Consider the following 60,948-nt stretch of genomic DNA (forward strand, 5'->3'; position numbering starts at 1 on the left):
ACCCTTTCTAGACTGATGATCATAATAACTGTTTTTCTGAGGTCCTCAGAGATTTCTTTTGATCGTGGCATGATGTGTTTCCACACACCTGTATGGTGAAGACCAAATTCACAAAGTTTCTAATCTTTATATAGGGTGGGGCCTCCCAAACTCACCCCTGAAGATCTACCTAATTATTTAAACACCTGATTCTAATTATCCCCTTAATTGAGCTCATAAAACCAGGGGCTCACTTACTTTTTCACATACCCTGAATCTTAATTACTCATTGTTTGTCTAATTCATACATAATTTTGTTTCAAAAGACATGACATTGGTTAATATAAACCTTTTGGATATTTAAGAAAAGAATGGTTTTGATTCAAGAAAGCTATCATGGCAAAACTGTGGAATTTCAATAATTATCATTGGGGTTCACAAACTTTTTTCTTGGCACTGTTTACACAGAGAAGTGCCACAAACTGGAAAAAAGTGGACCCATGGTTTGTGTCCCTTGCAATATATGGCAGTGCATCAACTCTCTCCTGCCTCCCAGTCCTCTGCTCCAATCATTGGGTTACACGGTGCAGTGATGCTTTGTGTGGGAAGACAATACAGTTTTGTCTGCACTGTCAAGGTCCTGTGATGTTCCGAGAACAACAGCAAACAAATGAGTTGGTAGAAGCGTCCACCTCTGAGCAGAGATAGAAGAGATTCCTAGTGTCCCAACTGTGTTTACCCAAGCACCTGTCTTCAGTTTATTGATGAACTGTTGTGTGTTTTTGGTTAACTGGCAAGCCCTTCAAAAGAGATAGAGAGAGAGAGAGAGAGAGAGAGAGAGAGAGAGAGAGAGAGAGAGAGAGAGAGAGAGAGAGAGAGAGAGAGAGAGAGAGAGAGAGAGAGAGAGAGCACATGCAGCTCCAGGGATGCTAGACAGAACCGTGTTATACTGAGTGTGTGGATGGCATATTAAGTACAGCACTAAACTTTAGGGTGATTGGAATTCCAGGTTTGGGAAAGCCTGCTTTGTGTGTGTGTGTGGGAGGGAGACTGTGTGTTTGTGTTTTACTGTACTAGATACACTTCACTCCCCTAATACTCGAGTATGGAGTATGGCTCTGTGCTGCTGTTTAGGTTCAGAAGGTTTTATAAATGGAGACAGTGATGGGGTATTAGGGGAAATGTGTACAGAGGCTGTGAAACCTGAAAGCCAAAGCAAAGCTGTTAGACGAGAAAAGACATTGCAGGGGTAATTGAGTCTTTGAGAAGCTATTCTTGGCCTGAGCAGAGGGGAAGCTGCTTCTCTCACATTGTGAATCTAACTATGCGCTTAAAAGGTGTCCCTTCTTCAGTGATGAGGAATGCTGCTAAGCTGTGCTGGAGTTAAAGTAAGGCTGTCAATCACTGCAATGCACCTGGGAGGAACAAAGAAGGTGATAAGGATGCAGCATACACTTACGCATTTATGAGAAACTGACACTGAGAGTGCATCTGTCAAAAATGCAGCTTATGTTGGGTGTTTTTTTTTTTTTTTTTTTTTTTTTTTTTTTTTTTGATGTACCAGGATTATAACCATTTTAAAATGATAAAACCAGCAAGAAACCACTGAAAAGTGTTGAATTGCTCCTAATCAAGTGAATCCCAATCACTGTAGGTTGTTTTCCTTTCAGTGAAATTGCCAGCTTTGCACCTACTTCAAAACTTACGAAACTAGAACTAGTAGATGTATTGAGTCCTTAATAACCTGCTGGGATGTTACTAGCGTTTACCAGTCTTTGAATGAGTGAATTGGTATGGGCTTTATTTTAATGTGATGTGTACGTTAGATTAATTCAATATTAAGTAGAAGGATAGCCTGTGTTAGTTTGTACAGTGCACAATTCCTTTCAAGAATGATATAAAACATATTACTACTGCTGCACATGATCAAGTTGTTTCATATTCTAACACAAATCAATTACAGCAGCAACTCTAGATGCTGTAGGCCCTATTTAAAAGCAATTACAACAATATCAGTTTCTAGTTGTATACCATTTGATTCCCCAAATGAAATTTGCCTTTACCTTTTCACCTGCTTCAAAGTAGCTAATGACTGTATTTGATTTTACCAGCATTTGTTGTAAACACCCTGCAGGCACAGTCTCTTTAATAGCACAGGTAACATAGTTGAGGGTGACATGGTCTGCAGCCTCTGTATTCTTACGGTGTGGTTCAATTCAGATCCTCTGTAACCTGTTTGAACCCATGAAGACCACCTCAGTTCCTACATGGCATCACAGATCAAACAAATGACTCAGATGTGTATACATGCATGTATTTATGTAATTCTTTCTCTATAACCCATATCTTAGCCAAAGCATGGGTATGTGTTTGTGACCTAATTTCCCTGTCCGCCCATACAAAGAGCTCTCAAAGCCCTCTGTGAGGAAGTGTGGGTTGGTGTCTGTTCCATGACTCAAGAGCTGTCCTTCACAAGCATCTTGTTCTGTCTTACAGAGAGCTGGGGACACGCTGCGAGGAGATTCAGATCGGTGAGTAGCCTCTGCTTGCTCTTCTTGTTTGGGTCGCTGTTGGGTTTCAGCTGAGAATAGAAAATATATAGAACCGAAGTCTGTTTGTAATCTGTAGACTTCCTCTGTTGAGCTGTGCTGTGAAAACCACTGTGAAGAGCAGAAACAAATGGTTACCAAGTTGCAGTGTGATGCAAGTTCATGTCTGAACTGAAAGGATATGGGCTCAATTCACCCCACAGTGGATTTCCTTCAAGTTTTTGTATAAATTAAGGTTTAATGTTATTCCATTAACTTCAAAAACAAAACAAAAAAGTTTAATTAGATAATTAGCAAACTATAATACGCTGAAGTGAACAGCAATACAGTGTTTTATTTGTGCTGCAAATTAATTATAGGCACCACATACTTACACTTTACCACTGAATATCATTTTGAAATGGCTGACTCTCCCTTAGTTGTTCTGTTGGGTTGCTTTATTAATCTTTTGAGCAAATTGGGCATTTCAAATTGGGTAGAACATGGGGGTAAAATTGATAATAAAAAATGAATACAGAACATAAGCAAACTGTTCCTAACTGCATACAATTGGACACTTTAAAAATAATTAAAATCGTTAAATACATGTCCAGAAGTTACTCCTTACTTAACAGAACAAAAATGTGAGTTTATTTATTATTTTTTATTTTTATAAATTCCCTCTTGGTGTGCACTGCTAATGAACCTGATCTCCACCAGTGAAAATGGGAAGCTTAATTTTTTTCTATAAATACAAAAAAAAAAAAATACATTGATTGCAACATAAAAAGAAAATAGTCCAGTAAAAAAAACTGCAAAAGCATGCTGTTTAAGTTGAAGCGAGTGTGATTGCTGTCAGCGGGCTGGATCACAGCGAAGCAGCAGCGAGGTAAAGGAAACCACACAGCGAACTCCCACAGGCCTGTGAGCGAGCAGGCTGTGAGCCGCAATGCACTGTGAACACACAGGGCTGCCATTCAATACACACACAGGAAGGATGATTCACATCTTGGTTGCATGCATACTGACAAGCAGCGCTAACCCACCTATATAGTGGTCAAATAGACTTGATAAGAATGGAGATTTCATAGCTACAGTGGAACTAACAAGTATTGCGATACAATAAGTTTCAATATCCATAGTAGACATCCATTTAAAACAAACAAGTATCTAAGTTTAATTCCTTAAACAAAAAACATGAACATGTACCGATTGTAGAATCTAAACGTCAGTAAAGATTATTCAGTTTAAATTGCAAACTATTTTAAATTGGTGTAAAAGCACACTACGCTTGTGAAACAATTAAAGAATCTATTTCTAGGATAAGTTTCAGTAATAATTCAAATAATGCAAGAGTAACAATTAACCAAGAAGGCTCCAACTTGAGACAAGAAAGCTTTTCATAATATTGAACCCGCATAAAACTATTGATATTCAAATGGAACAATCTGAATATATGCTGGTGCAAATGTATTCATATAAATTAATTACCAAGAACCAGGGTTATTGCTAGTATTTTCTGACTATAGGTATGTCAGCTCTAGAAGTGTGTTCATGTTCAGATCACGGCTTTACCCATGTTTTTGTTTTCCTTGAGTAGCTCTTTCTTTTTCAAGTTCAAGTCATCTTTTTCAGGAGTCAAAAAGCCAGGGGGGTGATTCAGGCCTGTGACAGCTCTCAGCAATTATTGCTACTGCTTATTCCTCACAGAACATCTGCTTTGAAAACTAAAATAACCCAGGCAGCTTTTTGAAATGAATTTGATGCTTTTAGTACTATTTTTAAACATAATGTTTTTTAGTTTTTTTAGCTTGGTTTCAGTTCTGCCATTTAATTTCCTGTGAAGCTATATTTTGACCACTTCAGACATTTAGGGAGCACTAATTACAGATTCTACACTACCCTTTCAAAATATATATAGTACTGCACTACAATTGAATTAAATCAAATTTAATTAAATGCATTTTACACGTCCTTTGTTTTTTATATTTTTTGTATATAATGCTTTGACTATGCGCTCAGAAAAACATCATTTGTGTAATTGTGCTAAGAACAACATGACATTTAAAGCTGTTTACTCTATTACAAGTACAGTATGTATGGGTATTTTGCATTGTAAAGAACAGATAAGCTAATCTTGGACTGTATCATGCATAGGAAAAACACGGTAACCTTGTGTTTTTGTGAAATTCGAGGGGTCTCCCCAGTATTTGTTTGTTGACGGTATAGGTGAGGGAATGCTACCATGGGGCGCAGTACCGACAGTTAAACATGGGGGAGGTAATGTAATAGTGTGGGGGAGTTCAGTGGCAGTCAGAGTGTCGATCTTATTGAATTAATGGAATTATGTGTAAAGAAAAGCATCGCAGCATCCCACAGAAACTTGTGCTGCCATCTGGTTGGTGTCTAATTGGACAGCAGTTCAGCTCCCGCAGCAGGACAGCGATCCAAAACACACTCCCTTCCAGTCTTTTAATGAGATATGTGGAGAGAAAAATCAAGGGGATAGAGGTATTGATATGATACATAGTGATGGTCCAGTGTGCTCGTTTCAATCCCACTGACTGCTCACTAATAGCATTCAGGTGGGATGAAACACACACATTAAACCGAGGCAACCCGAGATCATGAAACAGGCTAGTTTAAGAATGGTTTGGAAAGCTAATTGCAAGAGCATCTCCTATCTGTACTGTAAACTGCTTTATAAATTGTGTATGTAGCACACACTTTGTGGCTGAGCCATTGTAATGCAAAGGAGATCCCTGATATTCTGTAAATATTTCTGATGAATCACTGCCTTCCTGGTTGCCCATAATGACCCCCTTGATAAAAAGCGTCCTATGGTTTTGCCATATCTATACAGTGCATTTAATATGCTTTGGTTAACAACTGCAGTTTTTTTTTTTTTTTCATTACCTTTGCTTTGTTTTTACCATGAGATGGCCCACTGAACTTTTACACCAAGGACAGCGGTGTTATGATATATCGTGTCCAGCTTCTATACTGCACAAGGCATTGTCACTTGATTTGGCATCCTTGTTCCATTAGCAATAAATGCACCTCTCATATGAAACTCTGTGAGCGACCTGGTTATGATGCTGATTGGAGATGAAGATGATGCATCGCTCGTGTCATGACAATTCGAGCGTGTCTAATGAGTGAGCTGTCAATGGTTCAGACAATGATTTAATCCCCTTTGTAACCCCCCTTGCTAACACTCCTCTCCCCTCTCTTTACAGGTATGCTAGTTCTGGAATAGATAGACAAGGGGTCACATCCATGAGGAAGGTAAGCCCTAGTTGTCTTCTTATTTAAAGGGATATATATCATCAACATAACAATATTAAAGACTTACCTGTTTAATGATGTATGTTCGGTATGCTTCTCTATAGTTGTTTTGTTCAGATCATGTTTATTTGGCATGCTTGCCACCGTTCCAGTATAAACTGGGCTGCAGGGCCAGTTTAAATTACTAACTGTTTTAAATCGCTGTTAAAACAATGTATTGCGCTTATGAAACAACTGAATAATCTATTTATACAACAAGTTTCAGAAAGAATACAAAAATTACAAGAGAGTAGTAACCATAATCAAGAAGGCTACAACCTAAGACTATATTTTTTTATATAAGTGAACCCACATAAAGCCACTGGCAAGTGTAAGAATCTGAATATCTGTTGGTGCAAAGGATACCTATAACATAATTACCAAGAGTCAAGGTTATTGCTAGTATTTTATGGCTATAGGTGTGTCAGCTCTAGAAGTGTGTCCGTGTTCAGATCACTGCGTTACCCACGTTTTTTTTTCCTTATGTAGCTCTTTCTTTTTTCAAGTCCAACTCATCTTTTCGAGAGCCAAAAAGCCAGGGGGGTGATTTTATGCTGCTGCTCATTTTTAATGTTAAGTTTCAGCTCTGCTGGGGAAATGTATTAGTGTTGCACAGTGCACAGTTCTTCACCTACAGGATACAGACATGGGCGTAGCATTAATATGCTTCCCCTCCTCACTTCAGAATATGAGAAGCGTTTTTTGCTGGAATAATTTGTAAGCATTGGCAAATACTAAGGCAGAAACAATGATAGGGAACCATACAGAATACAAACAAAGGGATACTAAACAGGTAAGAAAATAAATAATATAGAACAATGAAGCTGGTGGAGTGTGGATTAGAGTCACGTGCAGGAGAGAGGAATCATGGAGTGGATGGAATCAGCTTTTCCATTCTGAATAACTGGAGTGAAATAACCAGCTCCTTAAGATTTGAACATCTCTTTTGCTGAGATCAAAGAGAAGCCATTAATTATACAGTAAGCAAGCCGTTCCTGAATAACATGATGGAAAATGAGATACTGTACATGAAGGCTCATTTCACTATAAATAGAGAAATAACTCATGTACAGTACATAATGTGAAAATAATCAGGACATTGGGTTGCTTTTAAACAATAAAATATTTTGACATTTTCATAGCTGACTGTGTCTACCACTGTACAATATGAAGCATGTTGTATAAAAGTTCAATACACAGTAATGTTGAGGTTTTTCCCATATTCTGAAATAGTTTATGATATTTTCCCATGTTTCATGTCTGTTCTTATTCAGGCTTTACTAGAATTGAATGTGTTTTTACCATGGTTTACCTCAGTTAAGAAACTACACTGGTTATTACAAATTATTTTAAAAAATAAATAAAAGCAGGAGCATGTAATAGAAATGAGAGGGCTGTCAAGCATTCTTCAGGTGTAAATTCAGATTTTTAATCAATCAGCCCTAAAGCTAGTCATTTTAGGGGGTAAACTGGTGCCCGCTAATGTTAATCCAGGGAGGCTGTTATTGGGAGGACACTGTTTTAATGGGCCTGATCCAGCAGAACCCTAATAAACCTCTATCTGCTGTCATTCACATCCTCAGCTGGCTACCTCTCCAAATCCCAGTTAAGAAAGTCATGTTCAGCTGTTGAGCAGCGATGACACCCCGTGTATTATTAGCAACTATTTATTTAATTTTCAGACATGAACCTTCCATAATTCTAAGAAGGAATTTGGGCTCTCTTAACTCATTTATCCCCAGGCCAGCCATTGCTTCAAATGTAACCTTTAAATCTATTCCCTGGAGGAAAGAGATATGTCAGTTTGACTGTGCCACTCCCCACCCCAGTCCCATCTTTTGTAAAGACAATTTCCATTTATAGGGAGACAGGCATGCTCTAACAGTTCAACTATTGTTTTTCATGTGCCTCGGTTACCCTGTATATATATATATTTTTTTTTTTTCTTATAGTACCCTAGAGAGACACTGGGGTGCCAGTGCAGTAGAGCTTGGACAAGCAATGGATGGTTTTAATAAAATGCAAGGTTCTGCAAGCAACCTGCTCTTCTGGTGCCTTAATACCTTTAATTGCCTTGAAAAGACATGGGAGGCAGAGCACATAATTAAGAAAGTGTGGAACAGTCTCTGGGGCAAGTGTCCTGCATTGTAATGATGCTGTTTGCTGGCTTGCACATTTCTGATTAAAGTCCTAAGCACAGGTTTTAAGATGACTAATGAGATTGGTCTTCCAATGACAGAGTATAATGTTGCTTTGCATACTACTGGGGTTTGGAGATGACACACAGGAACGGGTTATGGGAACACTGCTATATATATAACCTGGAAAAACCTAAAGAAACTCAGTGAACAAACGTTCCATCAGTGTCTTAGAAGTTTCTTTTTTTAAGTTTTACCTCCTTTTGAGGTTTTGGACTTGAATGATCTCCCTCCGCTCCTGTGTGTTGGGTGGTGGGGCTCTGCGCTGTTTGTTTCAGCAATAACCCTGATCGGCTTCTCCATTCATTCTGTTGTCCTTCTTTGTTTTCCAGTCATTTCATTACGCCTCCTTAAGGACTAAAACCAAAAAGAGAACCAAAGGTAAGAAGCGAAAGTTTCGTTATGCATCATGGGGGTGGTGGTCATGTATTTTTTTTATCTGTAAAACTGAGCTGGTGGTGTGAGCTCCTGAACTTCAACAGCCCAGGCTGTGATTGAAGTTGTGAGGCTTGTGTGGGTGGTGTGGGGGACTGGAAAGCAGAGTGAGAGATTTTTGGTAGTGGCTTTGGGGAGAGTGCATAGTGCGGCCTATCAGTTTGAACCTATGAGCATGGCAGGAATAGTGGGTTGGTATGGAGAGATGAGGAACTGATGAACAGTGTCACCATGTTTTCAGAGCTCTCAGGTCTAGTAGTTCCTGTAATGAGGTCTCCCTGCCAACCCCCTCTCCCAGGCTCTCTGACCAGTGGAAGCCGGCGGAGGATCTCCTGTAAAGACCTGGGCCATGGCGACTGTGAGGGCTGGCTCTGGAAGAAGAAGGATGCCAAGGGCTACTTCATCCAGAAGTGGAAGAAGTACTGGTTCATCCTGAAGGATTCCTCACTCTACTGGTACACCAACCAGAACGTAAGGGTCTCGTAATACTTTCAATGAAACCTATCCATGCCTCACTCATCAAATCTGTTTCTACACCTTACAAAATCCCAGATGCTCAATATGTAAATACTAACCCTCAATCCCTCTATGCTGTGAAATCACAACTCCAATCAGACACTCTGGCCTTTGCAAACTTGTTTGCTCGATGCCTGATTCTATTCCTTTGCAAGCAGGCTGCCTCAAGTTAGAGAAAATTAAATATACACTGTGTGGCCCCACTGCAGAAACAGCCAGCAACTTCTCCTTAATATATGTTCTAGCTCCTTTCCCTAATTGACTGCTGGTGGATGGCCTGTCTTGACTCCTGTCTGTGACTCTCCCCCTCACAAGAACAAACAATATGAAATCAAGATAATTAGGTCGCCCTTTCTTGCAGATGATACAGTATTTTTTCAGAACAACTTTCCTGCACCCCTCCATACCGAGCTGTATCAGCCTAGCCCTGACTTCACAGAGATGGGCTCTCTGTTCCTAATACCAGAATTCCTGGTCAAGAGCAACTGTACTGAGTTAATAAAAATGATCAGCTTATAAAATGATAGCATGAAATGGGATTTTTAAAAAAAACCTAGAGCTGGGACAGCAGCAGTATCAGCAGCATCAGTTAGCGAGCCGGCTCCCAGATTTCAACTTTCATTCTTAATATGACAAGCCATTTGTAATGCCCTCCCTCTCTAATCCCTCTTTCTCATCCCTGCTCCTCTTCTCTCTGATAGGATGAGAAGGCAGAAGGGTTCATCAGTCTCCCAGAGTTCAGGATAGACCGAGCCATCGAATGCAGACGGAAATTGTAAGCTCACCACCATCAGTCTTTATTTAAACAGGAAAAGAATACTTGTAATATTGATTTCATTTACTCATCATAATACAGTAGGTGTGGTCATTCCTAGGATTCTTGGTAAGAGGTACCATGTTTCCTAACAAGAGACCATCGGAGTACGGGATGATTTATAGATAGGGTTCTTTGTGTACAATAATTTTCATGTGAATTATCATAAAATGTGTTTTTCTAATGTATTATTTTTCTTGCAACCCTTTTCACTGAAAATTGCTGTGTTCAGCGTGATAGCTAATAGCACCTCTAAGGTGCGGTACATAAAGAGACAGTGTATACCTGCAGGCTCATACACATACCCATGTAGTGCAGGCCTCAGTGATGTAGCCCGGGCATCTGTCTCTGTGGTGTTTGTCTCTGATGACTCACAGCAGCGGGTAACCTCATAAAGGCTCTGCTCAGTCCTTCTGTTTCTCACACATCTCCAAAGCTTGTTTCTGAGTCACTTTCTCAAGCATCGCAGCCCTGGAGTTCCAGGTTTGTAGCCGAACCATGGATTCCCTCAGCTTATAATAACATTTACCTGCATACACAATGGCATTTTTTTTTGTTGTAATGTCCCCAGATGAAAGATATTCCCTAAATGTTTCCAGTTTACTGCACTGGGATAGCTTTTAAATCTCCACAGATGTTGTAGGGTAGTGCTTGTGCCTTGTGTATCGTAAAGCAATGATTAAACCTGGTTATTATTGTGAATATATTCACCCTTCTGTGAAGCTGTAGTCCTTATTTATCAAATCTACCCAGATGTGTAGATGTTTGTGACAGAAAGAAAAATGCAATTTTACAAAACTGTCAAGAAGCTATAGAGCTCATGTCCCTTTCCCTTTTCTCCTTCCCAGCGCCTTTAAAGCATGCCACCCCAAAATCAAGAGTTTCTTTTTTGCCACGGACTGCCTAGAGGAAATGAACAGGTAAGAACGATTGAATGTGTTTCTCTATTAGGTATACCATTCCACTTGTATTCTGATGGTTACTCAATAACTTCAGGACGCATCCTGTTGTCAAAGCACTTTGCGTTAGATTTGTTTTTATAAAGTTTTCTGCAGCTGTAATAACGTGTGTTTGTGTGGCGGGCTGGTCCTTGTCCACATGTGCATGCATCAGTTTGAGAACAGCCTAAGAAGCTGTGAGAATAAGAAAGATTAAAGCTAAGAAGTTTTCCTTTCCAGTGTGATGCTTTGAGTTTCCCTTTTTGCATTCGCGTCTGAGCTGTGAGCTGCAGAGCTGTCCTGCTTTTGAAATGGGAGCAGTTAGCAGTGGAGCTGGGGCTGGAGCAACATGTCTCCTGGCATGCAGCACATCAAAGCCTTCTACTGGGGAATCACCCAGATCTGAGCCCCTCAGAGTCTCAGGTACCTGCAGGGGACTGGGAATGGGTGCAGCTGACAGAGTTGTACAGCACTACCCGAGGCAAACACTGCTCAGGCAGATCCTTCCAAAAAAATTAGTATACTCAGTATTTTTCCTATTGAATTTACAAGTTTTTCCATTGGGGTGGTGTTTTTGAAATGCATTATAGTTAATTCGTTAATGTTATTCTAGGTGGTAGATTTTGAATACCACACTACTTCTTTTCATTGAAAATGTTATTCATTACTATACCAGTCAATGGCTACCATTAGAATAGCTTGTTATATTGACTGCGCTTTCCTTACATTGCAATTACACAGGTTGTGTAGGAACTAAAGAGCTACGTGTGTAATTACTAAGTAAAAAAATCAGCAAGACAATATTAGTGTTGCTTCATCCATGTATATTGTGGTGCCCTGCTGTGATATCCCAAGAGCAAGCATGCACAACCCAGAACACAGCTGAAGCTATCTTATGTCAGTTAACATCAGTTGGTTCTTGTAGTGAGTTTTGGTACACAGGCTTTGTCAACTTTTTAAACTCTGATTTGGTCTGTGAAAAAAAAAGGACTTCCATTGTGTTAGGGCTTTGCTTTGCAATATACAAAGTAGCAAATTACCCTTTAAAGGTTATAGCGCAACTGAATGTCTTCAGAAGTGTGGATTCTGGAGGCGAGGGGTGAAACAGAAAGGGAGCAATGAGGATACAGTAAAAGATGCTGTTAAAAAGAAAATCGCTCAGCTTGCAGTAACCAGCTCCCTTCTTCTGGAACAATGGAGAAGTATTGCAAAGGGAAAGATCGAAATTCCAACACAAAATAGAGTGAAGACTGTAAACCCTCGCAGAATACCTTGTCACTATTCTGTATAGTGCACTACACATAAAACAGCACAGTGACCACTGCCATAAAAACAGAGAAAGCAAGAAGGATACCTTAACACGGATTAAAAATATTACAAACAAAACACAGTCTTGGAGTCATTGCAATACGAACCACTCAGTTCGTATTGCAATTCGAAATGTAGCAATAGTAATGGGACTGATAAAAACCAAAAAAACAGAAAGAAAGACAACGTAATCTGAAAGTGCTTACTCTTTAAAATGAGGTCCTGTCTGCTCCAGCATCCTGGCTAAATCCCAAATACAGGCCTAACCCTAACCCTAATCCCCCCCTCCTCCTGACTAATTCTCTAATCCGTGTCTTGAGTCCCTCTGGTCAACACTGTAAATGAGAACCAGTTCTCAGTTGGTACCTGCCTGGTTAAATAAAGATTTAATTGATTAATACGTCAAGGCACTTCCTTTTTCACACTGTGAATCTATTAACAAACGTTGAGAAGTGTGTCAGCAGTGCAGCCCCCTCCTCGGGGGGGGGGGGGGGGGGGGGGGGGGGGGGGGGGGGGGGGGGCGACTGGAAAGTCTGAGCCCCGTGGTCAAGGGAATTGAAATTAATTCCTCTTTAGTTAAACGACCGTTTTAATTTACCCAGGTCACACGGATTCAGAGGCACTCCACCCACGCAGGCTGATCCCAGGCTGAGCAGAGCATGGCACTGCAACACTCCTATAGAACATTCCCCCATTCCCCTAAGGCTATATAATAATATGTAGGCTGATTTAAGAAATAGACGTTGATCGTGAATATTAAGGGGTCTTGCACAGCTTTCACATTAATAACATAAATGCTGACCTAAATGTCAAAAAATGATCCTACCAATGAAGATAACTAAAACTGTTATCTGTCTCCATAGTATACAATATATATTTCTATTTTAAGTTTTGTCACTGAAAAGTAATTGTAAGACGTGTGACATTTACACACCTTTAAGTAAAACACATTTCAATAGCTGTTAAGTCTGCCTTCACATTGACAGAAAATCCCAATTTATAATGTATTACTTCAGCTAAGAAGGAAGTAAAGGGAGTGCATCAAAACAGTGGCTGATAGGTTTTGTCACCATGCCAACCTAAGAGCTCTCTTTGTAGGCTCAGTAGTTCCGATACCCATAGGCCATTGCAAACAGTCACTTAAAATATGACTTCCTGCCCCTGTTCCACCCTGTTGGTGGTGTGACAGTTCTGGTTTGCACTGAAAGGGAGTTTTACAGTCATAATAAAAACATTTTATATGAAGATATTTTTAAAGGACGGCACACATTTTGTATCTAGGGATTTCAGGCTGCAGTGTACAGTAAGGGAGCCTGCAGCCATCAGTCCCACCTCTCAACGTTATTACTATGCTACAGCAGCTGGAGAGTCATCTAGTGTTCACTAGTGATCTGGAAGGTGGGAGGAAGGGGAAAAGCCGAAAGGAAAACTAGGAAGGAGTGCATGAGTGAGCGAAAGCCATTAATATTAAATACAAAAATAAAACAAGCAAAATAACCTGAAAATGGACTCAATAAATGCATGAATAAATAAATAAAATTCAGCTTTTGGGAAAGGATAACACCTAGCAGCAGTTACAACACACAAACGACATCCCTTTAAATGCTTTTTATGTGCCTTTAATTCCCCCCAGTTGACAGCATTAGCTGTGTTTAAAAGTGCGTCCGAATTGTCGACCGCATGAGAAGACATTTGGCGTCTAAGCTTTCTACCTTACCTCACCGCCCTGCCCATTCGCCACCCTGCACCACATGTGAGCCTCCTCTGGAGAACCAGCTGTGCTTGTTTCAAAATGTACTCTGCATTCAGTGCTTGTAAATAGGATCACACACATAGATAGTCTTCTTCTTTATCACTATATAACGTCTAAATGATTTCCTCCAAACTAATCGTAACCTTTAAAGGCGTGACAATTAAACTATTGCTTTTCTATACGGTAAAGTACGACAGCTCGCTGAGGCCAACGAAAAAAAAAATCTTTGTTACGTGAAGATCATGAGATAATTTTCCCAGGATCTCGATATTCCAATTTCGTTATGTCATGTTTATAAGATCATTTATCCCAGGATCTCGGCGGGGATGAAAAAAAATAAAAATACTACATTAAAGTAAGCTAAGAACAACCTAAATGCTCAAGGACCTCATTTGAAGTCCTTACAAGTTGGTCACAAGTACAGATAACAAGACAGAACCCTTTTACTTACTACCTCTGTGTCTCTGGGGGAAAAAATGACAAAATAGGTAGCAAGAGTGTCAAAAATAAAATTCCCTCTTGAGACACTGTTGCGTTTTTAGTTCCTGTGCTGTCTGAGCCTGGCTCACTGAGATGAATTGCCACTGCAGGCCGGGAACTAAAATAGACCCCTGGAAGCAGATGTGTGCAGAAACAGGAATGATAAGGGAAGGGTCACTGTCTGCACATGGCCAGGCAGTCGCTGCAGCCAGACGAGCCAAAGTCAGATAAAAATAATGCCTACCACCCCACACCGTACCCCGTCCTTATCATAATGCTTTAGTGAAGAAAGAAAAAGTAGGTTAAAGGCATTCTGTCAGGCTTCTTGTCTGATCTGATGCAGGTTCGTTGCCACGCTGCAGAAAGACAAGGGGCAGAATGTACAGCTCACATACAGAGACCTGTACTAGCCTTCCATGCATAATGCAGCTGCTTGGTTCTGTTTCTCTGCAGATATGCAGCGGTCATACTGGAGCTAAAGTGCACTCAGAAATTTGCATAAACAAACAAACCTACATTTTCTATGTCTGATCGGTGAGGCTAGACTTGTACAATGATATAATTTCTAGTTACTGTAGTTTACAGTGTAGCTATAAACTAAAAACAACATCTTTCCCGACAGCAAAGAAAAGGCAAGTATTGCATTTCTCTGAATCTGTACTGCTAAACTTAGAAAGATGAAAGCTATGACAGTAAAATATCAATTATTTAGGGTGTTTCAGAAAGAAAAAAAGCTTGCTTGAACTTTTTTGACCCGTTTTTCATTTTAAAATAAATACCAGTACTTATTTTGCTGATTTCCTGACAGGAATAAAACAGCTGTAACAATCAAAATGTGTTTAGCCTTCTGTCTGGCTAATGTGAACAGTATAGCTACACAGAACTGTGCTGGGGTATGGTATAGTCTAAGCATTTATAAGTGAATTTAAAATCAAACTATCATTTCTGCTGTGATTACAAAGAAAGAAAGAAAAAAGAAAGAAAGACAGAAACTTCTGTGGCTGTGCACAGCTACATTTTTTTGTCTAATTGATTCCTTCTCTTGCTCCATTATTTATGGGTTTCTTTTCATTATTTTGTTGCATTATCAAAAATTCCCTGTGTTCTGACTCCCATAGAGAAAGAGACAGGCTGCCAAAAGGTGCTGAGTTGTAGCAATAGAATTGTTACATTAAAATGCAGTTCCTCAGTTTACTTCTGCATACCGTTCCATAGTTGATCCTTCTCAGCACGGCACCAGTCCAGCTTCTTTACATTGCCCTCGTTTGAAGAAGAAGCTTCTTCAGTTTTGAGGGTTCGATTGCTAAGACAGCTTGTTTGTTATCATAGCGAAATGAAATATACTCCAGTAACAAGTGTTACTATTTTTATAGTTTGTTAATGCTCTGCATCTATCCTGTCCAAACCATGTGCATGTTCATTTCAATTTTTCATATTTTCAAAATGAACAGCATACTTTGAAAACATAGCTTTCCAATCACTGTATTGCTTAATCTTTTAATGTGCTTTCTGATTACCTCGGTGACTGGAGCTGCCTCGCTTACTTACCCAATAGCCATCAGTACAAGTATGAGTTGTCTCAGTGGCTTAAAGGAGAGCTCAGCAAGGTTTTAAAATCCCTGGTCTTACACCTCATTAGCATGAGCAGCATTACCCATGGTTCCCTTCTTGTATTGAATGTCTTTCGGTTCTTTGCTTGTTTTTCTAAATGTAATTCGGGATAATAAGTTTAATGTGTCCAAACCCCTTTGAGCAGTATTTTTTTACAATAGTCTGTTAATTTCGGTTACATTCACAGAATACTCAGGCGCTTTTAATGTTAGTGTTATTCTCTGTGTTTTTTTGAGAACACAGAGGTCTGACTTACCTTTATCAGTGTGGTAGATTGCTAAATGTTTTAACCATTTCCCTTATGAAATTGTGGTGTTTTTGGCGTCTTTTCTGTTTTTTTTTTGTTTTTTTTCTGGTATCCTATTTTTCAGAAAAATAACTTTACATCTTTTTTTTCATGTTGTCAGTAGGTTTTGAGGTTTTCTGTTGTCATTTTAAGAACCTAATATGCCGTGTCATCTCCTGTTGAACTAATTATATGAAGCAATTGCAGACATGACAAAAGGTCAATATATTCTTAACCATATCAATTGCCAATGTCATGCTTATCAAGACACCATTCCTTGTCTTATTTATTTGAAGCTCTAATACTGTGTATTAGATTCAGTGTTTTATACAAATAGCTTTCGTTCCTTATGTGTGGTTTATGTACAGCTTCACAGCTGTAGCTTGGTTTATAAATGAATGAATGTAATACTGTGATGGGATTAACAGAAAAATGCCATTGTTTTATGGGAAACATACTTCACTTGAAGTATTTGTGAACAACAACCTTTTTTTATACTTTTTTCACAAATATTTCATTGAACACGTTAAATAGTGTGGTGTTTGCGGTTTCTTTTGCTGTGCTAGGGTGATGGTTGTTACAGACAAAGGATGACTCAGTTGAAGATCATTTCACACTGTTGACACAGGCGCACTGGAAATGAAGTTGTGCTTTTTTTTTTTTTTTAAGAAATGATTCTGTCGAGAAATGAAGTCTTCATTTTACCATTAACCCGAGATACATTGGTTTTATTCAGAAACACCTACACAGCTGTTTGAGAAACGATGCATACATACAAACAGTGTTTTAAAAAATACCCACAATGTTCTAGAATGTAGTATGGAGAAAAACTGCAGTTTGTTAGATCAACTTGTAGGATGGGCTGGGCACGCAGGCTTTGAAGATAATGCCTACCTTAATTACATTTTGGTGTTTATCCTGACAGGTGGATGAATCGCCTGGGACTCGCGGCTATCGGCTACACACCTGACGACAAGGTACCTCGACCTGATGAAGGTAGGTGTGAGCCTGTCTAGTTTTTAATAGTAAGGGAAATGTACAAAATACAGGGCACAATACAGTGCTAGTTAGAGGCTTAAAATACACAATTGGATCCTATTCACAAAACTTTAAGTATTTATTATTACTACTTAGGCGGTATCAGTGCTTCTTAGTCTTAGCTGAGAGTGCTGAAGTCTTCTTTTTGGTTCCAGACTACTGGAGTGAAAGTGACCAGGATGACATTGATGGTTCCCTCACCCTGAAACAGGAAGGTCCTTCCTCCATGTGTGACACCTACCATCGGACCCCCTCCGTGAGTACAACACCCTTAAACACCCGGCCTGGACACTATGCAATTACATGAAGATACCAAAAACTTGAGTTCAACAGCATTTAAAACAGGTTATTAAACAGTTACATGGTGATAAATGGGACTTCCTGGTTGCCCTGGTAACTAAATACTGTCTCAGGCCTACTGTGTAGTCGGTGTAGTCAAGATACACTGAGCCAGGAGGTGAGGGTGCGCAGCTCTGGAAAGACAACAGTTAACTTAAAAGTGAATTGATTTGCAATTACTTTTTAGTGAGCAACACACGTTAATTAAAAGAAACCTAGCAGCTTTAAAGCAGTTCCTGGGGATATAGAAAAAATGAACAAGATAAATAACAGCAGCAGCTCTGTCTCCTGTTTCCCAGGTGAACTCCTCCAGCCCGTTCCCAGAGCCCAAACACGGGCGGCACTTCTCGAGCGAGTCGACCTACTCTCAGTCGTCAGCGGAGGACTCCAGGCAGGACCCCACAGGCAGTACGCACTCCTCGGGCTGTCGGTCCTCGTACCGCGAGCGTCGCTCCTGGCAGGACCTGATCGAGACCCCGCTCACCAGCTCTGGGCTGCACTTCCTGCAGACGGTGCCCTCTGACCCTGAGTACACGGGTGGCCGGCCGGGTATGTCCCCTGAGCGGCGGAGACAGGCCACCCTGCCCGTGCAGCGCCGCCACCACACAGACCGCGACGGGCCATTCCCGCTGGTGGGGTGCGAACGTGGCTTCAATCCCCACCGGCGGGCGCACAAGCAACGTAGCCAGAGCCTGCCACGGAACCGCGATTCCCGGGGCAAGGGCAGCGTGCACCCAGCGGGGCTGTCCGAGGAGAAGTCAGAGGACGAAGAGATTGAGTTCCGCAAGCAGAATGGATCCAGTAAAGAAGGTCTGTACACAATGCAAATGTTTTATGCTCATTTATGCTCTAAGCATTACTTGTAACTGATCTTGTCATTAGTATATTTGTTGAGGTGCAATTAAACTATTAGAGGGGATAGTGCTAACCCTAACCTTAGCCTCTTCTCTGTGTGTTTCAGAGGGCCAGCGGGAGGAGCGGGAGAGAGACAGGGAGCAGGAGAGCCGCGATGGGCTGCAGGAGCTCTATAAGACCTTGGAGCAGGCCAGCCTGTCCGCCTTCGGGGAGCAGCGGCCATCCACCAAGCAGGAGTTCCGGCGCTCATTCAATAAAAGGTGCAACGACCCCGTCATCAACGAGAAGCTGCACCGGATCAGGGCCCTGCGCAGCACGCTCAAGGTAGGGCCAGCTAAACCACACTTCCATTAACACACACTTGTGGACTTCGCATCAGCCATATTTTTAAACAATCGATAGACACCATTGATACACACACAGCACAGCCAAAATAATACTCTTTAGGGTCTGGTGATGTAGAGATTAGACCCTGAGAAAACACTGGGTCAGTGCAGTCACCACTTACGCAAAACTTAGGTCCATCAGCCTTATGCGGTGAAACAAAGTGTGCCAGCAGAGTTGCACGCAATTGTTACATGATTTGGCAGCATCATCATCAATATATATATATTATATATATATATATATATATATATATATATATATATATATATACCATGCTGTAGTTTTAGGAAATTACAAATAGATTTCTGTAGGCTGCAGATTTCTTTCTGTTGTTTTTCTATTCTTTCAAAATGTATCGTATCTGAAGAAAGACAACGGGGTCTATTCAATTGATCTCAATGTCAGAATCTAATTACTGCTACCGTATAAATCATTCAAATAGAAAATTTTCAAACACTCTGGGGTGTTTGATTTTCATAACCTTGGAATTTTTATACATTATTTATAAGTGACGGCATTTAGACTCGACTTAGGGGCTCCCGAGTGGTGCATCCAGTAAAAGCGCTCTGCGTGGAATGCAGAATGCGCCCTATAGCCTGGAGGTCGCCGGTTCGAGCATTGCCCAGGTGGAGAGTGTTTAGGTCAGCCAGGGTTTCCTCGGCTCACCATGCACCAGCGACCCCTGCACCTCTGAGGTGTCTGCATGGCGGGCCTGCAGAGTGAAATGAAGTGGTCGGCTGACGGCACACGTTTCAGATGACAGCGTGTGTTCGTCTTCGCCGCTCCCAAGTCAGCGCAGGGGTGGTAGCGGTGAGCTGAGCCTAAAATAATACAATTAGCTATTTCAAACTTGGGAGAATAATGGGGTAAAAAAAACATATTCAGTACACAGTATAACGAAGAAGGCACAAACTAAATATTTGTCTACTTCGACTTAGATTTCTGATCAGTTGATTACAGGTCACTGATAAAGACTTTTCATTGAAACATGTCTGTTTCTGGTTTTCTTTAAGCACCGGTAACTGTATGTACCTTGAGGTAACTACAAACTCTTAGTGAGCTGTACTGCAGAAGTTTCCCCCATAGTATGTAGATTCCACAGTGCTGTGCGGGAGCGACCACCAAACACTTATTTAACTTTGTGTTTTTAAGGCGAAGGAGGGCGACTTGGGCGTGATTAACCACCTTCTTGACAACCCAAACCTGACCTCGAAGAAGTTCAAGGAGTGGAAGCAGAGGCACCACGAGCTGTTCGTGGACATTTGCGAGTTCAGCTCAGGGCCCAGCAAGCCTCAGAACGGAGCCTCCGAACTGTCGGCCCTGCCTCCCCTCATGACACACACCCACTCCTTCATCGAGACGCACGTCTGAGACACAAGGGGGTGCTGTGGAGCCTGCTGACAGTTCCTGAAGAACACAATCAACCCCCAGCCCACCTTCTGCCTCACCCTTGAAAAGACAGTCCCAATCCCCATACCCACCCAACCCCAACAGCCAACCACTGTAATATTTGTAAATAATGTATTCAAAACAAAAAGTTATCCTGTAAATACATTGGATGAAAGAGAATAGTGCCACAGGATGCCTAAAACATGCATGAACAGAAAGTATTATCCTTATGTTTTCTTCTTAACAAAAAAAAAAAAAACAAACAAACAAACAGAAACATATTTTAGTTGTGCTGTTGTGGAGCACTGTGTGCATTTTAATTTAATTTAATTTAATTTATTTTTTTGCGATAAACAAGAGGCAATGTAGCAGCATTATTGATGGGGAATCTCTCCTACCAGTATTAAAGCTTATAATGCAACAGCTCTCATAAACTGCTCACAGATTTTTATATATATATTTATATAATTATTATTATTACTATTATTATTATAATTAATTGTTTTTAAGCGATGGATTAAAGGTAACCCAATAGTAGGATCTAGGGACATCTACCGACTCACTAACGGAAGGGACCCAGAAGAAACCTTATGCGTAACTCTTTACTGGCTGGACAGTTTTCTGAAAAAAAACAACACGCATGACATTCTAACATGCACTGGGAAAGAGTAACGATTCACATAAAGCAGCTACTCAATAAATCATTTAAAACTGTGACTAAAATCCTTGTGAATGCAATCTTTAGATTCTGGCTATTCAGAATCCCCCAAAAAAGAGAAAAGAAACGCTTGCTTGAATCATCTCTGTTGCTTCAGTCACAAGCCAGTATTGCTTAGAAAGACATTCCTGGCTCTGGGCTGAACTCAGGTTTTTGTTCTTTTCTGTTCTGTTCTGTTGAAGCACCTTTATGTCAACTATTGGCTTACATTCATACAGCATTAGCATACTCTTGAGCGCATTGCAATTCTATGCATTTGATAACAAGCTAGTGCTTCATGAATGTGCCCCAATACAACTTGTCACTAAGCTCCTTCAGACATCAGAAGGCAGCTCCACTCTACAGCTGAAATGAACTGAGATAACTCCTTATTGTTTTGTTTTTAAGGGATAACTGAAACACAAGCCGTTCCCACATCACAGCTAATGTACACTATCCTCACATTACCCTCCATAGAGAAGGGACTGAGCTGCCAGCCTACTCCTCCAAATTCAGACTGTACTTGAGCTCAGTGACCCAGGCATCAAACTCATTGAACTCAAAGAGAACCATTGGTAGCAAATCATATTAACTCATCAGTTCATTTAAGACAGTTTAAATACCGTTATCCCAATTTTAGATTAATAATGAGACTCTCCGAGCCATTGTTATAATTAGAATATATTCCCGTAGCATATACAGCCTTCATTAAAGGGAAGGCCAAAGAAAGTGTGCCATACAAACCTCTGGACAATAGAAATTAGCCGGCATTCATACTGATGGTTCTAGTGAAACATACTTTGGAGAAGTGTTTCAAATAGTTTAGCTTGTAAAGAAACCTTTTTTTTTTTTTTAAGACAAAGCTAATAAATGATTGTAGTGAATGATCTTGAATTTATTGCTAAATTCTTATTGAAAGAACAGTTCTTCACAGGAAAAGTGTGTTTGAAGTAATTAACAACTGCCGCATTCAAGCCCTTTGTGTGGCTGCTTGGAGAAATGAGCATCACTCGAGGGTGTTTAAAAATCAAACAAAACTCGACTTCATAACCAAGCTACCTTTGTTGTCTTTATCATGACTTGTTAAGTGCCACGACTACCTTGTAAAGAATGTAGAGACCACAGGAAGAGATCAAACACAGGTTTGTGTGTTGGTGGCTGAGGGAGCTGCTTACCTTGGTTTCTGTCCAGCCCAGTCGTACATCTGGTACTGACATTGTTAGTGGGTTTGATGCTAATTTTTTCTTTCCTGCATTGCTATTGGGTTCTATAATGCAGTATGTGATGAGTGCAGAGCACATACAGTGTAGCAGCACACTGGTCCCATATAGCATCTTCATTTTCTTCACACCCCGCTATAAGATACTCACGACATTCAATCATATTGTCATTCTAACCACACAATCAGATTTCAAACATTAAAAGTGAACTGAGACAATGTCTACAAAAAGTACCATCTAGCAAAGAATTGGGCTTATTTCAGTGCTACTGTGAAAGCAATCGGGTCTCAGAAAACGGGCATGATACAGTCAGCCAATTGGTTATTTTTTAAATATGGCAATATATACAGAATGTGCATACTCTGTACACAATGAGATTTTAATATTGGTTATGTTGTAACACTAAAAGAAACGTTCTTGTTCCATAAATCTTAGCAGTGGATGTGGTTTTGAAAGAAACACGTTGTAGTGAACGGGATGGAAGTGGAATGAAATTCAGTTGTCCGTTACAATCACTTTAATATCTTAAATGAGAAAGACTTCTAGTCAAAAGGCTTGTCATTCTTTTAGTAGTATTACGTATTCTACCATCAAGTGGTTTCGTGTAGCATCAAGGGATTATGTTTTTGAGTTCAGTTCAGTTAAGATCAAGCATGCTTGGGTTGGCAACACCTGATTACGCAATGGAAGAGAAAGCGTGAGAACCTTCCAACAATGTAAACTAAACCAGAATGGGCTTCTAACACTGTCCTTTGAGCCACACAGGCTAACCAAATATTTTATGTGCATCAATAATAGTCCTGGTAGGCTGGCCATTATATTCTCGTTGTAGTCTCTGGCATCTATAAGTATAATGAAGTTTTATGTGTAAGTACTAATACACTGAATGCTGAATGTATTTGAAAATGATGTAAAGATTTTATTAGTGAGTCACAGAAATGACCATACACACAAATTTAAAACCACACTTAAATCTGAATTTAACTATCCTTTATAATAAAAAAGATAACAGTGAACTTCAAGATGTTGATAGTAATGCCAAGTCTAACCTATTCTGTTTTTTTATTGTTATTATTACAGTACAATATTATTTTATTATTATTTATTATTTTTTTTTTTTTTTTTTTTTTTTTTTTTGATTATGTTTTTCAGCCTAGTTGTGCAGAAATGAAAATTACTCCTGAGGTTTGTGATGGAAATCTTCCAGTGGGAACAACCAGAGGCACATTATCTATTACCCTAATAAATGTTATTGACTGCCAGTAACGCAAAAGATTTTATACCACATGTCATAACTAATCTATTTAACTGCACATTTTGTGACATCAGTAATAGAATATGCTTGATCTACGAGGTTGCTGTGCAGGAAGGTAGTTAAAATTGATGATAGTGGTGCTACTGCAAGATATCTGAATTTCAATCCAGCATCATGTGGCAGCTTTGAATATCTTTTCAAAGAAAACTGATGTAGAAATTACACTTTGAGAAGCTAATGAACCTTAATCCACCAGAACAACTGTATAGTGACCAGAAACTGGAAATTGAAACAAAAATGACATGTGGTAAAAAGATGAATGCATGGACCATTGGAAGATTTTATCCCACTTGGGACAGATAGCGATTATGCAATTATGGGAGCTCAATGGCCCTGTTCAAAAAAGCTTGAGGAGTTTATATGTATGTTTCAAAATATTATAAAACATCAAATATTTCTTATTGGAACTGCAGTATAGACACCTTCCCTGGGACACCCAAACCGTGGGTCCGGCATTTGTTTGACAGGGCTGTGAAGGCAGTTTCCCCAGCACTGCCATGCACACTATCTGATCTGACCCTCAAGATGCTGTATGCTTTCTTGCTGTGACTGACTGCTGGGCCAAATCTTTAACTGGGAGGAAAAGTGGGTCATTTCCCTGGGGAGGCAGTTAGCAGGAAGGGAAAATAGCATACAAGACTGTCTAGTTTATTAGACTGCTGCCAGCCACTTGGTTGTTAATCATTTGTATTTATGGATGGGTGTTGCAGAATATATTGGTAAACACTTGAACATTTTCATAAATTAATATGGAAATCTGCTCACAAAATCGGGTTGGAAACACATAAATCTGAGTCAAGAGCTGCTGTGGGTTATTTAACAGCATGCCCTTTGATTTAGAAGTGGAATGTATTCTGTATAAAACCAACCCCACTGTTAATTAGTGACTCTTTCCGGGAGAAGTAGGGCAGGAGCAGTTGCAGCAACCCATAGCATTCTGACACAGAAAGATATATTTCTGAGACTTTTAGTTTCATGATGGAATTACTCTTCATCTACAACAGAAATCATTTGCCAATTTTATTCTTATATGTTGTAACTTATTTCTCCCTGCTTGTTTCTTCTCTTTACAAGAATTATAGACTTTCATTTTAGGCACAGACTGTCACATTCTCTTTTTCTTTTCATGTGTCTCAAACTTAAGAAAACTGTACGAATGGGACTCCACTGTGTGTTATTTTCGGGGTGTATACCCCATGGTACATTGCACAGATGTGTAAGATGTAAGTTGCACTGCGACATTAAAAAAAAAAAGGAACATATTGCTCTTTTTTCAAAGATATTATTAATTGTTATTCTGTACATTGATTGATTTAAGAAAAGAAAATTACATTTATTCTTCCTAAAAATTCAAAGTAGCCTTTTTTGGTTTATAGAAATACTATATATATATATATATATATATATATATATATATATATATATATATATATATATATATATAAAACAGATTGTAAAACTTCAGTTGTAAAACTTTGACTTTAATAAACTGAAATCTCTGCACTAAAAATTGATCACTTATTGTCTATAACATTTGCTGCATCTTTTAGTTTGATCCCTTGTTCATTTTTTTCTTCATGCCTTTATTTGCTGCACACAACTCATCTGGTAAAAGTACAGGAACTTCTAGATGGTCTACTATCATACCTGCTGTCTTGTCCGTTGTGACTGAAACTGACATGTAACTGGGAGATGGTATAGAGAATACATACATGTATTAGGTATGCAATCTCCTCTAACACTGCAGGTAATACCACTGGATCTGGTTGCAATACACCTCAGACTAGATCAATTGAGAATAATCATGGCTGTTGCAGTGGATCAATCATGTCACCATAATTTGAAAAAAAAGCATGTCTGAGTGATCCAAATCTTTGCTTTAGAATGAAACTGATGAATCCACCACTAATTGTAGGTGGAAAGGTGTGTGTCTGCTGAATAATGACATTGGCCTTTTTTTTAGCAGAAAGTAGGCAACCCTAGATGCAAAACCATGCTTTCTAAAGTGTAAAATAATCCTAACCGGCTTTATATGTATTTATTTGTTTTACACTTGCTTTTCTACCCAGTTTGAAATGCCCTGTTCGCCACTTATTAGGGGACTAAGATCAAGGAGTGAACTTCCTTCATGCTGATAATTAAGAAACAGCTGTTTTGTTTCCTAGCTATGAAACCCTGGAGGTGATAGCACAGCCTGGAAAGTGTCTGCTTAGAAGCATAGTGCGCTGGATCAGTAGGGGTGAACTTTACTCAGCTACCTTTTCTTCCCAACCAGTGGGAACTGAAGATACTCTTAATACTATATTTTGGGAAATGTAGATGTTCCAAAAGAACACTATTGATTGCTTTATGATCATTTTTAAAGATAGATATGGATAGATTGCTGGAAGAATTGCCATTTCCTGTTACTTTATTGCCACCTAGTGGGTGAAAATAACAATAAAAATAATAACAGAAAGGATTGCACTAAAGGCCATTTCAAATTGTATTTGGCCGTTGCGCGCTTCTCAGCTACATGAAATGCAAAATTAAAATGAAATGGTTTAATTTTGTTTTTAACATAAGAGTGAACAGGAATAAGCTAATACATCAAAGCCAGTTTCTACATGTCGGTACATTTTAGCCCTGTAAGAATTTTGTCCTTCGCGTCGGCCGGTAGTCGTGACTCTGACGTTGGAGTGGGGAGGACTGACCATGTATGCCAAGGTGAGTGACAAATTATCAGTTTGTTTTTAACTGTGACTTAATTTAGTTTACTCAACTAAATTAACTTATTCCGTTAAATTAAATATTACCATCATGGAAGCTGAAATAAATGTATTCAGTATATTGCATTAAAAAAAATCAAGGCAGACGGCGAGTTCATGAACGCATGACTGTTTATCTCATTGTGCACGAGTTCATCCAAGAAAAACCAAATCACATAAACTCTTACTGTTATGTGTGTGTGTTTGAAACGTGTGTAAGCGTTTATTTATATTCTGAGCAGGACGTCACGTTATCATAGATATTGTCAGTTTGACAAACGTCTACAGCACCCCTCATAACGAAACATTTTGTGTACTGGGCGTTATTATTATTAACTCGATTTTATTTAGTGAATTCACACTGACAAGCTCAACCTGTTACTCATTTACAAATCAGGAGATGTATACAGAAAATAAGCAGCAGGGTTATTGTATTTAGGGTTAATACGTATGATGAACCCATGCACATGCCGTCATGTGAAGCTGTAAATAAAGTGACATTAAGCAGATGTATGGATAAAAGGTTTATCATGGAGTGGAAAAAAATATAAATGAGCCTGTGCACAAATATCGCATGTATCATACTTATATATATTTGGTCTGTTGTAGGCTGTGAAGCTGGCAGCAGTCCCAGCAGTGCTGGGGTTAGCATCCTTTCGTGTGTATGCGGTGAAGGAGGGAAAGCACAGTGGGAGCATCACACCTCAACAGGTAAGGGTGGAGTACAGCTGTTCATTAAAACGCTGACAGAGGGAATCGGTCGCAAAGCCTGCTATGACCCATATTATTGATTTGTATAAACCTATGAAATGTATACACATACAGTACCAGTCAAAAGTTTGAGTACACCTGCTTGAAACCAGGTTTTTCATGATTATCTATGCTTTTAACTGTATAAACTTGTCTATAAACACTTAATGTTTCATTATATGATACGTGTACTTATATAAGCTGATAATCATAAGTGAATTGCATTAAAAAATTACATTTTTTAATGAAAATGTAAATCTTGTCAGTTTCAATGAAATGGTCACCCAAAGCAAGGGGATTTCAGACTGAAGCTCAAGTCAGTTAAAAGTCTGAAATGTGTATAACACGGTGTTAGAACACTGGCCTAAGTATAAAGGTTTATACCTTGTTTATACTTGTTAGATGTTCTCTGAGTTAACTAGCATGTTACCTAATTAACCTTTTGTCACCAATTATTGTTAACAGGTGAGGGTCCATGATTACTATAAATATAGGTAGCACAGGGACAAGTTTGTCATTCCTGAATGTAAGGGAGCAGAAAACGGCAAAATACGCTCAGTTAAGCAAAGAAAAAAGACAGTCTGTAATTACTTTAAGAAATGAAGGTCAATCTTTAAGACAAATCGCAAGAACTTTGCAAGTGTCTGTAACTGCTGTGGCCAAGACCATCAAACGATTTGAAGAAACTGGCACTCATGAGGATCGAACAAGGTCAGGCAGGCCAAGGGTGACCTCAGAATCAGAGAACAAGTTCATTCGAGTCACAAGTCTACGAAACCGGCAATTAACTGCCCCTGAAATACAAGCTAAGCTAATGCTACTAGAAGTTGAGATTTTTCAACATCAACTGTTCAGAGGAGAGTGCATGAAGCTGGCCTAACTGGAAGAATTGCTGCAAAGAAACCATTGTTAAGAGTGCACAATAAGAGGAAGAGACTTGTCTGGGCCAAAAAACACAGAAACTGGACGTTTGAGAAGTGGAAGTCGGTCTTATGGACTGATGAGTCAAACTTTGAAATATTTGGGTCCAACTGCTGAGTATTTGTAAGACACAGAGAGGGTGAGCGCATGAGTTTTGCATGTGTGGTTCCCACTGTCAAGCATGGAGGAGGCAGTGTCATGGTCTGGGGTTGCTTTGCTGGTGACAGAGTTGGTGATCTTTACCAAGTCCATGGCAAGCTCAACCAGCATGGCTATCATAGCATACTTCAGAGGCATGCCATTCCATCAGGATTACAGCTAGTTGGGCAGTCCTTCATTCTTCTGCAAGATAATGACCCGAAACACACCTCAAAGTTGTGCAAGAACTGTCTGGCGAAGAAGGAAAGTGAAGGACAAACTCAATCTAATGACCTGGCCTGCCCAGTCTCCAGAACTCAATCCCATAGAACTTGTATGGGATGAACTGGACAGAAGAGTCAAAGCAAAGCTACCCACAAGTCCCCTACATCTCTGGGAATTGCTGCAGAAGAGCTGGGAAGACATGTCTGGTGATTTCCTGCTTAAACTTGTAAACCGAATGTCTCGTAGTTTGTAAGGCTGTTATTAAGGCAAAGGGTGGCTATTTTGAGGAATCCAAGATTTAGATACAATTTTCAATTTCCTTGAACGTTACTTTGATACTACTTATGTTTTGTTTTGTATATTGTAACGTGTGTTCATTTAAGTATTTACAGAAATGTATACAATGTAAAACATTGTCAATTATGAAAAAAAACTAGTTTCCAGCAAGTGTACTCAAACTTTTGACTGGTACTGTATATGTTCAAGGTATTTGCAATCATTCTTGCATTTTCTCAAAAGTTGTGTTTTTGTCTTATTTTTTAAGGTGCTGCGGCTTTGCCTGTGAATTCAGGACTTGCTCTTCAGTTCTAGTTGCTTACCATAGACATATGTAACCTCTGAACTGAAGAACACCCCCTGGACTTGGATGAAATCGACTTAACATAGACCTATTTAAAAAAAACAAATAATAATAATAATAATAATAATAAATAAATACAACAGAAAAAGGAAATAAGGACCACCCAGAATGATTGTAAACGTAATTTAAAAAAATAATAATTGAATCGACTTGCTTTTTAAAGCATTAGACCAACAAACCCCCCTTCAAATTAGGGTTAAAGAGGTTTTGTGGTCTTTGAACAACAGAAGGAAACTAGTGTGTAAAGTGAAATCAGGACTGTGCTCAGATCACTTCCAAGAAGAACAAATCAGAAGGGGCAGGACATGGGTTATGTGACTCTTGCTTTCCTTCTCTGAACTCTTCTTGGTGATGCTAATGCCCCGTTTCCACTACCTGGTGCTCCTGGCTGTGGCTGCCCAAGGCAACAAAACAGGGTGTTTGCACTGCTCGCCCAAGCGGCTAGACGTGGCTATCTAGTCAGGTTTTGTATCTCATACTTGATGTAGCCAAGCTGGCTACAAAGGTAGTGCATCATCACGTAGCCAGGAGGTGTTTAAGCTGTTTGTTTACGGCCATGATGAAGCAAATCTAGCCAAAGAAAATACAGCTACATGTTTGCAAAATTAAACATCCTGGTTTGAGTTCAGGTGCTCCTAGTTTTTGTTTGTAACAAATGAGTAGAAGCTGGGGACCCCAGCCCCTACTTAGAATAAACGATTGCATCTCACCCATCTTTTAAATTAAAACATATGAAGAATGTTTGCGTGAACTAGGCTCCTGCGCACTCTGTTCATAACATTGCAATCGCAAATCTAAAGTCATCCGTAAAAGAATATAGGAATAGAAAAACGAGCTGCTCACGCCACATTTTCCTTCCCATCTCCAGCTCTCCATTTACTCCCCTCCGACCTCGAAGCTGAAATATGTGGATGAGCAGCCGGGTCGTCTGCAGGGAGGTTTTTCAGTGGTGAGGGAGACGGTGCACCCCTTTGTCCAGAGGGTGAAGGTATGAAAAACGCATTCCTTCGGAAGAGACCATTCAAGTGTTACCAGCATCTAACTTCTGGGACATGTTCTTGTGCACCTGTTTTTGTGACCCTTCAATTTTGGTAAAAGTTCTGCTCCTCTATTGTCAGAAACTTGAGTCCTGGAAGAGGGGCACATCTCAAAAAATAGTGCTAAGCTACCACTATTTAATTAATTTGGACATTTATTTGACCTGCGGCCCTTGAATCACCCAGCTGGAGAACAAAATAATGAATAATATGCAGATATTCCATTCCAGAGCTGGTGCGATTTGTTGAAGTCTCATAATTATACGTCACTGCAGGAAATTAACATGAACCATGACAGTTTTAACACACTCTTGGTAACTTTTTGGTAACCCAGCTTTCTGTATTGTTAATATACCGCAGAGACCAGGCAAATTAGCACTGTGTCGGTTTTGTTTATAAAGTACCTCTGTCACTCTGAAGCTTTCCAAACCCATTTCTGGTCGATTGACCTCCCCTCCCTCTGCAAGCATGCTGATTGAGGTCTCTGCAGTGAGAATGGTTGGTACAATATTCACAATGAAGATTAAAGAAGTACATAAGGCTGCTCATCACAATTTCCCCTTTAAGCAAAACAAGTCAAGTCTAATCCTAGACAGTGAGAATAATTCTCTCTTTGTGCCCTTGGCCTCTGTCTTCCAACAAAGGTTACAATGCTATTTTAAGCAGTGGTTACTTGACAATCACAACTCATACCACGTAGGACACCTGGAAAACAGCGCAGCATTAAAACATTTCTTTTAAATTAAATATACATTTTACTGTTGTGCTGTGTTACATTATATCTAACTTCTTTGTTTCACTAGGGTGCCTATACATCTGTCAGAAATGGAGCCATGAATGCTGTCCATTTTGGACAAGGTAAAAAACTAATCATTTTCAGGGCTTGCTTTATTCTTGATGAAGTCTGGTGCTGCCATGTAATGTTGTTGTTTGTATTTTTTACTTTAGATACCTACATATACCTGAAGGACCCACCTCCTGGCTTTCTACCCAGAGTCAGTGTGATTGCAGTGTCTGGATTGGCTGGCCTGATCCTAGCAAGGAATGGTAATTGGGTTGTCCCCAGGCTGTTAAATCCTGGACACAAAGTTAGTAAATGATAAATCAGACAAATACACTAATATACAGTGGCATTCTCAGTTGTAGAAAAGTGAGAAAAACTTTGCTGGCACCTTTACGCACAGTGAATTGCAACGATGCTTATACGTCACACAGAATGCAAAGGAAAGTTACAAGAAAGATCTCGGCATGTATTTTTCTTTTCTCTCTGTTTGACCACTCAGGCTCCCGGTTTAAGAAGGTTATGTTTCCATTGGGTCTTGCAGCTGTCGGAACATCTGTTTGTTACCCAGCACAGGCCGTGGCAGCTGTCAAGGTAACATGCATATTCTGAAGTGGGCTGAAGTTCTTCACTTTTTCTTCTTCATTGACTTCCAGAGCTCCATCCGTATTATTTTTGAGTAATATAGAAACTCCATTCACGTCAATACAATGTTTATTGCCATAGTAGTTTCAGAACGATACATCTATGGAGAGAGATCAGGTCTCTCAGTCCCATGAATGGTATGCAGAGGTAGTGCGTTACTTTGAATTGTTTTGAAATTTGATAGGTCAGTGGGAAGAAGGTTTATGTTGCCAGTCACTGGGCCAGTGGCACAATCAGTTCACTTTGGAAACCAAGTCCTGCTGAAGAAGCCCACGCCAAGCTACACAATCATGAGGTATTCTTTTATTTTGACTAGTCTGTTTTACTGTTGAGTATTTTGTTACTGCAATATAAATTATGTCACCTGCTTAGAAGGTTATGCAATAGTATGGCTTTTAAAAAGAAAAAAGTATATGAGCTACTGCTGGGTAAAACTACAGTACTTTCTGTTATGCTTTACCAGAAGTTTGCAATCTTGTTAGTATCGCTCACATCTGACAAGATGGCTATAAAAACCTCACTGGGATAGGATGGAAGTCACAACAAGTTGGAGAACTGTAACTGGACTTTTTCGTTCTATGGAGTTTTGTCAGTTATATTTACAATGCAAACTGCCCCAAGTAAGGATTTACAATTTAAATAATGTATTTAAATTTGACATGTATGTTTCAATGCAGCTCTTCCTACTTGGTTTCTTGGTTTTGCAATTAAATGCTTTATTTAATGTATTAGTTGTATAATTATAATTGTTATTATTAGTATTATTTTAATTAATATTATTTACTGAATTCTAAATCCCTGTGTGGTGTGATAAGCTTATTAAAGAAAAAAAAAGGCATCTATTTAAGGAAAGTTAGTCACATGTTTGACAGTGGGCACACACCTATACACACATACAGACTTTACAAGCACACTTACAAACACATGCATACACTAATAGCTTGGTGTTAGATTTTATCCTGCAACTTTCAGGCATCCTTTAGTAAAGTGTGTTAACTGTGTTCCTGTATTTCTACTGCAGTCTGCTTCAGTACCTGTGAAAGTGCCCAACCCTGATGTAGTTAAAAGCTTAGACACCCCAGAGGTCAATGCTGTTCCCATGCCAGATATAGTCCCAGATGTTCCTGAGGCTGTGCCAGATCATACCATTGAGACTGAAGTACTTTCAGCAGAGGAGGCACCTCCACAAGACAACTTACCTGCTTCCGAGCCTGTACCTGCTTCTGTCCTCAACGCTGTGCCTGATCCTTCCTCTCCTGCTGAACTACCTGCACCAACAGAGTCTTCATCCCCTTCCGAGGCTGAACAGCCAGACACCACTAAATCACATGAATCACTGTCTCCACAGAAAGAGCTGGAAGCCGTATCGGAGCCCAGCATACCAGTCTCTCCCAGCTCTGAGACACCTACAGGTACACTGCTAATCTTATACTGAAAACACAGAGATACTGAAATCGTAATACTTGGTAACACGTTAGAAGCATATATCCTGATATATATAATTTATTTTTTTACATAACTTCAGACACTTTCAACTAAGACAGACAAGTAGACCTAGACATGTTTTATCTTCATCATAAACTTGTGATTTTCTAGTAGTTTTTACCTCTGCAAACCTATGTTGCAAAATAACGATAGCTGAGTGATTTCCACTTGCAAGAACCGGGTTGATTGATTGTTATGACTGTTGCAGGCTTTGAACTTGTACTTGACTCTCCTGCCTTTTTCAGATCTTTCAGAGAAGCCCAGGTTCAGCCCTGACCCCCGCTTACTGGACCACGGGCAGTCAAACCCAGAAGATTCTGATATGTACAGCACCCGAAGCTGAAGCCAGCAGACCGTACAAGACAGGTTAAATGTCACCAAAAGCACTTGCCCTGTCTGCACTTCTTGATTAGCCTACTGGAACTAAATCTTCTGCTTTAAGACTAAGATCCCCCAGATTCCCCCCCCCCCATTAGATTAGATTTATATCTTGAATATTTGTAAGATATTTGGTCATTTTTCTTGGACTAGAGCTCATTTTAAACCAAGGCATCACACAAAGAGCTGCGCTTCAAAGATTTAAATTGCTGTAATCTGCAGAGACTGTCAAATAAAACAAAAAAGGTGGGGTTGGAGCAGGGGTTCAGCAATGTGGGTTGGAGCAGGGGTTCAAATTGGTTCCAGTGTGATGTTTTAAAAAAATCACCCTGTAGGTCTACAAAACATTTCTCTAATTATTGAAATAAAACAAATCTAATGATTTCACTGCTAGTTGGTGTTATTTTATACCAAAAAAATCTTAAGTAGTTCATATTCATATCTGTACACTAAAATGCAGAGGTCTTTGTACGGTACTGTTACGTAGATATTAATTAGACTCGCAAGTGGAGATTATTGGTATAACTCATGCATTGCACCCCAGTCACGCAACCTTAGAACCAGAGCCATCTATACACAACATTTATAACAAGTTTTTGAACTGTAATGAAAGTAATTTACTCAAAAATATGGTGTACCAGTAATGTTTGAATGGGGATGTTTGAATGGCACAGCAGTTCTTCACGATAATCTTAAACTGAGATTATTTTCTGCTCTTCCTGCTCCAAATATTAAGTACAAAGTCTTGAGAAACTTTAGTTTTTGCTTCACAATCACAAGCCATACACTAAAGATAAATAGTTGGTAGGAGATCTTCCCTATGCACTGGGGGATTTAGAGTCGACAGTGGCGAGTGCGTGAAAAGTTAAATGGATCGCTAATAAAAACTCCCCACCAAGGAACGTGATGGAAGCCCCTCACTCGTTGCCTGCCAGATGGTAGGTGCAGTCCCTGTTCAATCAGAAGAGCTGGCAGCCCTGATACTCGGGGAGGTTAATGGCACGCAGAGCTGCTAATACTCCACTGAGGGCCTGTTTCACTCTACCATCAAGAAGTGAAAAATATGCTTACTCCAGGGGGAGGCACGCTACAGACAGACAAAACATCCTCTGCTTCGTGTTTCTGAGTTACAATAAAATCACTGACTATGGGTCTTTCAAATTTCAAATCCTATTCCTAAACTTGGAAGAAAATGGAGAGTATGCGTGCATCAGTGTCATGATTTTAACAAACAAATTCAGTGTTTCGTTAGTGAACTAGTTATAACTAGTATTGATTTGAGATTATCTCTTAAGTTAATAGCAAACGCTGGCTGAATATCAATTTTAGTATAATGCTCAGTGTAACAGAGATGGTATACTGATTTCCATTTAAGAGACTAGCACTGTTTAAGTGTTTTTAATGTTGGCAAAAACGCTGATAATGCAATACAACATCATATGGGCTGTCATTGATTTTGTTTTTATTATATTTTGTAAAATTCTTTGGTGAATGAATGTCATTGCATATAATAACTCAATTGTATCCAGATACCTCAATAAACCTTATATAAAATTGAGCCTGATGAAGTAATAATTTAATGCAAATTTCTTGAGCAGTATTCAGACTTTATGGTTGTGTTTGGGTGATGATATATCACATTACCTCTGTAGGATTGCATCACATAGAAGTCTTCCAGGTACAGTTTGCCAATCCAGATGCTGTAGGTGAATAGTACATGGCAAAGCCCAGGACACTGACCTGGAAGAAGACAGCAGTATAGAATTGAGAGACAACCTTGAATTAGACCCATCGCAAAGAGGTTTACGGTGTGTTTCATACAGTGCTCTGCTGTTCTCAAGGTGCATTTTAAAAAAAGTAACATCAAACATAAATTGAATGTATTTTCTATGAGCAAGGTCGGTAGCCACAGAACAAGCTCAAAGCCAGCAGGTAAAGGCAGATTTTGAGAACATTGGTAATAACTATAAGTTATATATTAGTAAGTATTGGAGCAGCACAGTGCATAACCACTTAGGATGGTTGAAATGAGACATGTCAAAGTCCTTTGCATAACATTCATTTGAAATATACATTTTTCTGGCATGGTGAGTTCTAATTGTGTGTAGCTGGTGCGGCACAGAATTGGCAAACTGCTGCATTTTGCTTTACACACAGACAAGACAGCACATAAAGCCACAAGGGATCTGTTAGACTTGGCAAACGTTGTGTTGTAATCACACAATAATGCCTAATGAATATCTGACCACCTGTGTTCTAAGCAGCAGATTATGCACTGTATGGTACATCACAATTAAACAGCTGTCTGTAATGTAGACATGCTTTTCATCATTTACCCTTCTCAGTCAGTTTCACCCGCAAGGGCATGTGTTCATAAGTTGGCAACTCCTGGAAAATGAAAAAAAAAATACAATTAAAATTAATCCATAAATTACATAGTATTCAAAGATTTTGTATTTGGTGCTACATAGTAATTCATCCTTTTTTTTTGGGGGGGGGGGGGTTGTCAAAATATAAGATTAAGTATATTTTTGTAATTATTGATGTAATAACTAGCATTTTGTAACATGGATCAGTATGGCTTCCAAGGAACCAATAAACTAACACACAGTTGATTTTAAGGGCAGCGGTTTAAAGACCATCATTTTTAAGACCTGGAACTTATTTTTTAACTAAGTTAAATAATAACTTTTGTATCATTTAACTTTTTTTAACTTGTACTTATTGTTGTTGTTCAAGACACAAATGCATTGTGTCGAGTTAAAGGGCTGCATAAATTATGACAAGCTATAAAAAGAGTGCGAACTTTAATGAGCCTTGTGATGTCAGGACTGTCCTCAGGTATAGCATTTCTTATCATGTACGTTGCCAGCATGTCTCCTTTCCATAAAGATAGTTTTAAGCTGTATAAGTTCAGCCTTTTAATACAGTTGTACAGTATGTTGTGGATCACTAGTGTTGATAAACCAGTAATTAAGAGGCCGCCTTGTGAAATACTGCATCAGGTAGACACTAATCTATTGTGCAATAAGCTGAACTTTTTTTCACAACACTTTTCTGTGATGGGGTAAATGAAAAGACACAGTTGTCTCCATATAGTTGCAGCAAGAGAAATTGTATTTAGGAATAGATTCATCTCCAGTTGACGTCAAGGCTGTTGTGAGTTTGTTTTATCTTCTTGTTAAGGTTATCAACAATGTACCACTCCCAAATTATTCAGCAATAGCATGTATTGTTATCTCTTATATTGTAATATGTGTATTATCAACTGATTCAAAGTCTACTGGTCATACAGTAAAACAGGTGTGTCAATGCATCAAAACAATTAATGTAGGTTTGTGATATTTAATTACTTAAGTAGCATCAGTTGCTTTAGATTTGACTTATATATACTGTGATTATATTCCTTTTGATTGGTTCTGTTGCTCCTGTTACTCTAAATCCCCCATTACCTGCCTTTGAACTTGCTTTGCGCTTGTTCTTTCAATTCTGCCAGCCCCACCTGTTTTAATTACAGAATCTACAGAATAGATCAGACTGCCAGAGTGGTCACGTTGTTATCTTGGCAAGCCCAAACCATCCCAAAGTGATGTGAATGTGATTGATTATAACTCAATATAGAAGCAATAAAACCCAGAACCAAAACTACAAAAAATAAAACACATATGTAAGATCACTGTTTGGGTGATTTTAATAATTTAGGTCAGATGAATCATTGTCCACATTTTTTTTTTTTTAGCATTCCTGTTAATTAAACTTTCTACTGGCTTTGTGGTACTGTCATATTTTGGAATATTTGAAATGAGGTGTATTTACTGCAGTTTGTAGTTTATCCCTGTTATGTGAGGGGTAAAGAACCACACAGTTAACTCATGTAAATTTAGGGGCTCTATTCACAAAACTTTTAGGAAGTATTTGGGTTAAGGAAAGGCTGCTTCAAAGCTCTGGTTTACAAAGCTGCTATGAGTCTATAACTATTACACTGGGATTCCAAACCTCATTATCACTCCTTAATATACACAAATTAATTCAATATATTAAATGCAAATAATGTCATATTTCTGATATTATCCATCCATTACCATTAACTGCTTAATCCTTCAGAGGGTCACAGTGAGCCAGAATTGTACCCAGGACCCTGGTGCTGTGAGGCAGCAGCGCTAACCACTGTGCTGCCCTATTTCTAGTGTGATGGTGTTCGATATTACGTTTTGTTTTTTGTTTTTTCTGGATCAGCTACACAAGCTAGTGGGTGTTTCATAAAACACTTATTTATCTGCCAGAAGAGCTGGTCATGGGATGAGTCAGATAAAATAGTGCTGACTCATATGAGTATATAATTGTATGGACCCCATAAAAAGTTAGCAAAATGTGATCCCACAGCAATATACCTTAAACTGCTAATCTTTTCACTTTAACCTGCAATTTCATGTTGTTTGCCAACGTTTCTAAAGTTTTCCCCAAAGGAAGACACTGGTATTTTCCTTACATCTCAGCTGAAGATAATATTTCCTCAACCACATGAAATTAGCTTTCAGAGGCTGTCTTATGAAATCTATTAGGAATGCGCTTCATAAAACGTTGAGAGGGGTATTCGTTATTATATTATATTAGTGAGTCCTGGGGTTATAGAGATAATTTAGGGGAGTTCTTTAAATGTAAATAAAACAGTGGAGGTCTGTATACAACTTTAGCTTAGATAAGAAAATATGACATCCTTGTGTACAAAGGTTATCATAAGCAAACATCTAGCTGCAAACAGTCCAGTTTTCCCATAGTCCGTTATTACAGTAACATTGCATTTTTACCTTGATTTTTGTTTAAATCTATGTCATTTCATGTTTAACACACCCCGCTATGCTGTTACCATTAAAGACCAAAACAGTCCCCGCCTTGCTAACTCCCCCTAGCCTGTCACATTTAACTGAAAGGTCTTCAGTTCCCTAACCTCCTGTGAAAGGGGCATGATATCCTTTTAAACAAGATATACACCCCAAGAACAGAGGGGCATGTTACATTACCCCTACCCCCCATTCTAATACTTCTTGGAGAATAGTATAGTAGCGTTATATGGGTTTTGCTTAAGGAAGCAATACAAAATAGAATAAATGGGGCATTTTGACTGTGAAATAAATCGAAACACGGTGAAGTTAATAATTACCATGACACAGCTGTTCAAATGCCAATAGGTGATCTTTGTCCCTGGTGTTATAAATATAAGGCAGAGCCTGGTTTTCCACAGTTCTTGTTCAGTGGGTGTGCTATACAGAGGTGTTTTGATTTGCTTCGTTGTTGGAAATGGATGTACACCTTGTGCTTGGACTTCTCCTAATGGCAAACTTTGGCCAGACATCCAGTGGGCAAACTATTCCTACAGCTGCCACAAACATTGCTACCACTCCAGACCGTAAGGAATAGTTCAGCGTTTACTGCACCTGTAACAAACCACTGCTTAGAGTGATACAGGGCACTCGGGCATCTTCACCAGAGATTCCAGAAAACAAAACAAAATCAAAGAACTTCAGGGGAAATAATCTGACAAGATTCTCTTCGCTTGTTACTAGCCAACTTTTTTTTTTTTCAGAGATTAATTTTCTTTGGTTAAACTGTAAAGAACTAAGTCAAGCTGACCATCATCGAACTTTCTTGTCAGACCTCTACTACAATAAATCAGTGCAACTCACTAAAAAGGGAATCTGCTGAGAGTGTAGATTGAGACAAATGGAGTCTAGTCCATAGTAAACTTTAGTGATCCAAAACCACTGCACGATTTGGCACAATTGTATACTCTGAGCTGAATAGAAGGGATGGGTGTTAATGTTACGATTATGAAGTAGTGCTGTCTGGGGGGCGATTGCTGACTGGTGGACTTGAATTTGAATATTTTAACTTATTATCACTCACATTGATTGTGTCTTCTGTTACACTTTAACAATTTCTGTATTTGTTACTGCATGTTTTTCTGTTTATTTTTGCTGCTCCCGAAGCCAATAGGAAGCGAATAACAATGTACAGTGATTTCTGTACATTAGAGATGACAGTATCAAAAACGATAGAGGGTTATAGGGCTTCATGATACAGCAACGTTCATTGGCCCAATGTTTATCCCCCTTTTTTCTTTTTTTTTCTGTTAGCATTTTGCGGATTCAAACCTGATTTTGAACTGTGTGAAAAAGCTCAAGCTTTTAACTGTTCTAATGGTGACTGTTACTGTAGAAATAAAAAGCCCTATTGCAGGTAAGGTTTTGAGATTTGTCTTCAATTTGCAACGATTCAAGTGGATGCAGATGATAAAATAATTGTATAAATCACACCTGTCATGCAGTGTTTTCATTTAGTTTGCTAATTCTTCACTCCCTATGTTATTTTAGCAGCATTGTCTTTGGGATTAAAACAAGTTACTAGCTGCAAAGCATGTCACTCATTAAGGGGAAGCAGCTGGTTGGGTAATCACAGTAAAGAGGGGGTTGAACAGTTGGGGACAATTCACTCCCTAGTGGAATAGCCGAGGAAGTGCAAGGTTACCTGAAAGCAATGCAAGCAAACAGAGTTTTCTCTAACCTAGTATTATGCCAGGTATCATGTTTTAAAATTGAAAAGATGTTGCACATATGAGATCTGCATAACAAGTGCAGTTGCTTTCAAATAACTATCCCCTGACAGAGGAGACAGCCCTTATCAAATGATCTTGAATGGCACTGCAGTGGACTGGCAATGTCATGGTTGTGTTCTCAGAGGCAATGGTAGAACAAGGGCAGCTGGGCTAGTATAAGAACTGTGATAACCGTTTGATATTTTGGCATATAGGTAGGAGCAATTACATTATTGTTCAAAGTTTATTCTTAATTGTTGTGCAAAATTAAAAGTATGTTATAGTTTTCATAAAATATGGATGGCAAACTGTCAATTATATATACATATATATATATATATATATATATATATATATATATATATATATATATATATATATATATATATATATCTTAATTCGCAGTTGGGTTTAGTGCTGCTGTCTGTTAGTGTTTTCTTGCCAGAACCCAAATGAGACTGTATTAATTATACATTTTGTTCAGATGTAAAAACTACAAAGAAGGTAGTGAAGATTTCTGGTACATAGGGGAAAACTGTGACCAGATGTGGAGCTTGACAAACCTGATTCTAGTTGCTACGCTGCCAGGGATAGCTCTAGCGCTGTGTGTTGGAACTGTCTTTCAATGCGTGCACTACTTTAAGAAGAACTACTGTAAGGAGCCTTCGGATGAGGAGGAAGGGTGAGTAATAGAGGGTGAATCAAACTGACTTACGTAGTGCTGATAATCTTATGGGTTCAGATTTTGTATTATTACTCCAATAAAATTCAACACACCTATACTACCAGAAAGAAAAGAAACACAGAACACTGTCTTGCACTTGATTCTCTTTCTCTGGGAGACTTGGTCTAACCCTTTCATGGCTGAATGCTGGCTGAGGTACTACTTGACTGACTAAAAGTGGGGATAGTGAAAAGCCTCCCCACCCCCCTCCTATGGAAGAACATCAAGTGGTGGGGAGCAAGATGTTAGATGAAATGTTAAGTACAGAAGAGCACAGTACACAATTTACAGTACGTGTTGGGGGGCAGAAATGAGGTGATGGGAGTAGTTAATGGAAGGCAAACCCCAGCCAAGCTTCAATTTAAAATCATGTGATAACGACCACTATGGCTGATATTCTATGGCAGTGGCTCTTAATCGAAAAGGTGTGGTGGCTGCACTCTCTACTATGCAACAGAAGATAACATAAATGGTCTCTGCATTTGAGAAAAACTACATGTCCCCTACCTTTACCTGTACTGTATAACCAAAAATATATTTAGATCATTACATTGATAACCAGAAAAAGAATGTATAGATTTTAAAATGTTGCTTCTTGTCTAAACAACTGTACACAACCTTATCCTGCCAGTGAGCAACTTGAACACACCTTATGTCCCTGGCCGTAGTTTCCTATAACATTATATTAATATTATTTTTTTTGTGTGTGTTTAGGAAAAGAAGTCAGAAGAGACAGGAAGCCCATACCACAAGCAGGAACACTCCTCAAGATAATGTGTACCACAACTCTATATTCACACCTGAGCCAGAGTCAGATGTATACAATAAACACATAGATTACCCACCGCAGAGAATGGTAAGGACAGACTAATACCTGGTACTGGCTGCCTGTCTGCCTGCCAGATGGACAAAGCCTGTTGTATCTTCCAGGTCTTTGCTTTAAGCATGCTCTACATTGTTTATGTGGATCAAGTAATCCTCCATTCGGGTACTAAAGGAGTTCATTACATATTATACCCGTTACGCCTGCTTTAAATGATTCCATAAATATTGCTGTGAAACTGCAGGGTTACTGTGGAGTTCTTGGGCAGATTCGCAAGGCAAACCTGTGTGACGGCTCCAGCATGGATAACCATTGATATAGACATGAAACAAATTAAAACTGCATTCAATAAAATCTACAGTATTCAGTAATTGTACAAAGTGGTTTATATCCAGTTACAGATTCAATAGCTATCTTATAAAAGTTATAGTAATGTTGTCTTTACCTTAGACATCCCAAGCTGCACTTTTAAAAGGGTTGCTGACACTAATTGGTGGTTTCTCTTTCTTTGCTATTTAGAACATCCAGCGTCCACAGCCATTGGATAACTACCAAGTCCCCCAAGCCCAGCAAATGCAGGACAACAGGCCCTATCGACTCCCACGGACCACCCCTCCCAGCAAGCCCCACAGGTACAGGAGTTTCATAATCCCAAACTCATTTATTTATCAAAATAGCATTTTTTTCAGCATCACCAGCACCCGTCTGTATTTACATGTTTGTCTGTTTCAGCTTCCTGGCATCTCAGTCCAGCCAGCCTCCTGGTGTGGGCCGCTCCAGCAGCAAGCAGTACTCAAGCCGCCCGCCCCAGCCGGTTCCCAGAGGCAACCCCTACCAGGCTGATTCTGAGGACTCAGGGGACAATGATTACATCCAGCCACTGCCTTCCATTGTCATGAGGCCAATACCGGTGAGTGAGCCACCATTCATCATTGCCACACATCCACAAAGTGCCTAATACAACAGACAACACAAACCGTTCAGCCATTTGGAATTATATATATTTTTCATATAATAAAGAGCAAAGCCCTCGTCACACCAGACACGTGATGAGCGAACAATCACATGAGTATGGGAGCTCCTCCAAGCGACTGATGAGTTAATAGTACTGATATCAGCAAAAGACCCGTACTTACCTCTTGACTACAGAGCTTGGTCTTTAGTAGAACGGTACAGCACTCATCTTTGAACCATGTAGTTTGGGGTTCGCATCCAGTCCTTTCCTTTCAATTCAATGAACTGAGGTGCCCATTACAGTAGCGCCCTCTATGAACAGAATTCTGACCCCTGTGGTTGAAACAGGCAATTTAAAGTCTGTGTGCTTTATATTATAAGCTGACACGTGACACGATTCTAAAATCCAGAACTTGCCTTTCCTTTCAATTCAATGAGCTGAGATGACAATCAGTTACGAGTTACTTTCTGTTTCTTCCAAAAGCTAAAAAATTGCTCCTGCCCATGATATTGCTTTACAATAAAGATGCAGTAGAGTGGAAATATATTCTGAATCGTATATTCTAGTACAATAGCCATTCCACTGACTCAAGAAGGAGAACAGTGTTAATTAAATTTTTCTCCCTAACAAAGGTTGCATCTGTGTTCATTTCTAGAAAGGTGCAGTGCCAATATTCCCCAAATTGGAATCCGGAATGGCTAGCCTCCCACCAGCAGACTACAGGTCCCAGCAGTGGCTACCGAGGGCGCAAACAGCAGCAAGACCCTCATACCAGTAAAAAAGAGAACGATTCATTTCTATCTGTAACATGAGTGCATCAACCTTGGCAATCAAACTTCAATAATAAGTGACGTATAACAAATGATTAATGAAATACTCTGGCTGATGCGGAGAAGAATGAGGTCTGATTTCCTTGACACGCGGATGTTGAGATGAGCTAGGATTACAGAACGCTGTTATGGCATTCCCCAAAGAGCCATCTTCAATTCTTGGCAACAACTCTGCCAACCTACTCGGCATACAACGAGAGGGAATCTAGGGAGGGAGGAGGGGCAAGAAAACAACCAAATACATTGCTTCTATTATGTTTATTTGACAGTCTATTCTATAATCTCATTACTGTTTCCCACTGTTACAAACAGTATACATCATGTTTTACTAAATATTGTAATATTGACAGCTATGTACAGTAAGATTTAATTTACTGTCATGTTATTTTGTTTAACGTCATCTTCTGCTCAAAGTTCTGTTTACAATAAAGCAATAAAGTTTCAAATGGCACAATATATTACAGTCCTTAAAGATTAAATTAGGTCTATCCAAAGATACCAATCTCTAGAAAAAGCAGGCGTCAGCATTTTAACTCTCAAACACAAGAATGGAACAGTCAGGCCTATTTTAGTGGCTTGTTGCAGTAATAGGGTTTAAGCTTCCCATTGCCTTATTTCATCTGTAGGGGTCAGTATTATAAATAACTCAATACAGCAATCTATGTGCAACAGATTCATTAAGCAAATGTAACTGTCAGGGGCTGGGCACAGCCTATCACGCTTCCTTACCAGGAATTTCAACGGCAGAATGTGTTGTAATACTAAAATAAAATTTACTAAATTATTTTGCAAATGGTTCAACTTCAGTAAATTTTAAGAGAGTACATTGTTTGTTTTACTTTATTTCTGTATGAACAGCTGTTTTAATTCAGTAACAGATTAGTAAATCTGTTTTTTTGCAGCTGGTTTCACAGACTTGTTTACCTTACATCCCCTAATGTTACCAAAGGTAAGGTACTGTAGTGTATTTCAAGAGTTGTGTTCATCAGGATCTGTGAAACAAGTCTGTGGTGTTTGATACATTCATTCCCTGTTATAAAACACTGACTGGCCAATAAACTAGTCTGCAATGCATGCAAATTGTTGTGGTCACCTGTCATGCGACACACTAGCACTATTGAACAGTATCCAGAAGCGTGCTCTGACCCACTGTTAAGGTCATTCTATTTCTCACTGGCCAGAGTATATATTATAGAATACATTATAGAATGGCCTTTATTGTAAGAGCACAGATCCCAGCGTGCTGCTGAAGTGGAAACAAGCATGTCTTGTCCAATGAAGGATTCTAGGATTTGAGCCTGATTGTGTCTGAATAGTTGCCTACAATTTTCATAGTGGATCAACATTTCACTTCCCCACAACTACATATATTTGCATACATTACAAACCTGCTGTCTTTTTATTGTACTTTCATTCTCCACCTATATGCATATTCTTTATTATAAAAAAGACAGGTTTAGTGAGTTAAATGGGGTTGAATTATGTTAGTCTGTCCCTTTGGTATAGGAAGTTCTGTGTTTGAAACAGTTTAGTTTTGCCCATGTACTATTTTACTTTGAAGTTTGATAAAGGGGCTGTAGGCTGTATGGAAGACTATAATGAAAATATTGACAAAGCTAATCAATCAATCAGTTTATTTTGGCAAGCCATCCCAAAGCGCTTTAAAGAAAAAAAAAGCAAAAACTAAATATCAAACATTTATGACAACAATTAAAAATACTAACAATTGAAATATAAAATGTCTATTTTCCATAAGCCTGGAAAAAGCAATGTTTTTAATGGCTGCTGAAAACTGGAGGCAGGGAATTTCAGAGGGAGGGAGCAAAGTTGAAAAATCCCTGCCCTCCCAAACTGACACACCTAAATAAGGGAATGGTCAGCAATTTAAAACCTGAAGGGCATAGTTGACGTCTAGGGATATAGGATGCAGCAATTCAGATCAATTAGCTCCTTGCTGTAACTGATGCCAGAGGGCCCCAGGCCATTTTTTGTTGTTATAATTCATGAAATATACAAGCACAACACAACAAGCACAAACCTTAAATATTTTTTAATAAATAATGACATCTGATGTTCATGGACACAAGTTATGTGAATATCAAGAACTGTATGCTCTTCTTAAAAACCGACATTACATTATACAAGGTTTAAAAAAAAAAGTTCCAGATTGTTACATATTAAATTCGTCATAAATAAGTCTACAAATAATACTTTGTCACCTGCCAAAATAATCGCAGTACTTGCACGGTGTTCCGTTGGGACTGTCTCCCACTGTAAATTCATCATACGCAGTTTGAGTTTAACGATTTCTGCCAAAAATATTTCTGAACGGGTTGTTTCTTATAAACCAGCCCTGTTATTTTCCAATGCACTGTAGACAGATACAAGCAGGGTTACTAACAATCACGATAAACCATAGCTGAATCCTTTGGCACAATAACATCTGGCTTCCGTTCAACCTGAAATGTTTATTCAGAATTGGTGCCACTAAACCGAACTCGAATTTGCGTGAAACCAAACGCAAGGCTCGAGATTTTAAATTGTAATAAATAATCAATCACCGCTTAATTTTTACTCACGGGCTAGCGGCAACTGACCGTGTTAATCTAAAACAGTGTTACGCTCTTTACATCCCCACACAGCCTTAAAAGAATCGCCATTTACACACTCCAACAGCAGCCGCCCGATCTCGACTCAGCTGCCCTGAAGCCGCTCCTCACCCAGAAAGCGAAGAGCGCTTTTCACTCGAGTGACGTAAACAGGCAGGGATCGGCGGCGGCTGCAGAGGAGGAGGCCGCGCGCGCTGTTCCCTCCACTACTCCCTCCCTCTGCTTCCCTGTCAGCGAGCAGCCTGATTGGTCCAGGCCTGGAAAAGAGAATTCGAGAATCCCGAATGTGCAGGCCGCGGTGTCCGCGAGGCGGAAAATAAAAAGCAAAACAGCCCGAGACAAAAGATACAAGGGAGAAACGCATCCTCAAGACCGAAAGAAGAGAATCTGAACGCAGGTAACCGGGGTCGGCGAGCTGGAAACCCGTTACGGGGGTCGGCGGGGAGAGGCCCAGGCGGTGGGCCCTAGGACCTCACTCAGCCCGCTGTAAAAAAAAAAAAAAAAAAAAAAAAAAAAAAAAACAGACAGCCGCGGCCTTATTCCCGCCGCCTTTTGTAAAATTGTAAGTTATATTCCTGTGTGCGCATGTTTTAAGGAGGTAGGATGTTGTGTTTAGTGGGAGAGAATGTCTAAAATGCACATTGTGTTTTTTTACAAAACGAAAAGGTAATTTTTTTTTCTAAGCAAATGAGTTGGTTTCTGCAGGAGGAGGTAGAAAATGGCGGAAATCAAGATGTCGCAGAGCGGCTCCGTCTGCATTGAAATAGCAGATCTGTTTTGTTGTAGCTGTCGACATCGCAACAAGTCACACTACAGAAGTCTAAATGACGGTGGAAAAGTCGAATAACTGGATGTCGTACCTAGCATGTCCCGTGTCTCAATAAGAGTGGTTCCCTGAATTGTTGATTGTTGAAATTTGTCTGATGGCAAACTGCCTGCAGTTAATTAAGGAAGGGAAGCGGCCATTTTTTTTAGTCTGTCTGCGGCAGAGGGATATATGGGGGTTGAGATTAATAAGGCAGATCAAAGGGGCAGTGTGCAATTAGAAAAAATACTTTCGTGCTATAAATAATGGTTGCAAGTGACCTTCCCACGGTTGAACGGGCTACATTTTTGTGTTTGTAATATTAGAAAAAACATACCTGTAAAGCTACCCCGTGAATGTTAGCTACCACATATTTCATTAAAATTTGTACAAATGCACCAAGCGCTTAATATTTCTGTTGCCGTGTTAATGCAAAAAAGGCTTGCTCCTGCTGCTGTTCTTTGTAAACTGGTCTGGATTGTAACGTTTTTTATTCCCCGGTTTTGCATACACTGTCTCCAGCCTGATCTTTAAGATGAACGGATTTTTACCGTTAGGGGAGTTTCATTTAAAACCTGCAGCGTTTTTGTTAGTCATTTTGGTTTCACGGTTTTAATCGTTACCTTTTACATAAACGGTGTATTTAATTTCAGCAAACGCATATTTCATATTTTGTTTTATTCTCTGCTGCGCTAAATGTCTTTTTGGCGGCAGGTTGTATGCGCACTGCTGCCTACCTGCTGTAGCTAGTAAGAAAATCAGCAGCAATGTTATTCGTGCAAATTAATATACATAAGACATGTAATAATTACCGCATAACGTTTACTTTGTTAGTTTTATTTATTGAAGACATTAAATAAGAGATTAAGAACCACATTCAACTTGTGTACATTTTTTTTCAAACTAGTTACCGGTATGTCAAACATGTGGAATTATTGCAATTTATTTTGCAAATTATTGAAATTGTAAAATTATACATCTGTGTGTTTTAAGGTACATCATGTGATAACGCGTTACATAAAACGTGTCTCGTACTGGTGTGTATTCATTCTTTGATCTGCATTTTATTGTAGAGGTACTTTAACGTTTAGAGAAGGTGTGTAGTTCAATAATGACACACATGTGCTTTAATGAGTGTAAAAATGCAGACTAAACCTTGACAGCATGAACATCTGATATTTTTATTGTGGTTACTGTTTGTTTGTCCCAATGTTAGCCCAACTGTACAACATAATTCATTCATACACTGTTCAGAGAAGCATTGCACCTGGCTATGCCGGAATACAGAATTTAAAAAACACCAGAGCCAGCGAACCTACATAATAAATTTGTGCAGTGTGTTTTTTATGCATGGTGGAAGTTATTTGTAAGAAATCATACAAGCTGATCAAATGCAGCGGTGAAGGGGGCTCATTGCACCAAGCTTTGGGGTAAAGCAGACAGTGTCTCCACTTACACTACTGGTGCTGCATTTACAATGGTTTGCGGTGTGGGTTTGCAGGAAATGTATACCTTTCCTGTATATCGCCTTGCAATTAGTTTGAAAAACAAGAATGTGTCTCATTCCTTGTGTTTTTCCTACTGACGTTTAGACATGGGAGCAAATACTTTATGCTGTAGGAAAAAAAGCATATGAAAGTGTGGCCTGGATTTATATGCAAAATGGTCTGATTCATTCAGTTTAACCAGTCAGGAAAGGCATACAGTTGAAATGCTCCTGGTGAAAAATGTAATCTAAAGTAATGGCATCGGTACTATCTGAGCCAGAGCAGGAAATGGGTGCATGTTGGAAAGTAACTGCATTGTAATTAAAGCTGTTTGTGTTGGCTGCATGCAGGAAATACTTATTGGCTTAAGCTGTAAGATCACTTTTATTTATTTATTTATTTATTTATTTATTTATTATTAAGTATGTCTGAGGATTACCTATATACTGTAGTGAACATGAAGGTTTACAATATTTGGCACTTGTACTAGATAATTGGCTTATGGGGGTGCTAAGGTGCATTAGTGGTAATTTTATGCAGATCATGTATTTGTTTTCTTCCAATGCGCATAAGGAATCATTTTGATTAGCATGCTGGCGAGAAAACCTATCCATGTGTGAATGCTGTTGAGTAGTTAATCTTTTTATGATTATACAGCCTGCCTAGATATACCTCAAGTCTGGTAGTTAGCCAGTATTAGGAAACACCAGTTGCATGCAGATAACCAATTAGTGTCTTTGTATTGACATGCAAGTCAGAATTATAGGCACCAATTAATTGCCATGAAAAATGTAATGAAATCTAGCTGATTTGATTTATTTATTGTCACTTTTTTATATCAAATTGTATACATTTTTCCCATGGGCAAGGAAAACTGTTAATTGTCCTTAACATGGTTTAGGCTTGGTCATCTATTTAGCCCAATGCATTCCGGTGGGGATAGTTTATTTTTACTCTCCTATTGTTCCAGGGCCCAGTCAGCTGATTGCGTCTTATCTAGTCTCATGAATATTTTCTTGACAGGTTGTGAGCATTGATTTAGGATCTTTCACCATTGTTAGGTGGTCACCTGGGCTCCATACATTATAAGGGAGGTTGTCATCTTCCGTCCTGATCTGTTGATGCTCCCTAGAGCATCTTAGACAGTTGCTATAGAAACCAGAGCCAGAGAAGCAGCTATTCTGAAAATGCCAAATGTTAAGGCCACGAATGAAGAAAAATAACTTTAAAACCTGGCTACGTGCTTATTACTGTAATTTGTTGCAAAAAAGGAAACCTTAATGTATTGCTTTAACTCCTCTGTACTGTACTGTATATTAAAATTCAGTATATTAATATACTGTATATATTAAAATATATAAAATATTATATATTAAAATATACAGTATATTAAAATATTCTAAACAGTGCAGTTTAAAGAGGTTATAGCTTATAGACTGTGCGTGTGTAGTTTTCATAGCAACATAGCAAATTGAAGTCCACAACATGAGGGGGAAAAGAGGCTACTTTATCTCATACAGAGCCAAGAGTGGTTATCTGTGACAGGTTTTACTTGAAATAAAACTCAAATTAAAATAAAAAATGGGCAGTTTTTTGTTGCATGAAAATCAATCTTGGCAAATCATTGAAAGTAACATAGTCTGTCTTTTATAGGTGCCTGCCGTTGAACAACAAAAGAAACCGGCATTAAGTCTCTTTCTGGTCTGTGAGAACATTGGATCAAATGTGAAGGTAAGCAAGCTTTTAATTCTTTATACTTTTGTGTTTCCTGTAGGAAGTAAACTTAGACCTGTAAAGCTCATTTTCTAACCCTCCCAACAGTCAAATGGAAAACACTTCCATCCACTCCAATGGGCTGGGTTGTAGTTGAGTTCGGTGGATTTATTCAAATGGGGGAAATAGGTTTGTTTTACCAGGTAAAACTACCAGAAAATCAAGATAGTGTGCTGCTAGCCTTTCCACAGTTGATCAATCCTGTTTTTTGTTGTTGTTTGTGTGGTTGCTGTTTCTCATGTTTATGCAGTTAATGTAACCCTGACAACATGTTGTTGAATCATTTTTTTGTAGTTCCTGGGACCAGCAGATCATGGACCAAGGAGGTGGGGGGTTGGAACTACAATCGCAGGATTTAAAAATGCCGCACACAATGATCATGCAGGACTTTGGTAGGTACCCGGGCCCAGTTTCATTAACAGTATCATTTCACACCGATTCATTTTAGTAATCAGGGTTTATTTATTTATTTATTTATTTAATTATATGAATTTAAGTAATGAAGAATAGATATGTTAATAGTTTTAAAATGAATCGTTTAAACTGTTTCCAAGGGCTAAATGTTTAACCATTGTCAAAGATATGAAATACAGAGGTTGTTTATATAGTAGGATCTACAGTGTGAGATTTATTTTTTTATAAAAACGCATGTGGTCTCATGCACATTAAATAAGAATATCATAAGAAAAAATAACAGCACTTCATTGATGGCTTTTTTGATTTGGTTATAAAAATTCCCAATATATTGGTTTAAACGGGGGGTAGGGGGGGACGACATTTTACTAGCATATGAACCGTGCACATCCCTTAAATTCAAACCTCTTTCCCCAGTGGCAGGCATGGGTGGCATGGCTCATATTGACGGTGACCACATCGTAGTGTCTGTCCCAGAGGCTGTGCTGGTTTCAGATGTGGTGACTGATGAGGGGATCACCCTGGAGGCTGAGGTGATTGAGGGGCCGGATATTGAGCATGGGGACGTAGTGACCACAGAGGGGGTGATGGTACCTGAGTCTGTGCTGGGGGCAGAGGTTGCCATCGAAGAGGCCCTAGATCACCACATGTTGGCCACGGACCTGATCGCTGAGCAAGTGAGGGACCAGGTCTTTGTGGCCGACTTGGTATCCCACCATCACCAGGATGGACACTTGCACCACCATGTAGTGCATGAATCTGAGATGGTCTCCGAGGAGGTGATGGTTACAAATTCAGATTCAGAGACAGTGATCCAAACGCATGAGGGATTGCCGGCTTCCACCGTCACCATCAAAACTGAGGATGATGAGGACGGCAAGAGCACATCTGAGGACTACTTGATGATCTCCTGTGAGCTCAGCTTTATTACTCTACCCTCCCCTCTCTTGGTAACCATTCAATAACCTGGTGCAATAAGTACCTCCTTTATGATGTGGAATAACTTTGCAATAAAATGTGCTGATTGTTCTGAAGCTTACTTGGTCAGTTATTCAGTTGATTCACATAAGTATGCCATAAAGAGACACATTAGTAATGTTTATTTATTTTTAATTTATTTAAAACATCTCTATCTTTTAAGTGTCCATATTACTCAGCATTCCATACTATGCTGGGCACTTCTTGCACAACTAACAAAGTAAATCCTTATTTTTGCACAGTGGATGATGTAGGGGAGAAGCTTGATATTGGAAACACAAACTTGAAGATCAGCACTGAGATGACGCAGGGTGATTGTTCGAAAGAAGACGGCTATGGTTCAGAGGTCATCAAAGTATATATTTTTAAGGCTGAAGCTGAAGATGATGTGGAAATAGGTAAATGATTAATGTTATGGATCTAAAACTTCCATTTTCCTTTACCTTTGGCAAATCTCCCACTCTAACACCCCTGCCCCTTTTCACACATTTTCACATCTTTTCCCTACTACTAACCACCCACCATTAACAGATTAATTGTAATGACAGGTCTGTTTAAATGTAATCCCTTCCTAATTGATATATTAATATCACCACATATGGTTTTAATCAGTACACTGATGAAGGCACTAGCGAAAACATTTGTCTTGTTTTATCTTAAGTGTTTTGATGTTACGCATGCCACTCTGAGAGTTAGCAGTTTCACAATATCGGTGTCAGTTCTTTAACCACACATTAAGAGGACCTTCCTAACCCTGACATGCTGACATTCTTGTGTTTATGTTTCTGTGAAGGTGGAACGGAGGTCGTGACAGAAAGTGATTTCCACAATGGGCATGCAGTGCTGGAGCCAGGGGGAGTGGGGAGGCTTCACAGGGAGAAGATGGTTTACATGGCGGTCAAAGACTCCTCTCAGGAAGATGAAGATATCAGTAAGCATCAGGAGACACAATTAGACGTAACTGTATGAAAATGACATGTATTCAAAGGCCCACTCATACCAGCTTGGCATCCTGTATATTGAACCCCTGTCCATTTTTTGGCAGTGTCTTCCTCCAGTGTTCAATCCTATCTCTGTCCCCCTTCAGACTGTGCAGAGATTGCAGATGAGGTTTACATGGAGGTGATCGTGGGAGAGGAGGAGGCTCCTTCTATCCAGGAGTCTCAGATGGACGATTCCAACATCAACAAGACGTTTGTCCCTGTGGCCTGGGCAGCTGCTTATGGTAAATTTATTAATGTGCAGCACTTGCATGCTGAAGTGTTTTCTGTTTTTATCAAAAGCAAAGTTTGGCAATACAATGACGTACAATGGTTAGAAAGAGAGGTTTTGATGTAGTTTGGTCAAGACTGGTTGAATGGTACACAAAATCAGGAATGTTAAAAATCCTGTTGTCCTTCTGCCCAGCGTGACAATGCAACATTTGTTCTGTGGACAATTGTTCTTGTTGTATTGTTCATTTACAGTACTCTATACAGTGATTTATGCAAACCAATTAAGAATTTGTAAATATATTTATTTTCTACAGGCAAAATTCAAAATATATATATGAGTACCAGTCAAAAGTTTGAGTACACCTGCTTGAAACCAGGTTTTTCATGATTATCTGTGCTTTTAATTGTATAAACTTGTCTAGAAACACTTAATATTTCATTATATGATACGTGTACTTATATAAGCTGATAATCATAAGTGAATTGCATTAAAAAAATTAAATTTTTAAATGAAAATATAAATCTTGTCAGTTTCAATGAAATGATCACCCCAAAGCAAAGGGATTTCAGTCTGAAGCCCAGGTCAGTTAAAAGTCTGAAATGTGTATAACACGGTGTTAGAACACTGGCCTAAGTATAAAGGTGTTTTTGTTAGATGTTCTCCGAGTTAACTAGCATGTTACCTAATTAACCTTTTATCACTAATTATTGTTAACAGGTGAGGGTCCATGATTACTATAAATATAGGTAGCATAGGCACAAGTTTGTCATTCCTGAATGTAAGGGAGCAGAAAATGGCAAAATACGCTCAGTTAAGCAAAGAAAAAAGAGTCTGTAATTACTTTAAGAAATGAAGGTCAATCTTTAAGACAAATCGCAAGAACTTTGCAAGTGTCTGTAACTGCTGTAGTCAAGACCATCAAACGATTTGAAGAAACTGGCACTCATGAGGACCAAACAAGGTCAGTCACAAGTCTGTGAAACCGCTGATTAACTGCCCCTGAAATACAAGCTCAGCTAAAAGCTACTAGAAGTACAGATGTTTCAACATCAACTGTTCAGAGGAGATTGCGTGAAGCTGGCCTAACTGGAAGAATTGCTGCAAAGAAACCATTGTTGAGTGCAAAATAAGAGGAGAGACTTGCCTGGGCCAAAAAACACAGAAACTGGACATTTGAGGAGTGGAAGTTGGTCTTATGGACCGATGAGTCAAAATTTGAAATATTTGGGTCCAACTGCTGAGTATTTGTAAGATACAGAGAGGGTGAGTGCATGAGTTCTGCATGTGTGGTTCCCACTGTCAAGCATGGAGGAGTCAGTGTCATGGTGTGGGGTTGCTTTGCTGGTGACAGAGTTGGTGATCTTTACCAAGTCCATTGTGAGCTCAGCCAGCATGGCTATCATAGCTTACTTCATAGGGATGCCATTCCATCAGGATTACGGCTAGTTGGGCAGTCCTTCATTCTTCAGCAAGGCAATGACCCGAAACACACCTCAAAGTTGTGCAAGAACTACCTGGCGTGCCCTACATCTCTGGGAATTGCTGCAGAAGAGCTGGGATGACATGTCGGGTGATTTCCTGCTGAAACTTGTAAACCTAATGCCCTGTGTTTGTGAGGCTGTTATTAAGGCAAAGGGTGGCTATTTTGAGGAATCCAAGATTTGGAGACAATTTTTTCAATTTTCTTGAACATTGCTTTGATACTCCTTATGTTTTGTATATTGTATCATGTGTTTTCATTTTCAAGAATTTACAGAAACGTATACGACGTAAAACATTGTCAATTATGAAAAAACCTAGTTTCCAGCAAGTGTACTCAAACTTTTGACTGGTACTGTAATATATAAAATAAAACTTAGGAAATTCACCCCTCAGGTAACAACCTGGACACCAGGCTAGAGAACAAGAATGGCTCTGCCACCCAGTATCTACAGATTAGCGACAGCAACAGCACCAGCCGTGTGCTGAAACAGAAGGCCAGGAAAAGGAAGAGGGGAGAGACCCGGCAGTGCCAAACAGGTGAGGGCCCATCTGGACAAACCGTCTAGCTTTTCTTTCTTATTTTTTTTGTTTGTTTGGACTTTCTTTAATCTGTCTCAAATGTGTTGTATCAATTTGGAACATACATCTGAACACTTCATTCTGATTCCTTCTTACCTACTTATGTGCTATTTTACACCACCTTAGTGTTGTAGTGGACACTTTTCAGAGAAAGATAACAGGATATGATAACTAATTAGCCAGCTTCATTCATTGCTAGAATATCTAGAATATGAAAGTTTGTCTAATCAGTTGGATTTGTAAATTGTGAACAGTCTGTACTGCTTTGACAGAAATAAATAATTACAGAAGCTTTGCTACAGATACAGCTGTATAACACAACGTGTATGAGTTTATTTTGAGTGAGTGAGAGGTGATGTAATTTTTTTCGAACGTCTTCTCTCCAGCTGTGATCATTGGTCCGGATGGGCAGCCCTTGACGGTGTATCCCTGCCACATCTGTGGAAAGAAGTTCAAATCACGGGGTTTCCTGAAACGGCATATGAAAAACCACCCGGACCACATGTTCAAGAAAAAGTATCAGTGCACGGACTGCGACTTCACAACAAACAAGAAGGTCAGCTTTCACAACCACCTGGAGAGTCACAAGCTGATTATTAAGGGAGAGAAGGTCCATGAGTTCACGGAGTACACCCGGCGCTATCGGGAGGCCAGTCCCCTGAGCTCCAACAAACTCATCCTACGTGACAAGGAGCCTAAGGTGCATAAGTGCAAGTACTGCGACTATGAAACTGCTGAGCAGGGCCTGCTAAACCGCCATCTCCTGGCCGTCCACAGCAAAAACTTTGCTCATGTCTGTGTAGAATGTGCCAAAGGCTTCCGGCACCCTTCTGAGCTGAAGAAGCATATGAGGACACACACGGGTGAAAAGCCGTACCAGTGCCAGCACTGCGAGTTCCGCTGTGCTGACCAGTCCAACCTAAAGACTCACATCAAGAGCAAGCATGGCACTGATCTGCCCTACAAGTGCGGCCACTGCCCGCAGGCCTTTGCTGATGACAAGGAGCTCCAGAAACACACAGAGATCTTTCAGGGCCACAAAACTCACCAGTGTCCACACTGTGACCACAAGAGCACCAACTCCAGTGACTTGAAAAGGCACATTATTTCTGTTCACACCAAGGACTTCCCACACAAGTGTGAAGTGTGCGAAAAGGGCTTTCATCGGCCCTCAGAGCTCAAGAAGCACTCAGAGACACACAAGGGCAAGAAGGTTCATCAGTGCAGGCACTGCGACTTCAAAATCTCGGACCCTTTCACGCTTAGTCGCCACATCCTGTCAGTCCACACCAAGGACCTCCCCTTCAAATGCAAACGGTGCAAAAGGGGCTTCCGGCATCAGAATGAACTCAAGAAGCACATGAAGACCCACAGTGGCAGGAAAGTTTATCAGTGCCAGTATTGCGAATATAACACTACGGACGCATCAGGCTTTAAACGACATGTCATATCTATTCACACCAAGGACTATCCTCACAGGTGCGACTACTGCAAGAAGGGTTTCAGGCGGCCCTCGGAAAAGAATCAGCATATAATGCGACACCACAAAGACGCTCTAATGTAATGTTGTATGGCCCCTTCCTACTCTTCCCTCTTTCCTTGTTTGGGGATGTGGATGGGGTGGGGCTGGGAAGATTACGTTTCTATGGTAAATGATGATACATTTTAGTGAACTGTTCTCCTGGTCAGTGCTGATTCACATATTTTCATTCATTGTAAAAAAAAAAAAAAGAAATAAGTCTTGAACAGAAGTATTAAGAGTCAGCGAGGGAGGTGGGAGCCGGGGCGAGGGGAAATATGTTTGCGCTCTCTGTTTGGCTTTCTTGTCTTTCGTTTTGGTTTGTCTTGATTAGAAGCGAAAGAATCACTCATCTTAAATATTCAGGGGTTCAAATACCAGACCCTCCTTATTTCAAAATAGCTTTACAAATGAATTATGTGCTGAAATTAATTCTGTCCTTTCCACTTTAAACAGCGTCTCATCAGTTGGGATAACTGCAAAACACAATCTTTTGTTTTTGTTTTAACATTGTCATACATAATCAATACATTATGTTATTTCCAATGTCATCAAAATGAGGTAGAAGGTTATGAGGTTCCAGCTGCATTGTGACAGTCCGTTCTGTATTCTTCTCTCGGTGCAGTGTGAATCGAATATAGCTTATTAACAGCTAATCATTAGAACGGAAGCTTTAGGTACCTCATATAGGAAGTATTTAGTTAACAGGTTTCATGTTACCACTACGACTTGGGTTGGAGCTTTTTCCAACTTTTTGGAAACACACACAATTTTGCATATTGGTAACTTTTAAGAATTTTAGATCTAGATGTGCGAACCCTTATCAGCCCCACCATGTCTACATGCTTTAGCTCTCATAAGGACTTCAGATTACATCATCTTCAGAGGCTTGAGTCAAACTATTTGAACCCCTGAACATTTTGTATACATTTGCCCCACTGTTTGTTTTTTTCCCTCAATTAAATATTATTGTCTCCCTAAATAAACCTTATATTGCTGATGCATAAAACTCGGAGAAGCAGTGAGTGCACAAACTGGTGTGCTTGCTCAATGATATGCATTTTTTTCTAGATATTTTGTAACCCGTGTAAATTTTACAATAAACTACAGATGGCCATAGAGTTAACCCATTCAGCCATCCCTGGCTTTTATTCTGGACAGTCCAATCTACAGTGCCCTTTGTTTTGTTTTTAATTGTTTGTTTTGTTTTTAAAGGAAAAGAAGAGTTAAAAATAAGACATGATTGAATGAAGGCAGTAGAATTTATAGTCATAAAAATCAATTGTAGATCAAGATGTAAAAATAGTCTTAGCAATCCACGCTCAAGGAAGAAGAGTTTTGTGAAAAATGCTGGTTAAAGTATTTCAGTAGTATTAGTAAACACAGTGGTACTGTACAGTAGATGCTAAATATTCTTTGCATTGACGTAATAAACCACTGGTCTATGCACCTTCACTTTACATGGTACAGTTTTTATGCAAATTGTTTATTTCTTTCCATATTCACCTTGCTTCAAAAAGGGGACCTGCCATTTAAATTGTGAAATGGCTTACCTCTGTGATTGTCTAGTCTAATCTAGTCTAGTCTGCCTCCCAGGCCTGAACTCTAACCACTTGTCTACTTCCTTCAAGCCCTTGGTTCTTACAAATAAGTCATATAATGCCTCCTACTCCTGGCCCCAACTATAAATAAATGATTAGGGTACACTACCTCGCTGTACTATTTACTTGGTCCCCACTGTCTCTATGTCCTTTGTTCTCTTGTTGTATTACATAACATGCAAGTACTGTACTTGTTACCATTACACCACTTGTTAGTGTAAATCTATGGTTCTCAAACTTAGTCAACCTGGGACCACCTTTGAGGTAACATGGGTCTGCTGTAACCCTTTCTGCAACAAACAAATATTACTCATAAACTGCACCACTGAAATGCATCTAGTTTTAGATGTTCGTAATATAAAGGAGAAGCACATATATAGACACACACAAAGAATTATTCTTAATCTGGCAGTGCACTATAACCTGAATATTGGCATCTTTTATTTTGAGCCTTCTCTGTTTGACTGAGCTGGTATCAATGTAGTCTGCTTGTGATGGGGTTGTTTTTCAACTCCCAGGGGGTACCTAAGGCCCAGTTTGAGACTGGCTAGATAATGAGTGACCGGATTCACAAAAGATACCGGGTTGGTTTATGTTTTTTATTTTTTTTATTTTATTTTACACGCAGCTGCATGCAACAATAAGCTTTTTTTTTTTTTTTTTAAATCTTCTATAGAGAAATGCTTAAGTTTATCTCTGGGTAAATGCACCACACAGACTTCAGCTTGTAGCTTTATCTGTTTCAACAAATTGCTTTTTATTTTATTATTTTAATTTTTTTAAAGAAGAACCTGTCCAGTTTACTAATCTTCCACCAAAAAAAAAAAAAGGTCTGGACAAGTGTTTGAACAATAGCTTAATCTGCTTTTTTTGTATGTTACACCTGCAAGTTCTTGCACTTGGTTAATTCATCTAGTAACTGCCAATAAACATTAAAATAGGAGACTTTCTGTAAGAAATTAATTGTATTTTGTAGTATGTGGTTATGAGCAATTAAGTATTTTCTTTGTTTCTGGTCACAATTTGATGTTAACTGTACAGCATGTAGAAATGAGGCATGAGGTTTAGTGAATTGTCCCAAATTAATTCTAATAATACTGTCTTCTCATCAATCTCAAACCACTTGGCACTCCTACTATGTATTTGTTTGTGGAAATTCATCTTTAAGAAATTACAGTCTGAAAAGGCTCATCCCAATTGGTAATTTGTCTAGAAGAAAATGTTACTGTATTTTAGCTGTTCAGTGCTAGATATTAAGAACCCTGTATTATTTTGTCTATCCAGGGCTTGATATCCGTTCTTCTGGGATATACCCTCTTCATTGTAATGAACTACAAAATGTTCTCGACTGATTAGCAGGTTCAAAGGTGGAAATGTATTGTTAACTAGCCTGTTAAACGAGTACTATTGTAACCAGTGCAGACTAGTGTATATGTGATCAGTCAAACTGGGGATTTCAGGGTCTTTCTATCCTACCTAGATTACCAAAAACTCCCAAATTTCAACAAGTCTATATTCATTGTAGACTGCACGTGCTAAAACCAGCCTTTATAAAGGACTGAATACTAAGGTCCTGCTATTATGCACGACCATAGAAACCTATCAGCCTTGAATAGATTTCTAAGAATCAAAGTGTTTTAATTGAAATACCTGTCTAGAGTAGAATATGTAAGGTACTGTATGTGGAGCCTTATGTTTACAGTAGCGAGAGCAAAGCGACCGCAGTACTTTAATGATAACAGTTGAGCTACCAGTAATTAATGAGTCGGAAACTTTTTTTTTTTTTTTTTTTTTTTACCATGACCTGATGCACTGTGTATTGTTGCAACAAGCTGAACCTAGTGAAGTAGAGTTATTGCTGCATCCAGTGATTGCATCACAAAGTAATGCACTGAATTGTTTTTAGGGTCTTCAGACTTTTTAAAAGCCAATTTATTTTAGAAAATAAAAAATCATCATAATATAAAACTAAATGTGTAATGTGCTCAGAATTTTTGTGTGACAGAATCGGCTATGTAGACATGGTTTTATTCAGCAGCTATCTTAAAATAGCTTTAAGTAAGTATTAAATGCTCTGAACCATTTGTTCTGTATTTAGTGTACTTGTGATTATTTTTTTGCACAGGCATTAATGGGGGAGGGGTCATCTGTGCTTCGCTGCAGATCTGTAGTTTTAACAAGGGGTTCATGTTTTTGGTGCACAAGAACATCTGTAAACTACATTTCCCATAGTACTGTTCTGGTGGCTTTTATTTCTAGTTGATGCTACATGCAGTGTTTTGAGATTAGATACAGTCAGTGAGGGAGGGGGTTTCGTGCAAGTCTGCTCCTAAAATGGTAATAAAAATGCCATGTCATAAAATTGAATCTTATGGATAAATAGGTAATCTTGTCCCAGATGCAGATTCTGTGTGCTGCTGCCCCATTTGTTTTGTATTTTTTTTTAATTGCCCACTGTAAAAAAAAAAAAAAAAAAAAAAAAGGAATAAAAATCTATATTACAGTATTTCAGATGTATTTTCAATGAATGCACATTTACGCCGAATTGTATGTACGTGTACTATATATAACACTTGAACTTAAAATATTTAACTGGTGCTGCCAGCTGCTGAGGAAAAAATTTAACACATTGTTTTTGTTGAATGTTGTATATACTGTACAAATTATTTGGTAATAAGGTGTGGTTTAAGTGTATTCTTGGTATGAAAACCACAATCCATTACAACAAGCAGGGTTCAGGGGCGATTTAAAACAAACTAGTCAATTTTTGTGTGTTTTTTATAAGTTGTGAAGTTTTATTAATTTAGCTTTTTCAGCTGTTTATCCTTTTTTTTTTTTTTTTTTTTTTTTTGTGCCAGATAGAGTCAGTTCCATGGAAAGTCAAAGTTTTATATTTCTAAACTTTAGAATGGTCATTTTGAGGATGACACATTTTTTGTGGTTGACGTGGCTGAAAAATTTATGTATGCCATGTAAGGAAAGAAAAAAGCTTTTGTCTTTTGTATATGGGATTATTTAAATATGTGTTCCTCATTTAATGTAAATATCAAAGAATAAAAATCATCTCTTTTACTCCAGGTTGAAGTATCTTCATCCATTTGGGTCTCGTTTCCAGCAGTAGTTCGGGGACCACTCTCGTCTCACTGGCAGGGAGGCAGGGGTGAACGTACGGGTGATCAACCCATATCCTTGCCTCTAGATGAAAAATAGGCTGTGTTTGTCTAAACACAAACCAAACAGCCCAGAACACTAGATTTTTTTGGTTTGTCTTTATGATTCCAAGTACCTCCTTGATTGAGAGAATACATGACTTGTATACCACTGTGTTCTTTCATTTAACAAGGTAGTAGCATCCAGGTCCAGACAATTATTTACCGGTATTTACTTTGTAGTTTTTGTCAA

The 60,948-nt window shown here is 39.1% G+C and overlaps 4 protein-coding genes across 9 annotated transcripts in view; all 4 read left to right on the forward strand.

The window, feature by feature from the left end:
* Positions 1-23,165, forward strand: part of LOC121318779 (connector enhancer of kinase suppressor of ras 2-like) — a 102,434-nt gene extending 79,269 nt beyond the window's left edge. For both annotated transcript variants that reach the window (XM_041255821.1, XM_041255822.1), the window contains 11 exons: positions 2,476-2,510; positions 5,747-5,795; positions 8,365-8,413; positions 8,766-8,938; positions 9,685-9,758; positions 10,646-10,717; positions 17,099-17,169; positions 17,367-17,467; positions 17,850-18,360; positions 18,512-18,729; positions 19,945-23,165. In XM_041255821.1, the coding sequence (XP_041111755.1) occupies positions 2,476-2,510; positions 5,747-5,795; positions 8,365-8,413; positions 8,766-8,938; positions 9,685-9,758; positions 10,646-10,717; positions 17,099-17,169; positions 17,367-17,467; positions 17,850-18,360; positions 18,512-18,729; positions 19,945-20,163 (1,572 nt within the window). In that variant the 3' untranslated portion in view covers positions 20,164-23,165. The remainder of the gene's footprint in view (positions 1-2,475; positions 2,511-5,746; positions 5,796-8,364; positions 8,414-8,765; positions 8,939-9,684; positions 9,759-10,645; positions 10,718-17,098; positions 17,170-17,366; positions 17,468-17,849; positions 18,361-18,511; positions 18,730-19,944) is intronic.
* Positions 23,166-26,023: 2,858 nt separating this feature from the next.
* apool (apolipoprotein O-like) lies at positions 26,024-34,718 on the forward strand. Of its 3 annotated transcripts, none has more exons than XM_041255833.1 (9): positions 26,024-26,119; positions 26,770-26,871; positions 29,703-29,822; positions 30,675-30,729; positions 30,820-30,918; positions 31,155-31,246; positions 31,482-31,592; positions 32,319-32,709; positions 33,028-34,718. In XM_041255833.1, the coding sequence occupies exons 1-9, from the start codon at positions 26,108-26,110 to the stop codon at positions 33,123-33,125; spliced, it is 1,080 nt and encodes a 359-aa protein (XP_041111767.1). In that variant the 5' UTR covers positions 26,024-26,107; the 3' UTR covers positions 33,126-34,718. The 3 variants fall into 3 exon arrangements, with proteins under 3 accessions (XP_041111767.1, XP_041111768.1, XP_041111769.1); XM_041255834.1 differs by having other exon boundaries at positions 32,646-32,709; XM_041255835.1 differs by lacking the exon at positions 31,482-31,592 and having other exon boundaries at positions 32,646-32,709.
* A 3,675-nt stretch (positions 34,719-38,393) lies between these two features.
* LOC121318787 lies at positions 38,394-43,840 on the forward strand. 2 transcript variants are annotated; one of them, XM_041255842.1, is made up of 6 exons: positions 38,394-38,567; positions 39,295-39,397; positions 41,191-41,332; positions 41,819-41,931; positions 42,032-42,209; positions 42,910-43,840. In XM_041255842.1, exons 1-6 carry the CDS (start codon positions 38,459-38,461, stop codon positions 43,030-43,032), a joined length of 768 nt encoding a protein of 255 aa, XP_041111776.1. In that variant the 5' UTR covers positions 38,394-38,458; the 3' UTR covers positions 43,033-43,840. The 2 variants fall into 2 exon arrangements, with proteins under 2 accessions (XP_041111776.1, XP_041111777.1); XM_041255843.1 differs by lacking the exons at positions 38,394-38,567; positions 39,295-39,397 and adding an exon at positions 40,245-40,434.
* A 1,338-nt stretch (positions 43,841-45,178) lies between these two features.
* Positions 45,179-60,618, forward strand: LOC121318780 (zinc finger protein 711-like). Of its 2 annotated transcripts, none has more exons than XM_041255823.1 (9): positions 45,179-46,255; positions 49,639-49,716; positions 50,053-50,150; positions 50,590-51,084; positions 51,393-51,548; positions 51,944-52,081; positions 52,238-52,375; positions 54,241-54,384; positions 54,813-60,618. In XM_041255823.1, exons 3-9 carry the CDS (start codon positions 50,072-50,074, stop codon positions 55,988-55,990), a joined length of 2,328 nt encoding a protein of 775 aa, XP_041111757.1. In that variant the 5' UTR covers positions 45,179-46,255; positions 49,639-49,716; positions 50,053-50,071; the 3' UTR covers positions 55,991-60,618. The 2 variants fall into 2 exon arrangements, with proteins under 2 accessions (XP_041111757.1, XP_041111758.1); XM_041255824.1 differs by having other exon boundaries at positions 45,179-46,090.
* Positions 60,619-60,948: the final 330 nt, after the last annotated feature.

Source organism: Polyodon spathula, chromosome 7 (genome assembly GCF_017654505.1).
Source record: "Polyodon spathula isolate WHYD16114869_AA chromosome 7, ASM1765450v1, whole genome shotgun sequence".
NCBI lineage: Eukaryota > Metazoa > Chordata > Actinopteri > Acipenseriformes > Polyodontidae > Polyodon > Polyodon spathula.

What these genes read in the sequence shown, in the direction of transcription:
- LOC121318780 (XM_041255823.1), top strand. Translation starts at nt 50,072, where the DNA reads ATGGACCAAGGAGGTGGGGGGTTGGAACTACAATCGCAGGATTTAAAA. An exon ending in TCAGGAAGATGAAGATATCA is followed by an intron (nt 52,082 to 52,237) that starts GTAAGCATCAGG and finishes GTCCCCCTTCAG; the next exon opens with ACTGTGCAGAGATTGCAGAT. An exon ending in GGCCTGGGCAGCTGCTTATG is followed by an intron (nt 52,376 to 54,240) that starts GTAAATTTATTA and finishes TTCACCCCTCAG; the next exon opens with GTAACAACCTGGACACCAGG.
- LOC121318787 (XM_041255842.1), top strand. Translation starts at nt 38,459, where the DNA reads ATGGATGTACACCTTGTGCTTGGACTTCTCCTAATGGCAAACTTTGGC. An exon ending in AATAAAAAGCCCTATTGCAG is followed by an intron (nt 39,398 to 41,190) that starts GTAAGGTTTTGA and finishes GTGTGTGTTTAG; the next exon opens with GAAAAGAAGTCAGAAGAGAC. An exon ending in TTGTCATGAGGCCAATACCG is followed by an intron (nt 42,210 to 42,909) that starts GTGAGTGAGCCA and finishes GTTCATTTCTAG; the next exon opens with AAAGGTGCAGTGCCAATATT.
- apool (XM_041255833.1), top strand. An exon ending in CCTGATCCTAGCAAGGAATG is followed by an intron (nt 30,919 to 31,154) that starts GTAATTGGGTTG and finishes TTGACCACTCAG; the next exon opens with GCTCCCGGTTTAAGAAGGTT. An exon ending in CAGCTCTGAGACACCTACAG is followed by an intron (nt 32,710 to 33,027) that starts GTACACTGCTAA and finishes TGCCTTTTTCAG; the next exon opens with ATCTTTCAGAGAAGCCCAGG.